The sequence below is a fragment of the Schistocerca piceifrons genome, chromosome 8 (assembly GCF_021461385.2).
Source record: "Schistocerca piceifrons isolate TAMUIC-IGC-003096 chromosome 8, iqSchPice1.1, whole genome shotgun sequence".
In the NCBI taxonomy this organism is placed as follows: domain Eukaryota; kingdom Metazoa; phylum Arthropoda; class Insecta; order Orthoptera; family Acrididae; genus Schistocerca; species Schistocerca piceifrons.
The window spans coordinates 452,453,628-452,525,716 of NC_060145.1; positions in this window are offsets into that span (position 1 = coordinate 452,453,628).

Here is a 72,089-nt window from a genome sequence, read left to right on the forward strand (position 1 = left end):
TGTACTCGCAGGGTGAGCCGGCCACCTTGCAGTACGCTGTCGCTGACGGTCGTGTTTGCATGCAGAAGGGGAGTTTCACTGGAACCCTTGTGAAGGAGCTTCCTGGTAAAAGCCGTGGCCTTCTGAACTGTAAACAGCTGTTTAACAGTTGACATAAACCAGATTTTTCTTTCTTGCACAAGCAGGACCAGTTCAGCTATTTCCATTTGTGCACGTGATGCACCGTGTTGTTACCTACTAGACTTTGCTGCTGGGTACCCAGCTTCCTACAATATTCTTTTCCACACTGGTACAGATAGTGAGCTGCAGAGCCCCAGTACAACCAAATGCACAAATGGAACACCCTAACACCCAACCATAGCCACAGACGTAGTGCAGTGTTATCAGGATGGGTAAAAATTTTCAGTGACAGTGATCGTATGAAGATGACATAAAAATATTCTCAGCCTTAACGACTTCCAACATATCTGCAGCTCATTACACTTTGAACCTGCTTTTATCCGTTACCCATATATTAACAGAGGCTCAACCACTTTCTAGGGCATATATATTGTTAAATCTGTTGGCCTCTATTTCGAAGATAATACCATAATAATGAATGATTTGTCTGGTAATAGAAGGAATATTTAACTCGGGTCATGTGGTTACTGGAATCTACAGGATTACAGAAAATTTCTGGTGTTGGTCAATGTATATTTCAAAGAATTTTTAAAGGGAGAATTTCAAAGCTGAGATTTAATTCGATGTTTAAAACTACCAAAAATTGCAAGGATGGCCTCTATAATAAGCGAGGAGAATTTTAAATCTGCACCAATAAATCGGAAGAAGCTGGGATAAAATTGTTGATGCCCAAGCCAACAAGTGCAAACAGGCAAGAAGGAAGTACTGTTAACATATTTTTGGGAATGTAGGACGCAGATTCGTCTAATAACTTACAGAAAGCCTTTCTTTATTTCTTTTGGACAGAGATTCGTGTAAGGAACTACACCACTTTCAATAACTTCAATTTTATCCAAATGAGGTGCACTCCTTTTTCGGTAGTGTATCCATAAAAGCCACTTCACAACGGAATCGATACAGAAGAGACAAATACCAGTGCTTGCTGAAAAGGAGATTTTGGGTTGAAGGGCAGCAGATGTGCCAGCTACGAAAGATGCTTCAGATGAACTATCCAAAGATAGTTGGGTAAAATAAGATCTGCATTTCTAAATGGATATCCTGGCTCACGGTTCATGGTGAACGAACAAAAGTGTAGGCTGCCTGTGCGGTTACAGGAGGAAGAAATTCGATTTTCAGTATTTCATGAAATTATTGACGGTATTTAAAAACATAAAATGTCGTGTCTGAAGTTCAGTATTACGTTAAGTCACACATAGTAAGACAATCATGACATTTAGAAACTGCATATTTGTTGAGGCAGCATCAAGATGTGTAAATAGCCAAGACTAAATCCATTCAGCATTTAAGAATAACGGCACTTAGCGACTACTAAAATTTTTCTCGCTTACATGCTTACCGTCGAATATGTAGCACATTGACTAATTTGTAAACCAATCGGATGCCTCAAGATATGTTGCGGATGGTAGTTCACTTGTTCCAGGAGGTAGGTGCTTAGCTGTAGTCCCTTCTAAAACAGAACAGGAAAATCAATTTGCCTAGATTTCTAACACCTCACGCATTTACCTGAAAGAACGTTCATGCACATGGAAACCATTTCGACATCACAAGAAGAGGCAGGTGCATACTTAATTCAAGAAATTCCAAACAAAAACTGTTAAAATTTAAAATCTTTGGCGTTTTCCCCAGAACGTTCTCTGTGGGTTCCAGAGAGAGAGAGAGAGAGAGAGAGAGAGAGAGAGAGATAGTGTCAGGATTCGAAACGGTAACTTTGTTCGGCTTGCCTTTCGCTGCAGCATCCATTTCATCTAAGATTCTTCCACCTTCAGTAATTGCTAGTTCGTATGTGGTAGACCTGGGGCTCCCACACTCAATAAATGTATGGGTATTTGCAGTCACATCTTGACTTCAACATTATCGCAGTAAAACAAGAGATAAGAGGCACGCTACCTGGTTAGAATAGGTGTTGGTGACAAAGATAGCTCGGGAACTGTCTCTCTAAATCCACCAACAGGCACAGGTATTCCCAAAATACGTTCAAGAGGAATAAAGTCAGCATAAGATTTAAACAACGCTGTCAGAACTTGCTTTACATTAAAAGTTTCACAAATGCTTTCTCGGCGTTAATAATAAATATGAGGCTTAAAAATAGGACGCTTTTCTTATTTGAAAGTATTGGTCACAGTATTCCTAAAAGACTGAAGACTGCGACATTTTAAAACTCGACTGTGGAAATTGAGGGATGGTGTGTGGAGAACAAGTTTCACTTCGTGCAATGCAGATTACATGAGCTTCATGGCAATCACCTGCACTAGCAGAAATGTCACAGCCTGCTCTGAAGTTAGGAAGTAACGTGAAAGAACACTAACCAGCTTTTGGTGAATATCCTACCCTCCAAAGTGAGAAATTAAACTAAACCTGTAAGAACATTTCCAAATAATTTCGGATAAGTCAGTAGCCAGAAAGTCTACAGACGTCTGCCGAATGTAGCCATGGCACCTGGCCGAAACAACATGTTTACACTACTTAAATGTTTTCGTTTGCAATTACGTTCCTTCTTTAAATTAGAAATTGCCTTGCAGATTTCCAACACAATATATGAAGGTGATCCGACCTGTCCTCAATTAAATTTTTGGCTAACAAAATACCAATATAAACTAAAACAGTCAGTCGTTCCGTCAACAGAAACCCTCATCTTTTGAGTTTTCCAAGATCTTTCGAATTTCACCTAACGCGAAAATGACAAAATTGAGAGGAGTTCGATTACCTTCATAAAATTCGACATTGCAGGAAATCCATTCGAGTCAGATATTCTTCCAAGAACTTCGCAAGGTCAAATAGACAGTTCTCTGACGCAATTTGAAACAATTAAAAAAAATTGTGCGGTTTTTAAAGGTGAGCACGTGTAAACTGGTAATTATAAATATTTCTTCCCATAAATGTGCATATATTTTTAGTTATTGTGCTGAGAGTCGGGATATGATGTGTGTACATTTCTCAAAATGATCAGGATACAAGATTTGCCAGTTTTTCGACAGATATGTTTGCTCTTGCAAAGCTGCACATAAATCAATAAGAATGGATTTTGCCTTCCCTTAGTTGGTATTGCGCTAATAAATGATAGCCCACTCCTTGTCGACATCTACATGGCTACAGTGCAACTCACATTTAGGTTCCTGGCAGAGGGTTCATCGAACCACCTTAACAATAATTGTGTTACCCCACTCTGGAGCAGCGCATGAAATGTTGTCAGTAGGAAGAAATAGCTGGTGCTTGAAATTAGGTGCGAAGCTCCCGCCGCAACCAGAAACCCTTTCTTTTAATCATGTCCACACAAACCCTGTACCATGTCCATGACACTCCCCATATTTTTCGATAGAAAAAAATGTGCTTGCCTTAGGATTTTCTCGATTTAGTCAATCAGTCCTATCTGGCAAAGATGAAACATCGCACAGCAGTACTCAAAAAGAGGATGTACAAGTGTAGTGTTGGTAGGTTTAGTAGATCTGTTGCATCTTGTAAGTGTTCTGACAGTAAAACGCAGTCTTCGGTTCGCCTTCCCCACAACGTTTTCTCTGTCCCGTTTCCAATTTTGGTTGTGCGTAATGTAATTAGTCAAATTTACGGCCAGCCGACTTGTTCGGTGTAGCGCATCAAAGCGTTACCTTTCATTTTTTGTGTAATGGATGATCATCAACGAAAAGACAGTTTGTTTCTGAATGTTTTAGGTGCAATATGTCATTAGAGCCCTATTTGATACGAATCCAGCGAACTCTTTAATGACCCTTTAGGACCTTTGTATTTAACGAAATCACAACAGTCTAAAACCGGGTTCATGTCGCTAAAAACGCGTGAAATGTTACTTGGAAGTTCTTCGTGCCTACTTAGACTCTGTGCTTGTACTGACACCACGTAAATACTCTGTCTGTAACAGTTGGTTCCATACTTACCTTGTTTACTGTGTTTAGGTGTGTTAATTATGTTAAACGTGACCGCTTCGATACCCCCTCATCATTCGAATAACTTCTTCTTTCTTCGTTTTTTTCCTTTTGTACAAGTAAGCTATATATAAGCAAAGGTGAATTAATTAGTTCGTTTTTGGCAGAGATGTTTTGATACAAGAAAGAGGAGATGCGCTCATCATTTGATTAATTTCTGTATCTTCGTCTCTTTGTTTCTATGAGTGGTAGAGCGGGCGTATGACGACATCCACCATACCTGAATTGTTCAAAAACGAATATCCCAAGCGTACATTCAAATGGGTCTTCAAAAAATTTATTGGGAAGGTAAATTTTTACTCATACATTCACATCGACCACACCTGTCTGTTCTTTTCATCCGCGCCGATAATCCTGCATCGGGAGGTTCGGAGAAGACAAGAGGAATTTGCGCGAGAAGCGAAGGAGCAAGCCTGCATCGACATTGTTACAATCTGGACGACGCACAATGGAATTAATGTGAAGTAGTATGTAACTCAAATGATGAACATTGATCTTAAATGTATTTACATTGAAGTTCTGTTAGAGCTAGTTGAAGTTCACGCAGGATGTGTGCCAAGTTTTTTCAATTACTTTTTCGCTATGCAGTTGCCTGTCCCAGCAGGAAAGGTCAGTATTCAAAAGCATGGTGGGGACGAACATTCGAAGCAAAACTGTATAGCAAGCATGGGCACTCCTTACGGACAATAAGCATTTCTTCAGCGCAAGAGATTGAAAAAGTACTGATAGCCCTTAAATCAGCATTTAGAGCCCACTAGTAATTGTTTACCAGTAACTGTTTTCTTGTTTTGGCCCATACAATAAGCTCTCAAAATATGGGAAGCAAAGGAATTGCAGTAGAAGAGATTTGTTCCGCAGTACTGAAGACGAAAAAGAGCTCATAGTTCTTGAGGCATGTCATATCGATGAATATCTAACTTTTCTCCTTGGACATCCTGCACACATTGAATTAAAGCATAGTTACTTTTACAACATTCAAAGGGGTGAACGCTAAAAATTTTTCCGGCACATATGCACTCTGGTGATAAAGCATGTAACAAAAAACTTTCAGTTGTAATTGAAGTGCATGTGTATGCGGCAATATGGTATAGGGAGAACGGATTATCAGCAGAAGCCTGTTACAGTATTGAAACATTTTCACTTAGCTTCCTAGGTTAAGTACCGTGTTCTTTTCTTTTCGGGAAATTGAATACATTTGGTTGTGGATACTGTACATTGTGTAGCCTAAGGCAGTATGGTGAGCAGTTGTGTGAACAAATCTGTAGTAATCGTGGCCGGCTCCCACGCTATTACGCTGAGGTAGGGACGCTAGCTTTAGTAGTAGTTCTTGAGAATAAAACCCATTTCATAACCTTTCTCACTTCACGTGTAGGAAAACCACCCCCGTTGGCCACTGCAGCTCCTGATAGAGCCCTGAATGTACAAAGTGGTGACAGTGAGTGGATCTTTATCACAGTTCGATCAGACTCGGTATTCTCCTGCCGTTCCTATGCGCTGGCAACCACAGAAATGCCTAGCGGTTACCTTCTGCGGGCCGCTTAGCTGTTTCGGTGGACGCGTCTGGGGCCGACCTCGACAACGTGTCGGGCCGTGACGGCAAGTGAGAGCGCGCTATACGGCCACGCGCCGCTACACCTCGTCCCCCGCCGCCACTACAGGAGTGGTCGCGTGCCGCGCAGCACCTCGCGCTGCCGCTGGCTGCTGTGACGGGTCAGCCGCCTATCGCACGGCCGCCGTCGCCGAAGCCACCTCCATGTGATGCGAGTGTCGCTGCAATGAAGTCTGCTTGCTAACAACTCCAGCCAACTTCCGCCGAGGAATCTTAGCAGCCGGCCTTTGTGACCGAGCGGTTCTAGGCGCTTCAGTCTGGAACTGCAATGCTGCTACGGTCGCAGGTTCGAATCCTGCCTCGTGCATGGATGTGTGTGATGCCCTTAGGTTAGTTATGAGCTGTGCGTGGCTCATCTTCCCCCCATCATCTATTTTACTTCCTATTTTTAACGTACTTTCACCTCACTACGTTAAATTAAATTACTGCTTTCACCGAGTTGCTATTTTGCCTGATGGTGACATGCGTTAGCAGCGCGTATCTTTGCTCGACTGCTATTACTTCCTGGTCGTTGTCTGTCGTAAGCAAGTTCGGGTAGCGAGTTCGGACTGCTAGTCAGTTGGAACGTGTCTGGAGCAAACAAAAAATACATAATTTTATTGTTTTTTATGTAAATCAAGGGCCTTCAGCCCGTATAAGTAAGTTGGAATTCTGGCAAGTGGATATTTTGCCGAAAGTTATTATTGTTGTGCTAGCTTTTCATTTAGTGTGCTGTTAGCCACTTAAAGGTTTAAGCTATTTTTCGAATTTTTGGAAGATCAACTGTAAGCCTTCAGCCGCTTAAAGCCTTATTCTCAAAATTTCCCCTTAAGGGACATCATTCTGGCCTTCAGCCTTAAAGGATTAAGGTAATACATTTTATAATTTTGAAATTTAGTTGTGGCCTTCAGACAATTGTATTGCACCTTGTATATGGTTGTTGTACCCACTTTTGCCTTGAGGCTTTCAGCCTAGCTGTGATTACAATATTTTATTTGCAATTTTAGCTGCGTGTCTTCAGTCACTTGAAATTTTTCTTGTTGGTTTATAAGATTTCTTGTTTGGAAGCCTTCAGCCGTGAAAGAATTGGATTTTGAAACTGGTAAAGGTTCGGTTGTGTGCCGTTTTGGTTTAAATATGTTATTAAATTACAATAAATTACAATTTTGAAGTGAAACTGACCGCCACCTTATTTGGCCCTTTCCACAATCCTAGTCACCTGTTCTGCCCTGCGGGTTAGGCAGGCGTTTCAAGTTAGGTTCGAGTAGTTCTAAGTGTAGGGGACTGGTGACCTTCCATGTTAGGTCCCATAGTGCTTAGAGCCATTTGGATCTTACCATCACCCAGAATAGTGATACCTTCATTGGATACATCTTTTCGGTCTCAGTCCCAGTTTTGTAGCCATTCCTGATTTACGTCCTCCCCAAACAGCGGAGAGGACCGAACGGCTTCGGATGCTAAAACTGCGGCCCTGAACGAGCCTGATCTCATTACTTTACTGCAATAGCAGGTAAGCAGTCAGTCAAATGAAAAAATAGAGCTACAGGAACGGCTTAACGCGATAACTCTCGAATGTGAAGCCAGAGCTGCCATGAGTGCGGTAACAACTCCAGGCTTTCAAGAGCCCCTATAGATGAAACAGAAAAATTAGTGCCAGACATATACATTACGCTTCCAGCCATAACTTTTGTACCTTCTTTTGCTGGAAAGCCAGGTGAGAAAGTAACAATTCCCAAACGTCAGGGAAGTGGGATGTACATGGGCATGGCGAGACCATTTTTTGGCAAATGCCGCTCAGCTGAAGTTTTCGGAGCGCTGCTGGGCTTCATTTTGAGAAATACCATACAGAATCGTTGTCTGCAAACTAAGTGGCCGAATTACCCCAAGACTAGCGTGCCAGCAGGCAACTAAAACAATCCGAATGAGATTTTCACTCTGCAGTGGAGTGTGCGCTGATATGTTGAAACAGAAGTACCACTCCACTGTCACCCACCTCACTCCCCAGTGAAATATATGAACGCTATAAAGAGGGGAGAGACCACTGAGGTAAACCACTGAGTTTGAGGTAAAGCTCAGAGGAAAGTCTGCCAAAATTCTTGTATACACAGGAGCTGAGATTCGTGTTCTTTTTGTTGCCAATAATGACAATCATTCCTGCAGGTACCTGTGCAACATATCTGCACAATGAAGGGAAAAGCATATGGAATTAGTAAGGGGACGCATGTGGGACTGCCATGTTTTCTTAGGGAACGATTTCCTAGTATGCTATGAGGCTGTGAAACATTATAGGATGAGCACTGTTTGGGTCAGCGATACGGACCACTGTCTGGACAATGAGCGTGCGTATCATTTGCGAGGAACTTGTGAATGTGGAGGCCTACCTCACAAACTCCAACTCAACCGTGTACGTGGGCGTTGAGACCTATCACATCTGTAACTATTAGCGGTGGAACTGTGGTAGTTTCCTGGATTGAAGTCAAAGACCCGGTACCGCCGAGATCGGACTTCCTGGTCGATCCAACCCCCACAAATACTTTCTGTACAGGCTGCAAGAGGTTAAGAGCAGTCAACGTATAATAGACTAAAAGTAAAGGGAAACAGGTTTCGAATACCTCTGTGTTGAGAATGTTGGTCAGCAGGATGTAGAAATACCACATGGCACAATAATAGCCAGTGGCGAAGAATTTATGCAAAGAGAAGTTTCGAAGCAGAAACAGTGTCGAGAGAGAAAACGTAAGTAGTTACCCGTGAGGAAGGTTTGTGCACTGCACGCTCAATAAGAAATCAGTTGAAAGAGATGTTCGCTTATTTGCCAAATTGGAGTAAAGACTTCTGCATCCAGTTTTAGAGGAATATGTGTGGTTATTCGAGTAAAGGCAATATTTGCCAGCAACTGAAGTCATACAACATGAGACGCCAGACCAACTGAGCAGAAGACATATCGTTTACCCCATCAGTTACAATCTGTTGTAGGAGATGGGATTCAACAGCAATTGTTTGCAAGGATAATTCAACCCTTTGCAAGCCCGCGTGCCTGTCGAATTGTCATTGTCCCCAAGTTAGAAAATTCCAAATAATTCATCAGCCTGGAGACGAGTTCTGGATATCATCAGATTCAGATTGCACCACGACAGACAGAAAACTGCTTTTGTTGTCCCATCTGGACTGTGTGAATTCTTACATATGGATTCTAGCCTACGAAATTCGCTTGCCTATTGTGAGAATTTACCGACTTGATAACACGTTTAAATCCTACTGTGTCTTGCGTGTCTCAATGAGAGAGTAATTTTTGCAAAAACTATTGAAAAGCATACTGAACGATTAAGAAGTGTGTTGGCTAGATCAGAAAGTGTACGGATGAGTGCAAATGGAGAAAAACGTTCGTTTGTACAGTCACAGGTTCAGTAGCTGGGGCACATCATCAGTTCAGATGGAGTCAACCCAGATCCTAGATTAATTGAAATAGTAGATGGTTTTTCCAACCCCAAGAAATGTTAGTTACAATCTTTCCAAAGTTGAACCACTTATTACAGGGGTTTTGTGCAGGATTATGCTATAACAGCAAAACCATTAACAAAATTACTAAAGAAAGATCCAGTATTTGAATGAACAGAAGAGTGTGAGTTGGCAGTGAGGAAAATAAATCTTGACTAGTTCAGCTTTATTAATATATCCAGTTTTGGAAAAACTGGATGCATCAGACTACCCTGCTGGAGCTGTTGTAAGTCAGGAATATAGTGGTGGGGAGAGACTAGTTGGTTAACTATCTAGACAATTGAGCTTATGACAATATGCATTAAAGTAGTTCAAAGAAGGAGCTGGTAGCTCTCATGTTTGGAGTAAATTACATTGTTACTACTATGGTCATCAGTTAGCTATGGATATGTACCATACTGCTTTAGTATGGATGCTGTCCCCAGCAGTAGCCTGACTAGATGGGCATTAAAATTGGTAAAATATAACACAATTCGGCATAAGTCTGGCTGCCTACACAATAATGCTGATGGCCTAAGTAGAGATGTTAGAATTGCACAATCAGAGGTTTCCACAGAGGAATTGAAAGAATCGCTGAGGGATACAGAATGTCACCAGTATGCATCAGTCCCTGATTCCATTACACAAGATGTTATACTGTACTGCAAGACAGTGTTGGGTAAAAAAGTAGTATTACACAAGTAACTGCAACAATGAATAAAACAGTGTTGACAGTTTACAGGCCCACCAAAATGGGGAATGAGCCATGGATGCAAGAACAGCGTCAAACTACTGGTGGAGTGTCGGAAACAAACACACACACACACACACACACACACACACACACACACACACACACACACACACACACACAGGATAAGTTCCTTTACAAACATTACAGAAGCATCAAAACCATTTCGATTGTGGCTTAGCATATCTGTGGCCCATTTCCACGAAGCACCAAGGATAATAAGTGTTGTCAATTAATATTAATTTTTCAAGGTTCTTAATTATTATATTACTTGGAGATACGACCGCTGAAACTGTTGATTGCACCTTTACCAGTCTCTTGGTATTGCCGTTCGAAAGTCCTGACGCAGTACTCACTGCTCAAGGCTCAGATTTTATGTTGACAGTGTTTGTACAAGTTCGCAAAATGTTGCGTATCAAAAAACGGCGAACTACGCCCTTCCATTCTAAAGCCAATGGGTGCCTAGAGCGAGTGCATCAAACTATTGCGCGAACGCTATTGTACTATGTAGGGAAAACCCAGTTACATAGCGGAAACTCCCCATACGAACCAGTGAATGGGATATCGATGAATTAACCATCAGACATTGACAAATTGCCCCCTTGACGCTAATACAGCTCGCCGTCTCAATGCCATATGGAACCAAGTTCAACACAGTAATTTCAAAGCCACACAAAGAGAGCTAGAACATGGCAACAGAGGCATGACATTTTCTAAACATAAACCCAAGGATTTTTTATTGCTCCAAAATACTGTGATAAAGAAATGGATGAAAAAAAACTACTGCGGATCACCAGCCCCGTGAATGCCAAAGGCAGTTACCAGACGGTACCACGCTAGTACATCTTGCTTGGCTGAAGCCGTATTGTGGCTCAACTGTGCTGCCTGAAGCAATACGACAAAGCAGGAAAACAAAGATAGGGTGATATTAGCACATCCTCGCTATGAAACTTCCTGGAAGGTTACAACTGTGTGCCCGACCGAGACTCGAACTCGGGACCTTTGCCTTTCGCTTTAAGAAATGAGAAAGATGTAGTGATGTATTAAAATAGGAAAAGAAATACACGAATCATTCAACTGTTCGTTTGTATCTGTAAAACACGTTACCCATTGCTATTGCTTTCGATGGCAGCTACTGTTATTTACATGAAGATGAAATATTGCATCAAAGCAGCTAACGTTCTAGACAACCACTAAAACCATACTTGCAAACAAAGCGATGAGTATTACTTTACGCTTAAATTTCTGACACAGAGGCAGCAGTTGAATTCCATCTAGATTCGAGGGGCTATTTATTATAAAACAGGAAACTAATAAAGATCACACTATTTTCGTCAGATTAGAGGCCATTGGGCCAGAAGTATGCTGCTAAAGATTTCTACACTGTAGGATCATACGCCTACTGACGGGTAAACGTCTTTCCATCCTCCTGTTGGGAAATGCGAACGAAGTGATCCGCTGTGGGTAGCGCCGCCACACCGCCACCCACGTGGCTTCCCCCGCACTCCTCTGGCGGCACACGACGGCCATCACTCTGGCTCAGTGCCCGCTTGCTTTTCACGTACGTGTCTGTACTACTGGAAGATGGTTTCTGTTCACGTTAATCACACACACAATGAAAGCTCAAGCTACTAGCTTTCTGTAGATAGAGGGAAATATTTCTAGTTTCTCACGCAACCTGACCCAACCGTGTGATGGAAGAATAAGAACAATAATGGGCGTAGTTTTGAGTAAACGCGAGTACACCAGTCCCGCCGTCAGGAATTTCAGTTAACACATCCCAGCAGACTTGGCCGTCCTATCCGTCACTGTAGCATGGGTGATTAACGGAGATTCATATTTTAGCAAGGGCCCGCTACGATATGCATTTTCGTGGAAAACCTTGCTACGTGGGAGAGAGACAACATACTATGTCAGTATAGTCAAAAAGTGCCCAAGTGAACTTAATCCTTGCAGAACTTTCAAACTACGCAGATAACGCACATTAAGATACTAATACAAATACCCTGAAGTTCTCAAGATATGATGTAAGTAACGTCCATTACTGATCCTCTTCCGTTTCGTTTCATTCAAATTAAGGCGCGAGCTGCCATTTATTTTGTAACTGTAATCACAACACGAGGACCTGAGCATGCGTAACCAACTTACAAATGTGCAGTATTTACAGCTGTATCCATTTGCCACAAAACGTAACGGGAGTGTACTAACAGCTTTTCATATGTAACCGTGGCGAGAGGTATCGACTATTAAAATTTTATACTGATCGAACTACTGCGCCAACGAGCCAGATACTGCTTCCGACGTTTCTCAGCCATGTGAACAGGTTGGCATAAAGGCCCGAGTGGGCCACTCTCGCTCCATAGGTACGCTCGTTACCGATGCTGCTGACTACAGCACATGCCACTGGTGTCACGCCACAGTGACTGCGTCGAGGCTACAGCATCTGGTAGCTTTACATAACGCAGCTAGAAAACTTTGGAACACAGCCGCAGTCTCCCCTCTCCACATTAAAAAACTGTGTTGATTTCACCAGACATAGTTGTCCTTACAAAACACACAAGAAAATTCTCGCTACAAATCAGAAAGAAAACACAACCTACTGTCCATGAATTACCACTCTGACCAGAGATTTTCAGACACCAATGAAAGTTCGTCGCTGGTAGAATGAACTGTCTTTATCTGCGAGATCTCCATCAACTACAATAATTAATAGGATATTGCAAGTAGGTTGAATAAATGATCGCAGATGCCATCAGTGATGACTTAAGGTAATGAATAGCGCAGGCACAAAGAGAGAGATCGTGGAATGATAGAAAATGATAAATGAATATATCCCCAGTATTAAGGCATTTGACAGCCAAAATTTCTTAAATATACGCTGTCTTAGTGACAAGCAGAAACAATATAGGAATTCATGACGCACTGTAAAGTGTATGGAGAACCATTAAGCGGACACTGCTCAGGACTTCGACATGTAATATACCAGGCTAGAAATGGAAGTAAATAACAGAAAAAACACGAGAAAAGTTACCGCAAAAGCCCCTGTTCTAGCTAATAAAAGAACGTATATGGCAATGTTCGTATTCAGCATAAGAGTTTGGATCTCTGCCTTTATGCTTTATTATGTATTTTATGACAGTGGGCATAGCTGTCTCTGAGCCTGTTTACATATTTTGATGTCTTTTTATTTCATGGCGTAATATATAAAAAGGATTTAATGCTGTTAAAGAGGACACTCGCTGAGCTATTGCGAAACAGCAGACACGGATAATTCATACTATTGCAACTTTGTTCATTAGAAAAAAACAATTGAAGGAAACATTCCAAATACGAGGATATACTTCGTTCTCGAAGTGATGTAAACAATTATTTGCTCTCACTGAGAGATTTGTTCGCAATGCACTGCATGAAACAAATACTTTCCATACTGAATACAAGTACAATGTGTGCACCGCCTGTTACTCCAATAGTTTAGGTACAGAAAAAAATCCCAATAGAATGGGAGATAGCAAAGCTTAGACCATGAGAACCAATAGGAGTCACCTGCACTTAGATGCATTCTGAATAATTCACTACCAGCGTCGCCACGACCTCTGTCGTGTATGCCACAATAAGGCACACACAGTTGCAAAAAGCTTGCTAGGTGGGCACGTCACTACGCGCTTAGTGAAACAGAAACGCGAAACTTCTTATCTGTCTATTGACGAGGCTAGGCACGTGCTGATTTCTGCGGTAGACAGAGTAAGATTTAATCGATTCTGATGACGTTATTTACGCTACCGACGGGGTGCGGTGCACCTGCGTCCGATATGTTGAAATTGGCAGTGGGCGCCCATGACCGCATACTGCTGCAGTTAATGTTTTGACCCTCTCGCTTTCATCACTTAGCCCATTGACAAGTTGTCAGCTCCATTCCGCGTTTCTTGCTTCTGTTGAGTAGCAGCTAGCGGGGTTAATCGGGACTAAAGCCTTAGACAGTACCAAAACTACCACATTCTTTTCCAGCCACTTTATACCGAAATACCGCTCCTACCTTGTTGCTGTGATCCTTTCGCTTTACTAAGGTCTTTGTCAGGCGTCAACAGCGTCCTACTTAAAGCAAAGATTTAGGAAGGTGACAAATGCTTCACACTTGAGCAATGCATGCCAGACCTTCAGGGGTAGAACTGCAAGGCAACTGTTGCTGCTTGCTGCTTGTCGATTGTCGCGAACTGTGTTCCTTCACCACTCCGTTTGGTACTGCGAATATTGCTGGATGGCACATTCGGAATTCTTCCCATCTAGTCGTCGTCATCAGTGCCACGTCTGTGCCTGTAGCTCTATTGGTCGTTCGCTATACTGTATGGAATTTGTATAAATCTACCCACTGCAAATCCGGCGAGCCTCCAGGGCAGGTTGTGCCACATCCCTGGCTAGGCGGTGAATACTGTGGGTAACGTCTGATGAGACACCCTAATTCACAGGCGTGGCTCTCCCAATAGCGTTTTGTATAATTGTATACTCAAGTTTTAAGGAAGTATGGTAAAAGCAGTTTATTAGGAAAGTAGTTACTGGATGCCAGGAGTAAAAACTATTTGTAATGAAAATGATTGATACTTGGTTTGTTCAGTTGTCAGTTCGGTGTTCAGTTGCCAGTTACGCCTCTCACAGGCTCAATCTTTAATCGTATCTGTCACTCACTCACTGTTAGTTTACGCACAGTTCGATGAGTCACTCTGAGCCTCCTTTGACACAATTCCCACAGCAGTTTGGCTCAGCTGCAGCCCAGCTGGTGTCAGCCACTACGCCCACCAGCACCACCTTGGCTCTGCCCATGATATCGACTATCAGCTGTTGCACCGACCTCGAAGTGTAAAAGACAGACAGTCTTAGTAGCAGAGACTCCAAATTATGGACGAGTAAAGTAACACAAGTGGATAATGATATTGTAAGGTAAAATATCAAACACGACATCTCCTGCAGCTACTGCAGATTTTGTAACCAGCTTTGGAAGCCTCCATTGGGTTTAAGACACCTTATAAGAAAAAAACAATGTCGGTCGCCTACCATGTACGTGAAATGAAAAATGGGTTTTGAATTGGTCATTAAGAGTGATTAGCGCCAACCATTGTCACATTCACTGACCAGTAACCAGCTCGCGTGGTAGGGGTAATGAATTGTACCTGGTAACGAGTAATTGTAAATTGTTTTATTATATTTTATTTCCATCATTTTAACCTAGCGTCAGGCAGTAGCGTGAGCAGTTGTGTGAAGTAACCTGCAGTACTTCGCCAGCTCCCACACTCTTGCACTGACCTACGGTTGCTGCTGTGGTATCGCTGAGTGAGACACCAACTTTCTTCGACAAACCAGCAATGACAGGTCCAGAAGTTGTCACGAGGGGTAGGCAAGGGGGTCGGCGAGGTAGCGGCCACAACAGTGGGTCCCTCACTTGCCAGCCAGTTTCTCACCCTCTGGACGCTTCCAGTAGTCCTTCCTATTGGCGCGAAACGCCCTGTACATTTCATGTGTGGGTTCATTTCACTGCCATTGCCAGTTTTCGTGAGTATTGTACACCTGTGTGGAGGATATACAACTCAAAATGTCAATATCCTTGTACCAGAATCAAGACAAGTTGCCCAAAGCATATATGTAATAATGCAACATGTACTGCAAGGTTGCTATAAGATTTAAAGATGGTGCATTGCTGGTGAATCAACAACCTAAAAACTGAGTGAACTGTCGGTAGATTAGAAGGCATTCCTAATTTTCCATTTCTGTATCCGGGCATAACATACTTACAACCATACCACCAATTAAAGTGTATTATGCAGAGAATGTTTGAGCACCAAAAGACTGCAGTTAAAATGAAATAGTCTCGCTTCATGATCGACATACCGGAACGTCATCGAAATATATACATACAGCATCATTCATAATGAAGTCAACTTTGTTTTTAATTTACCAGTTGTGTAGTGAATAGTTCATAACAAGAATTATAACCAGTTGTGTTCGGTTTATTTATGTCCTCTACATTTTAAACTATCTAATGTTAGGATGGTATTTGCCTCATTTGAAACCTGTTCACTTTTGTCCCCCCGATTTGTGATCTTGTGATTGCAGGTGTTTTTATACCAATGTATCCAACTAAAATACATATCCTTATGAATGGATTGTTTTCGCCTTTCTGTCTGTGTACTTTAGTGATATGTAAATTGCTTTATGACGTGATCATGATTTACTTCTTGATTTAAATATCCAAGTTTCTAGGGCACTTCATCAGAAGACACGGTATTGTTTCCAATGTGTTGATTTAATGTCAACTTCGAGATGATGCCACAAGTATTATTTATACCCAGCTCAGCTTTAAGGAGGAAAAGTTGTATGGAAGTCAACAATTGGAAATGTGAGAAGTGTGCTCAGGGTGAATAGTTTCCCATTTCATCTTGTATTTGGCTGGGACGAAAGGGACAAAATATTAATAGTAGAAACATTGTACTTCCTGAAGGCTTAACACCTGAATCAAAAGTGCTTTCTCCCAATGCATAATATGCTCAGTAAAGCTGAGCTTCAGTGAGGTGTGAAGAGCATATGCAACATGTGGATGAGCAATGGATTGAGTGAGAGTACTTTGTGCAAGGTGAGTGGTTTCATCATTTCCCTTTCCTAATTCAAATGTCTGTCATTCAGACATATGTGTATGTAATCTCAACTGGGGGACAGTGGTGCATGAACTTAACAAACCAACAGGAAGACGATAAGTGATTCGAGGAATAACAACCCAAAAAGTGGCTAAACACTGTGTGGGTAAGGTAGTTTAGCCATTTCACCTTTTGGAATGTGGTGTTAGGTAAAGTACATTCACTATAAGAAAACTAACCAATGGGCTGTCTGTGAAAGCGTATTTGTTTTTTTTTTTTTTCAGTTCACCCACAAGTTCTGCACAGAGCAGGGGTTTTAAGTGCCTGGTGTGAAATACTGTAGACGAACCCAGCCGTAATGTGCCTGATACACAGTGATTGGCACACATTCAGAACGACGGGTGGAGGAAGATGAGGTGATCAGCTCCAGCCAGAAGTGACTGACACAGGCATAGTCTGCACATGGAACACATTCCCAATCCGGCGACCTATAAGCAAGCTGAAAAAAAAAATTCAAGTAGATGATACTATGATATACCATCTGAAAGATATCTAGTTCAGTTAATGAGACGATGGAGTAAAAGATACCAGTTGAAAGAAATTATGAAACATCAGAGACAGGCGGTGCTTAACTCACAAGATCCATAGCACAGTATACAAAAAACAGTAGGGGAATAAACAGAGCATTACTTTAAAGATTTTGTAAAAATAATTACAAATACAGTCTTAAAATCGCAAATAATACGTATTTTAGGTCTCACAAATTTCCTGTAGTTTGAGACAAAGCCATGATGTGCAGGCCATGTAATGCATATCATTCCTTCGTAAAAGGTTACCATTTCAGTGAATCGTGAGCATAATGCCAATCGAAAAACGGTATGAAGAATTACAACTCGGTCGATGCTTCACACGCCATGTGAAAACCGGAGACCATGGGAAATTCAGTCTCATTGGTTGTAGTGAGTTTGTCCACTTTCCTCCCAGTCCCTGATTACGATCTAGATTGGTCTTGCATGGGGGTGTGGCAGTTAGAACATATAGGCAGTTATTGTAACTTATGTGAAGCTTTTTACCCTCTCCAGCACAATAGGATCAAGTATTTTGAATGACTGATCAGACTAGCAAGTATCTAAGGTGAGACAGACCAGATGAATTTTATATACCGCATCTACATCCATTCTACGTCATTGCTTACATCATGCAGTAATATTCCAACTATTGAGCAAATAAGTGGTTTTTAATTTGGGTTGAGATACTGTAGCAAAATGTGCCAGAGCAGGCTTGCAGGCTTAATGTTTCTCCTCAAACTGTTGCACAATCCTTTATCGTATTCCAACAGTAAGAGAGTAGAGCAGCTCAAAATTCTTGTTGCTGCTGTGTTTCCTTAGTATTTAGTGGTCACCATAGTTACTTGCTTACACAACTAAAATAAACAGTGAAATAATCAGTAGATCGTTATTTTGTGCTGTGGAAGTAGTTGGTTATACCAATAAATGTGATGGGCAAATGTTACTTTAATACACAAGTTCCATCAAAACAGGCAAGTAAAACAGCTATGATCATCGTGGTACATTGAGCCCCAACTCCTTATCCAAGACACAATATTATGCTAGTCACGAAAGGCAAAACACTTTTCCCTCCAAAATACGGTGTGTCTGGGTTAAATGAACCGTAGTATAAAACATAATTAGCTGGGAAGCAATAGTGGTATTTATTGGCCGTATCTGTGTGTTGTTATGGTAACTCAGTTTCCTTTCACACACTTAATACAACCCGATGTGCGAACGTTCAGTGACGCAACAGGTATCTACTCTGTATACTACTTCACTCCAATGTTTCGGACCATTCCAGGTGCAATCTTTGATGGGCGACATAAGGTGCTGTCGAAGGTGACTATCTACCTGCTCATCAGACTGAATTCAGAGGGCTTCGCTGGAATTGTGTAGAGACCACTTCAACAATAGCGTCAGGAACTGCGTGTTTTGTGTGGTGGCCGACAGCCACTTGTCTCATTTCTTGATTGTTGTATGACTGGGAACGTCGTCAGTTGGTTGTAATCACTACTTGGCCCGAAAACCATGCTGTAGCCGCGTAACAAACTATAGCTCCGTGAGAGAGAGCACAAACGACACTTCCTGCTATATAAACCACATTGCTACTGACACTCATTTATGTGAACTAAGGCGTTACGAAATGTCACAAGGGAGCACAGGAAATATTTCAAGTTAGCCTAATTGTAGGGGCCAGCAACCTATAAATATCTCAAGTTCGTCTCATAGCATTTTACATTATTAAATCTGTACCCTGGACACACTGTAGGTCATGGGGAAAAAGGATGTTGAAAATAAAACCAACAAGGAAAGTATGAGACTGAAACGAAATATGAACAAGTTGTAACTTGGAACAATTGATACTGATATTGTGCATAAATTATCAAACTGTCGTCGCCAAATTCCAAATCGTTTCATTGTGGCCACCCTGTAGTAACTATGGCTTGCTGGCACCTCAACCTTGCCCAGTCTTCTCTTCCAGGTAGTGTTCTACTGCTCAAGTCGTATTATAAACTTAGCAGACTGGAGGACGTACAGTAACCAAACACAACACACTGAGGTTAAGTCGCGTAGTAGCACTCCCCGTATCTTTTACCCAGATGTAAAGTAAACATACAAACAAAATTTCATAACCTCTGTCCCCACAATATGGTTTGCCACAATTACAAATAATGCGAGATACACACAGTTGCATTGATTTGATGTGTTGGCAGTTAGCTAGTAAGTAAATTGTGACAGGTGAAACTGAGGAGAGTGCGACATCACAACTATTCGATGTGATTAGTGATTGTTACCTCAGTGAATTATTTTTTACATTATGGTACAATGTTCACAGTGCAGTCATTGTGACACAAGAAGCTGCTGACAACTTCTCTTCAGTTAGAAAACATAATGACGACCGGGAACTTGATGGTAAATTACAAATTCTTAAGAAACACAGATAGGACACCTGAATTTGTTACAGGGGCAATGATGATGTCCTTTTCTTCAATCATAACATCTTTTGTCTTTCTGTAACGCTGGCTTAAATGTTCCAGATTGTATAGCATTGAAAAACTGAAGGTGTGGTGAGTATGTAATAAACATAACGTAGGGAAATTGATCTGCTCCTAATGTTTGTGCATGTAGTTGCATGCACCATGGTTTATAGGCCTACTGGGGATACTCGCCATGTAAAACAATGAGTAACGCATCATGCTTGGTACCTCTATGGTGATGTGGAAATCCAAGTTTCGTAAACAAAAAATATAAGTACCGTCAAGTATACCTGTTTCTGTTCAACTGGAATACAAATTCATCATTTTAACATTGAATGCGCTCTTTGCATTTAGAAATCTTTAATGGCTTGGCTACTTTCCCCACATAAAGTATTAGTATTAATTGAAGTCACGTATAAAAGTGCGCTTGTGTGAGCTGTAGTACAGGATTGTCTTCTGTAAATCCATGTGAGTAATTACGATTGAGTTTTTCGTTTTTATATTTCATTTATAACCTTCATTCTTTAATTCTCAACATTTAATGTTGCTTTTACAAACCTTGAGCATGAAACTGTATCTGTCAGTAACACCGATGACTGACTGGATGTGCTGCCAGGACTGCTAATTCTCGTTTGAGAAAACATGTATTTCTGTATTGAAAGACATACCTAGAACACAGAATTCTTGATAAACAAGATGCCACTTAAATTTTTCTAAAAGAGCTAGTGTTTTTAATTAGTATAATATACCGGAAGCAGGGTATTGCAGGCATCAAAAATCTGCTAAAATTGCTTAGTTTGATAAAAAAAATTATGTATTAAAACTAAATATTCGGTGTCCACTATGGTCAAAATTGGTTTTACTTGTGATGTTTTAGTGTGGTAACGTTGAAGTCTGTCAGTTACATAACAATGCGTAAGTAACATACTGCTTTTTGCACACGCAAAATTTCGCAGAGCTTTATTAATAATACAGGCAACAGTGCCTGACAGTGCAGCAAGACATGTGCCGAACGAAAATATGGCAAGTTCGCTCTGTTGCATGCAGTGAGTCGAATCCTATAGTGCAGCGTACAAAACTGTACTGTTGTGCCAAAGGTAAAGCAAAACCTGACGATAACTAGCCTGCAGAGGCTTTAAAAGCATTCGAGGGAAAATCTTGTGCGGCAGTAGTTGATGGCAAATTTGTAATCATACCTGCACTCGTTCCAACATTACTAATAAAGTTTTTACACACACTTGACTCTCACTAGTTAGGGGTACATATACCACGGAAGAGAAGCTAAGCTTAATTTGACCAATACCAAATATGAAACGTCCCGTTACAAAAAATTATTGAATTACTGTGCTGATAAACCTCTTACATTATTCGATCTTCAAACAGCTGAGCAGAACTGAATGTACTCAGACATTTCTCTCTTTACTTATTCTGATCAACACTAAACTGACACGCAATATTTTTAGCGCAACGCAATCTGACTTTCAATAATCTGTACAAGTGAATGGTCCTGCCTAACAATAACCTATACATTTCATGAATCACTTACCTCCAAAAAATCTCCGTTACTCGAACTACTGCAATACAGCGAGCGCCACTACTGCCAGCTAAATAAAAGATTCTAACTACTGAAGGAACTAACTACTGATAGGCATAGTTAGCAAATGAAAGATTTTGATAGAGAACAAATAATGTATTTACCTTAACAGTGTTCAAAAGCCATAATATATATGGCAGTTCATGACATCCTGTCATACAAATGTACTGTCTCTGATGGACACACGTCCAGATCATCCGCTCTCAAAATTCCGCCATCTCCCCCCCTCCCCCCCCATCCACCACTGCTGGCAGCTCCCCTCCAACTGCACAACGCTACGTGCTGTTAACAGCAAACTGCCCAACACTACGATAGCCAACAACAATGCAAACCAGCCACAGACTGCACACAGCACAGCCAGTGATTTTCATACAGAGCGCTAGGTGACAGTGGCGTTACCAATATAAGAACCTAAACAGCCTACTTACATAGCCCCCATGCTCCCCACAAAAAATTTTACAAATGGTTTTGGGCAGTGGCCAATACAGATTTGAAAAAAAAATTTCATAATTACAATAACAAAGAAATGAAATGTACACACTTATCGGTACAATGTTGGTCAAAAGCTAAAATTTTCTCACAGTCCATAAAGACAGTCCTGATCATTCATCACAGTAAAACTGCAGTGTTTTTTTTCCTCAAAGTCTGAGCAGTAAATGAGAATGCACACGGAAGTAGTGGATTTCCATGCAGTCTTGAAGTAGTAGTGTTGTCCTTCCAACGGAAAGACAGTGCTGACTCTCGACATGCACACAGGTAATGGGCCACAACAGAGCAAACCCACAGCAGAGTCAGTCGAAGTTTTGAAAAATATTGGTAGGTAGGTCATCACAGAGCAGACCCACTGTAGTCCTGGTAGAGATTACGGTATTGGTGGGCCACCAGAGGTGCAGACCCACTGCACTCCTTGTAGAAATAATGGTATTGGTGAGTCATAAAAGATGTAGACCCACTGTAGGCCTTGTAGAGACGGCCAGCAGCCATCTGTTGCGACTGTGCAGGTGCGCAATCACCATCGAAGAGTCTTGCGGACAATATAGCAAGTCCATAAACCACCACTTGTGCACTCACAAAGTTTTTGGAATTGTCCTTAGAAACAGCAATGCTGTCAACCAGTCCCTTGCTGAATTATTAACACACGTGCAAACAGGAACAGTCCCAACTTCTCACATATTGTGCATATACTATGATCAACAGAAATGTGTGCAGTGAAATGAATGCTTAAAAGTTACTTAATTTGATAAACTGGTGTCAATTACAATTTTATAACATGAGAATACAATAAACAAAGGTACAAAATACATCATTAAAGAATATAACAATACAGATAACATTTATAGTGATATGGGCTTTACAAAAGAATCGAAGTAACATATACATCAGTGTTACAGGAATTATGATATAAGTAAATACATAAAATAATGAGAATAGTTTTCGAAACATTGATTCCACACATGAGCATTAAAACAGAACAGAATAAATAATGTCTAAACATCTTTACAAAGAAAATAACATATTATAAATGCAAATTATATTTGAGGATAACAGTATTCCTCATCATAGTGAATGTAGCTTAGTACTAGAAAAATTCTACAACATAAATCTTATTAACTAAACACACAAAGGCAGCAAGAACACAAATACATAAGGGTACACAAACACATAGAGGGATAACACAAAAGGAAAGGACAGGGTTTGTTTTACTGCAGTATTTTGCATGAAGGTCTCCCTTTGTTCATCATTATTCCCAAAAAGTCCTATCTAAGCCTGCTCTCGCTATTCCATTCATCCTCTTTTAAAATAATTATTCTTTATTGTACAGTACCTTTTCTTTTACAAACATTTTTCGTGTATGGGGACTTTGGCTTTTGCAGGCAAGTGCTCTACCATCTGAGCTACCAAAGCACGACTCACGCCCGGTCCTCACAGCTTTACTTCTGCGGTAGCTCAGATGGTAGAGCACTTGCCTGCGAAAGGCAAAGGTCTCGAGTTCGAGTCTCAGTCGGGCACACAGTTTTGATCTGCCAGGAAGTTTCATATCAGCGCACACTTCGCTGCAGGGTGAAAATCTCATTCTGCAATTTTTCGTATAACTTCTCAATGCATTTCTTCCAATTCATCATAACTCATTCTCCTATATAGCATACCCCCTCTTAAGCTAACTTAAGTCTACTGAGCTCAGATGCAAAACTAAGGGATGAGGCAATGCAGCAGCACAAAGCAATTAACACAAACAGCAATGACAAAAAATGCAAATTGGCAAAGCAAGCAGTAATAAATATAAATTAGCAAAGCAAATGCAACATTAGAACTAATAAAAGCCACTGTGCAGCAACAAGAGAAATAAATCAGTAGTAAAACTGGCTTAAAAGAGTAATACAAAGTCAAATTCAGTAGCACGATGCCTGTCCAACAGCAGCAGCAAATGCTGTAACTTATAACTAAACATGACAAAGCTCAAGCAGAAAAAATATTACAGTAAAGATGGCCATGTCTATTCACATCCTAATGTCTATGCAATTAAAGGGGTGCACCACAAGAAGTTATTCTACGAAAAAAATTACCAAGTAGTTGAAAAGAAAATTATGTATGCAGTAGCTGTTATTGATCCCTTCTTATTGTACTTTCCTTTCCAAGTGCTCCTTTTTCGAAGCATGTGGATCATAAAATTATTATTTAATAGATCTGTTGACAGAAAGTGTTCACATTAGCAAATGCATTTAATTTTATTCTATAAAACCAATGCTGTAACAGCTAGAAACCAGATATCAAATGAAATAAGCAACTATGAAAAGCGAAGCATAAAAATATCATTCAGTAGTCATGTGGCATTTCATAAGTTAGTAGAAATTCTCTCAACCCTCGTTGAAAGACACTTGTCATAATCAGGTGTGCAGATGTGAGAATATTTCCCATCAATTCATAAGCGTTTCAGTAAGTAGCACAAAGTACGTGCTCCACAGTATAACCATATGTTTCCAAGTAATGAGCGTGTCGTATTTGTGATGCTTTCTACAAAGGAACGTGAATACTGAGGTTAATGGTCTCTCTCTTTCTCCACCTAATGGCTTTTTCTCCAGGCAGGTGGCACAGCTGGGCGTCCACGACGCATTACCTGAAGGTCACTTAACTTTCTTACCGAAATATTTACGACAGCAGTGACAGTGGCATATAAAAAAAATTTCACAGGTCGAGAATTTGCGTTACGGATGTGTAGAAACAAAAACCTATAAATATAACAGCTTCCAAAAAATTTTTGCAGGCATTGTGATACATTACACATACACACACATTTCATAACTCTTAATGTACGATTCTTGGTTTCACAAACCAGAGTCCCTAACCACTACTCACTATTCCTTACCTTATTACACATGTACCAATTCGTCGACACTTCAATATTTCATCATAATAAATACATATCATAATAAACATTCCTCAACAGCATAATATATATCGTCGTCGTAATAATATCATAACACCTCAGTCAAATCTCTAAAACATCGTAGCTTTCTGCAATAATTTCAAAACCTCAAAAAAATTCTCTCCTCATTTCAATAGTGTCATCTACCTCCAACGTACTTTAAAAATCATGTTCCCATACCAAATACATCATTCGAAGCTCTCATAGTATCACAATGGTTCCGAAAACGTATGAACAGTTCACACATTACAGACAAAACCCAGTTTCATTAGTGCGAAGTTACACAACTGTGTAATTGCGTAAACATGTCACTGATGTAGTAAAAACAATGTTTGTCTCTCAGTTAAATGATCAGATAGCTGTGTAATTTGTGTGTTAGAGAAATATGGTACCGACGTGTAAAGTTGTATAAGCAAATACCATATTAGCTAGGGCTCCTTGTGATTGCCAAGATACCTATACGCAAACCATTTCACTTTTGTTTATGCTTGCCAAACAGATAGTACACAAAGTAAGCGTGTACCCCCCTGAGGATTAATGAAATTATACCCTCAGGTGTTACAGATTACAACAATGGAATGAAATGTATCACAGAAAACCCTTGTATCATTGTAATTCCAAAATCTTTAAACATAATTGTTTTAAGTACAAAATTAATCACTCAAATGCGTGTCCTGTAGCGCTAAATGTGCGTCTTGCTGTAAGATAATTCTGTGGAACTGTCGTAGTTATCGTCCTCAGTAAGCAAAGTTCTGCTGAAGTCAATGTACCCACCACCTCATAAACAAAAGTGAAATGCTTTGCGTATAGGTATCTTAGTTATTATGCTTATTGCTGTGATGAAGAAAGTACTGTACTGTAACGTATTGTTGTGCTACGGAAAAGGCTGTCTCATTGTAGCTATACCACAAAAGTTACTACTAAAACATGTTTTACTTTCCAGAAGATTTCAGAAAAACTGTGCAGATATAAAACAGATACACCGCAAAAGCAACAATGTAAATTGTCACATTAGTAGCATCGTGATATAATCGTGTAGCTGTCAAAGAAACCAAATACTAAGTCATCTTTAATCTCACAGAAAGTACTTCAAATCCAGAATGTATTCTCAAATAAACTAAAATTTTGCATTGAAATCACGTCAGCAGTACTGGTATATGCTGTAAGTATGTGAGCCTTAGTCATTACGTAATCATACTACTAACAAGCAAGAATGTACACACACAATAACACTGTGTCATCTGTTCACTATAACAATGCATTCGTAATTTCTGTTTAAATAAGTTCTCTTGGTTCTTGACAGGATCACGAAGCAGCCATAAAAGAACTGCAAACTGTTGATCATGAAAATCGTGAGACCTTGCAAGCTAAAATTGACTCAGTTGCATCTACCGATTCGGTTACACAACTTGCAAAAACTCAGGAAAACTTAAAGGACGCAGTAGATAATATTTCAACACAAATGGACACTCTGAAACTTGGTTCAGAAAAACACGCTGAGGAAAAAGTACACTATCGGAGAAAGTAACCGAACTTTCGGATCAGTTCACTAACTTATCTACAAAGGTAAATGATGATCTGAGTGACCCAAGGCCTGTAGCCATCACTGACACAGTAGAGTATGAACAAATTAAGAAATTCAAACAATCGAAATCAGAATCGAATTAATACGGAACGCAAAAGAGAAGTCCGGGAAGTATAAGACCAGTTGGCACAAGTAATACAAAAATTACATATTTCAGGGGACACTCGCGCTCCAACACGGGAAGAGGGACTTGGAAACACGGAAAAGCCGCAAAATAACAACACAGGGCATTTCGGAAATTATGAAAGAAATTGCCAAGGTGCACAGAATTTTGAAATGGAACCGCCGACACGACGTAACAATGACCGGTATGCGACTCGCCGACACGATGATTTTGACTATAAGCTGTTCATTACCACACGTAAATTCAAAACATTTAAGAATTCTGGCAACGACATTCATTCACAAGCGTGGCTCCATCAATTCTCTCATTGTTTTCCTCCCAACTGGTCATTAGAGCACAGATTGGAATTTATGTGTGGCTACTTAGAGAATGAACCAGCTGAAAGAATGCGATCGGTTATTCACGATTGTCACAGTGAAGGAGAATTTTATCATGCCTTCCTCTCAGCATATTGGTCTCAAGCTACACAAGACTGAGTAAAACATTGCATCATAATGATGAAACATTTCGAACAATCTGAATTTTCCAGTTTTGTGAAATATTTTGAAGACATGTTGCACAAGAATCAATACCTGTCAAACCCTTACAGCCAATTAGAAATCATCCGCATTTGCTTAATCAAATTGCCTGAACATTTACAACATATTATTTTGGCAGGACGTTGCAAAGACGACATTGAAGCTTTTCAGGGACTGTTACAAGAACTGGAAACTGACACTGACAATCGCGGAACGTGAAACCAGGAAAACAACAATTACAGGTCACATCCGTCACAATTCCGCGATGACAGAAATAATAAATGGACACGACAAGGGTATTCTTACCACGTAAATCGTGACTAAAACAGACACCACCCGTATGACAACCGTTGGCAGAGTAGTAATAATTACAGGGAAAGATCACCTCTCCGTGGTAATGACTACCACAAAGACAATCAGAGAAACAGAATATGGGAACCAAAATAATTATTATCAAGGGAGACAGAATAACTTCAGACGCAACAGTCCAGAGCACAGTTAAGATTCAGGGAGAAATTCACCACGTGACCGACAAGAAAGAAACTATGGAATCTACCGACATGACAGACGACATGATCGTCACGACAGACCTGAATTGCATCAGAACTGGCGGGATTCAAACAGGACAGGGCCCTTTCGACAAGGTGAATTTGTAGAAGTTAGGCCTCCTAATGCCAATAACGATGCGCGCAAACAAAGAGACAGTAGGCAATGACTCACACCGCTGGCAGCCACAATATGTACTTCTGAAGCTGACGACGTGGCTGCCGTGGCTAGTAATTACGTAAAAATGGAAGACATTAGGGACATCTTACTCCAGGAACACGACGTAAAACATAAAAACATTGCATATCCTGTGATTCACATTACAGTAAATGACGAAAATTTACAGCAGTACTTGACTCTGGCAGTCCCATTTCAGTAATTAATGAAACAGCTTTTAGCAAATGCAACAAATCGAACGATTGCACCACACTTCCTTTACGTAAGATTAAATTACAAGGCGCAATTTTTGGAAAAGTGTAGATGTACGCCAACAAACCATCTTAGAATTCTTTTGTCAAAGCCACAGCTTCTCTATGAACTTTCTGATTGTTCCATTATTGTCGACGGAAATTATATTGGGAGTAGACTTTTTGAATGAATACAAAGCAATCTTAAACTTTCACAATGCTGAAGTAAGTTTGGAGAAAGAAAGTAAGTCAATTGCTTTGAAATTTGAAGATTGGCTCTCAAACCATGATGAGGAAATTAATCGGCTTGACCTTCTGTTAAACGGAACTTGACACTAACAATCTCTCTGCAAGTACTGACAGGGATGATATCGATGGCGTATTTGATACTAATGAGTTAACTAAGCATAAAATCCAAACAATTGAGAACTGTAATGACATTGATAGGCAGGACCGTTTTGAGATTTTACAAGCATATTCCACAGTTTTTACTCACAAAACAGGAACAATCAAGGGATTTCAATACCAATTTCGTGTTCGTGAGCATACTAAGTTTTGTGTTAGACCATACGTAATACCAGCACATTATAGGGACGGTGTTAGAACAGAAATACAACCTATGCTTGACGAGGGCATTGAGCCTGCAGTAAGCTCATACAACAATCCATTACATGTTGTCGAGAAGAAAAATGGATCGATCAGACTTGTCTTGGATTTGAGCCAAGTCAATATTGTCATCATTCCTGAAACAGACAGGCCGCGAACGATGGAAGAACTTCTTCAAAATTTTAATGGTGTAAAAGTGTTGTCATGTGGTCATCTCAGATCCAGCTTTTATCAGATCGAACTTCATCAAGAATGAAGAAAATACGCAGCTTTTCTTTGTTTCGGCGTTTATCAGTTTCGGAAACTTCCTTTTGGTTTGAACATTTCTTCGGCAGCATTCATTCGCGGGCTAAATTCCATATTACCTGATTCCTGAAAACGTCACCTCACCTTATATGTGGAAGATATTCTGATAGCAGAAGCCTCATGGGAACAACATAATCGTATCCTCAACAGCGTGTTACATAATTTTGCAGAATCTGGAATTACAGTTTACTTGGAAAAGTCTGAATTCGGTAGGTCAAAGGTGAGGTTTTTGGGACATATTATTTCTTCTGAAGGTATTCAGCCGGATCCTGAAAAGTTAGAAGCAATCAGAGCCATTCCAGTTCCATCCACAAAAGGACAAGACCGCAGTTTTCTAGGTCTCGTAAATTTTTACCGTCGTTTTCTGAATATGCAAATTCTAGTGACTCCAAAACTTTGTTCTCTCACTGGAAAAAATTTCAATTCTTTGAAAGAATCGCTACTTAACGCGCCAATACTAGCTCATCCAGATCTGTCACAAGATTTCTGCCTTAGCACGGATTCCTCTAAAGTCGGTCTTTGTGCCCATTTATTTCAAGAAGCTATAGAAAATGACACTACTGTTTAGAAAACCATTGCTTTTGCTAGGCGAGTGCTAAAAAATTCTGAGAAAAATTATTCCGTTACTGAGTAGAAGCTTTAGCTATCGTTTGGGCATTTAACAAATTCCGTTTCTTTCTTTCTGGTAAGCACGTAAAAGTATACAGTGATAATCGTGCATTACAATTTCTTATGTCTTCAAAATTAAATCATGACAGGTTAAAACGTTGGGCATTGTTTCTGCAAGAATTCCACTTCACAATAGTCTACATTCCCGGCAAGGAGAACATTGTTGCGGTCGCACTGTTACGCGCGCCGGCTGGGCTTGAGAAAAGTAACACATAAGGCAACCTCGAGAAAAATTTCAGTATTCTTTACATTCAGAAAGTCGCCTTTGAAAACTTAATCACCACATCTTTAAAGGACATTGCTCATGAACAAGATAAAGATCCGATTTGGAAAGACACCAAAAGTAAATGGCATGAAAAAAGACACTCAGATTCGGCATTATTATCTGGTTAGAAACAACATACTCTTCAAACGCTGCACTGTTGATGACAAGCTATGGGTACTTTGCATTCCAGACGATTTTGTTAATAAGCTCATTTGGTACATTTATTTCAGCTACGCACATTTTGGTCCACGAAAATGTTATCATATTTTTCGAACGACTTGTTATTTTAACAATATGGAAAAGAGAATTCGAAGAGTCTTGTCTATTTGAAAACTTTGTCAAAATGCTAAACCATCTACTATCTCACATAGTGCTCTGTTGTTTCCTATCATTCCTTCTAAATTAAAAGAATTTGCTGCTGTTGATCTCTTGGGACCCCTTGTCAGAACATCGAATGGATTTTCGTACGTTCTAGTCGCTGTTGAACTGACTTCAAAATTTGTTTCTTTCACTCCATTATGTAAAGCCACTGGACGGTCTGTATCCAACGCCTTTGTTAAAAATTTCTTACGTGAAGTTGGACACGTTAGTAAAGTCATTTCACATAATGGACCCCAATTCAGATCTGCTGTTTGTTCACGCATGCTTCGGAACCATAAAATCAAACCTGTTTTTATTTCATTGTACTCACCACATTGTAACCCGTCTGAACGGATTATGAAAGAAATCAATAAGCTTTGCAGACTTTGTCACAGAAAGCATCAGCACTGGGACAGATATTTACACTTATTTCAAACTGTGCTGAATGAAATGCCTCATGACTCCACTGCTCTACCACCCATTCTTGTACTAAAGAATGAAGAACCACCGAACAGAATCGGTGAGCTTGTACCTTTTCCGAATACACGTAAACTTCGACACAGACATAATTGATTTGGCTAGTAAAAATATAAAATCTACATCAGACAAAATAAGAAAAATACACGGTAAATCAAATGCAAAGAAATTATATATTGGTTAGAAAGTTCTCATTAAAGCTCATTCACTGTCACGTAAGAAGAAACACGTGTCACAAATTCTTTTAGTTTACAATGGACCTTACAGAATCCGACGTATACCACATGATAATTGTGTTGAAGTTGAAACTCTGCGTACTAGGAAGAGTAAAGGTTTACACCACATTTCACATGTAAAACCGTTTATTGAAAGATAATCTGCAATGTTTGAGGTTAAATATGCAGTCAAGAACCAAGAGAACTTGTTTAAACAGAAATTACGAATGCATTGTTATAGTGAACAGACGACACAGTGTTGTGATTTGTACACTGTTGCTTGTTAGTTGCACGATCACGTAACGACTATAAGGCTCACATACTTAGAACATATACCGACACTGCTAATGAGATTTTCATGCAACGTTTTGGTTTACTTGAAAAGACATTCTTTATCTGAAGTACTTTCTGTGGGATTAAAGATGACTTAGCATTTGGTTTCTTTGACAGCTACACGATTATATCACAACGCTACTAATGTGTGACACAATTTACATTGTTGCTTTTGTGCTGTATCTGCTTTATATCTGGACAGCTTTTCTGAATTCTTCTGGAAAGTAAAACATGTTTTAGTAGCATTTTTGTGGTATAGCTACAATAAGACAGCCTTTTTTGTAGCACAACAATACGTTACAGTGCAGTACATTCTTGATCACGGTACTGTACGTAATAACTACGATATCTGTACACATAGCATTTCGCTTTTGTTTATTACGAGGTAAGTACATTGACTTCCACAGAACTTTGCTTACGGACGACGATAATTACGAAACTTGGCACATTTTTTACCCTTAAGTAATGACAGAGATTATGATACAACATGACGCACAATTTAGCGCTATAGGACACGCATTTGAGTGATTAATCTTGTACTTAAAACATTTATTTTTAAAGATTTTTTAATTACAAGGAAAGTTTTTCGTGATACGAAACTGTATTTTGTCTGTACTGTGTGAACTGTTCATACTTTTTCAGAACCATTGTGATACTATGAGAGCTTTGAATGATGTATTTGGTATGGGATCATGATTTTTAAAATACGTTTGAGGTAGATGACACTATTGAAATGAGCAGAGAATTTTCATTAGGTTTTGAAATTATTGCAGAAAGTTACGACGTTCTTGAGATTTGGCTGAGTTTTTATGATGTTATTATTGCGATGACAACGTGTATTATGCTGTTGAGGTATGTTCATGATCAATAAGCTGATGCTATATGAGGAATTTGATTATGCTATGTATTTATTATGATGAAATATTGAAGTGTCGACGAATAGGTATATGTGTAATAAGGTAAGGAATAATGAGTAGTGGTTAGGGACTCCGGTTTGTGATAAAGGATATTGCAAATCAAGAATCGTACTTTAAGAGTTATGAAATGTGTGTAAATGCGTGAGTGTATCACAGTGCCGGCGAAAATTTTTTGGACACTGTTATAAGATTTTGTTTCTACAGATCTGTAACGCAAATATTTCGATCTGTGAAATCTTATTTGTATCAAACTGTCACTGTAGCGGAAACTGCTGTCGTAAATATTTCGGCAAGAAATGGAAGTGATTGTGACGTAATGCGTTGTGAGCGGCCAGGTGTGCCAGCCGCCTTGAGAAAAAGCCATGAGGTGGAGAAGAAAGAGGCCATTAACCTCACTTTTAACATTCCTTTGTAGAAAGCATCGCAAATATGACACGCTATTACTTGGAAACATATGATTATACTGTGGAGCACGTACTTTGTGCTACTTACTGAAATGCTTATGAATTGATGGGAAATATTCTTATATCTGCACACCTGATTATGACAAGTGTCTTTCAACGAGAGTTGAGAGAATTTCTACTAACTTATGAAATGCCACATGACTATTGAATGATATTTTTATGCTTCGCTTTTCATAGTTACTTATTTCATTTGATATCTGGTTTCTAGCTGTTACAGCATTGGTTTTATAGAATAAAATTAAATGCATTTGCTAATGTGAAACCTTTCTGTCAACATATCTGCTAAATAATAATTTTATGATCCACATTATTCAAAAAAGGAGCATTTGGAATGGAAAGAACAATAAGAAGGGACTAGTAACAGTAACTGCATACATAAGTTTCTTTTCAAGTACATGGTAATATTTTTTTTTACAATAAGTTGTTGTGGTGCACCGCTTTAATTACATAGACACTAAGATGTGACATAGGTATTAGACATGGCCATCTTCACTGTAATATTTTTTCTGCTTGTGGGTTTGTCATGTTTAGGTATAAGTTATAGCATTTGCTGCTGCTGTTTGCCAGGCATAATGTTACTGAATTTGACTTTGTATTAGTCTTTTAAGCCAGTTTTATTACTGATTTATTTTTCTTGTTTGCTGCACATCGCCTTATATTAGTTGTAATATTGCAATTGCTTTGCTAATTTATATATACTGCTGCTTGCTTTGCCAATTTCCGTTTTTTGTCATTGTTGTTTGTGTTAATTGTTTTGTGCTGCTGCATTGCCTCGTCCCTTAGTTTAGCGTCTGAACTCAGTAGATTTAAGTTAGCTTAAGATGGGGTAGGCTATATAAGAGAACAAGTTGTGATGAATTGGAAGAAATGCATTGAGAAGCTATAAGAAAATGGTTTGGCCAAAATGGGTTTTGAAAGAGGATATGAACAAAAAAGTAGGGATTAGGGACAACAGGTTTAGGGAGGATTTTCCTGGAAATAAATGATGAAGTAAGATAATAAATAATGAGGTAAGAAAAATGTGAACATATAAATACAGAAAGCATGCTTGGATAGGATTTTATTGGTGGAAACAAATGTTGAAATAAGAGGAAAGATATATGGAATGAAGTTTTGGGGTGGACTGCAGTACCAAATGTCACACTGAAAACAAACCTGTCCTATCCTTTTGTGTCATTCCACTATGTGTTTGTGTACCCTTGTGTATTCGTGTTCTTCCTGTCTCTATATGTTTAGCTGATAACAGTTATGTCATAGAATTTTTCTGATACTATGTTATTTACTTTGTAAAGATGTTTAGACATTGTTAATTCTGTTTTGTTTTAATGTTCATGTGTGAAATTAATGTTACGAATCTATTCTCATTATTTTATTTCCTTATGTCATAAATCCTGTAACACTGATGTGTCTGTTTATTTCGATTCTTTTGTAAAGCCTGTACTACTTCAAGTGTTATCTGTATTGTTATGTTCTTTAACGATGTATTTTGTACCTTTGTTACGGTATTATGTTATAAAATTGTAATTGACACAAGTTCATCAAATTATTAACTTGTAAGTTACATTTCACTGCACACGTTTTTGTTGGTCATAGTATATGGACAATATATGAGAAGTAGGGACTGATAGTGTTTTTGAGAGCGGATGATCTGGACATGTGTCCATCAGAAACAGTACATTTGTAAGAATGGATGTCATGAACTGCTATATATATTATGACTTTTGAACACTATTAAGATAAATACACTGTTTGTTCTCTATCAAAATCTTTCATTTGCTAACTATTCCTATCAGTAGTTAGTTCCTTCAGTAGTTAGAATCTTTTATTTAGGTGGCAGTATTGGCGCTCACTGTATTGCAGTAGTTCGAGTAACGAAGATTTTTGTGAAGTAAATGATTTGTGAAAGGCATAGGTTAATGTTGGTCAGGGCCATTCTTTTGTAGGGATTATTGAAAGTCAGATTGCGTTGTGCTAAAAATATTGTGTGTCAGTTTAGTGTTGATCAGAATAGGTAAAGAGCAAAATGTCCGAGTACGTTCAGTTCTGCTCAGCTGTTTGAAAATCAAATAATGTAAGAGGTTTGTCAGCACAGTAATTCATTAATTTTTCTAAGGGGACGTTTCATATACTTGGGATTATTCAGCGCTTCCATGACACTTCTCCAGGTGTCAAATAAACCTTTGGCCATACGTCTTGCTCATCATTATACTTATGTTCCCTATAGCTTATCCTTTTTGTGTATTCCTCTAAACAATCCTCGATGTTCTATCTTACAAATCGTAAGAACTCCCACGAGGAAACTCTCACATTGTTTTCACCTGTTGAATTAAATTGCTTAACTTACACTGACACTAGCTCAGTTTGCAACGATTGTTGTCAAATTTATGGTTAGTAACGCTTACTACCTTCAACAGGATGTAGAATTTCCAATGTGTTTCCGTGACCATTATCATCTATTATTAGTTCATGATGACCTCTGATCACCGACGTGTGCATAGTCGACTCTCCACTAATTCCACTGTTTCTTTTTTCTGGGTCACTTTCCAGCCTAGCAATTTCAGAATTCATTGAAATGTTCTCATTTATCTGTACTTCCCGATTATCTTCCATCTTGCTAACCATTCCACCTTTGCTGACTTTTGACTCTGGTATGGCATTACTCGGTAAGAATCTCTCTTCCATAGAAATACTGTTCACAGGAAAAACGCTGTTCTAATTACTTCTCGCAGTTAATTCCTAATCACTGTCGTTGTGCTTCTAAAACAATGTAAAATTAAGGAAATGCGCGCGCGCGCGCGCACACACACACACACACACACACACACACACACACACACACACACAAAACTCGTCCATCGTGTAGATGGGCTGTATCCAAAGCTCCATGAAGCAAGGGTTGTTGTGTTGTTGTTGTTGTTGTTGTTGTGGTCTTCAGTCCTGAGACTGGTTTGATGCAGCTCTCCATGCTACTCTATCCTGTGCAAGCTTCTTCATCTCCCAGTACCTACTGCAACCTACATCCTTCTGAATCTGCTTAGTGTATTGATCTCTTGGTCTCCCTCTACGATTTTTACCCTCCACACTGCCCTCCAATGCTAAATTTGTGATCCCTTGATGCCTCAAGGGTAAAGGCATGTATTGCCACATTGTAACACCCCTTCACCCTCCCAACACCTTCAGAGTGTGGCAGAAAGATGTAATATTTACCACAATTCTGAGGTCTCCGTGATTAACTTGCAATGCAAGCAACGTTATACAACTTGACTTGTGTTCTACAGAAAGTCTGACTCACACGGTTCCATATCATGAGCACTATACTGCTTAAGTAACGTAATACCTCTATGCATGTTACTGTGGAGCGTGGTATGGTGAGTAATTTCAAAATTAAAAAATCGTCTCCTAGGCCAAGACGACGTTTTACAGAAGAGCTATGATAAAAGTATTCCACGTGCACATTATACTTAATATGCAATGATGACTAACATGTTGTGGAAACATTAAATTTGTTTCTAATTCTATGTAAACCGACCTTGAGACGACGGAGCTTCGAGGGAGTTAAGATGGCCAGAGAATCGAAACTTTTTTATTGTTAAATTTATGCTGTAAAAAATTACAAAATTCTGAAGAAAATTTGTACACCGACGTTAGTTTGGGAATTTGTAAGTCTCAATTAAGCCAGTAGCGTAAGAAGGAGAGAGGAGAGTAAATATTTAAAACGGTGCCAATTTGCAGTACTTTTAGTGGCTGCTGTAGGGAAATTTGAGGCTGTTTCACATCTTGATAGACAATAACTGTCTCACATCAAACTGCTCTTTTCCGCAACAACTGCACCACTGTGATACATTGTAAAGGGTTGTCGCTTACACGCTGCATGTTCTGGACAATAACAATGTCATATTCAATATATGTAGACAAAACGTTGGCACACTATGTGCAAATACAAAACATATCAAGCATCCGAACGTGCTTATACACATAACTACGTTGTACCAAATCCTGTGCTTAGGTGATGAATAAAATTTCCAGACATCTGACGAGTCTTTTTCAATAGTTCAGAATCAGAAGCGAGGGGTCAATGTGATTTTGACCAGGATTCTGGTCTTCAGATTCATGAAGCTCTTCAGAGAACAAGTTATGATAAAACTGTCACGATATTTTTAGAAAGTACTGAAATATGCATCAATACAGTAACTATTAAATACATTCGTCACCTTAAAGACGAAAGCCTCTATAGTTTTATTCTATAAACTTACGAACAACCAAGGTTTTACCTTCTATTTATTTTTGAGACTTTTTCTGCGTCTCTTCAGTTCAGTAGGTAGGTTGTGATGATTTACATTTGAATATGTATTGATTTAACATAGACGTGCTGAGACTAAGTGGGACTTGGTGGCAGGAATAACAGGGTTTATGGTCGCGTCAGCTGAGGTGTATCAACACTAAATCAGATGGGGTTTTAACCACGCAAGGACCCTATAGCAGGCAGACTAGGTGGTGGTTGCTGAAACAAAAGAAATTGGCAGTTTCTGGGTATCATAAGATGGACCACAGCGACGTGCTGTTCTGAAGTGTCATATGCTAGTAAATTGGAGATGAGTGCTGGAAACCAATGATGACGTTCCTTGGTAAAAAGAAGGGCCATGCTGGGTCTCTAAACAAGACAATGCGAATAGAGCACAGAGTAGGATGGGCTGTGGGCTGTGGGCTGTGGTTTGTGGTCTGTGGTATGTAGGGTGCAAAGTTGGCACCAATGAGTGTGTGTATGAAATTTTGGTAGGAGATGAGCTATCGTATCTGGTTGATCTGTAGAATGGCAGAAATGTGTGATGCATCGGCTAGAGGATGGTGACGGTGAAGTTCAGACAATTGAGTTTTTAAAAGTGTGGGCTAAACGTCCGTCGGTTGCATTTAGGGCAGCATGGAAGAGTGCTGTGTGAATTAGGACAATGCCGTTTCTGTAGCAAAAAGCGGGGTATTCTGCAGATGCAAACGGGGGAACATCTTCTGTGACATTGGTGACAGGAAATGTTTTTCTACGTCGGTACCTTAGTGTGAGAACTGTACCGCCTGGCAGAGCTGCCGACGGTACCCGCAGAAGAGGTGAGCGCACTGAAAACGCTTTTGTAGAATTCTGAAAGTAGTTCCATTCTTTAATGTAGGTGAGCCATCCCACCTGCAGCTTAAGGGACGGACAAGTTTGAAAGCACGAAAATTTGAAAAATTCATTATTTTTTCCATGTAAAACATAAAGTTATGGTAAATTGGGTGGTATGGTTTTATTCTTTAAGCTTTTTTCTTTAAGAAATCATTTTTGAATCCATATCTGACGCTTCATATAACCGCTGCACCAGGTGGAACGATCCCTTGTAGCCTGAACATTCGTAATTCCTGGAAATTGCCGAAGACCCCTACTAGACTTGTAAGAAATAAATTTGGTATAAGCTATTTTCAATATATCCCCTACCAGCATATAAGATTACTGAAACGTGTTAAGTTTTAATAAAATCAGATTCGGTAGAAAATCGTGTGTACTGTTCTCAAGTTACGTTTCCCTCAAATTTGAAAACAGGCTTTCGAGAAAAACGCTTTTTTGTGGTTAAGTGAGACAGACACAACTCCCACCAGTGATCCCTGGATCACAGAGCAATCCTTTCAGTTCCCAAAGGAGATCGTCCTCCATCTTCTGCGACCCCTCATGCAGCTTCTGGGATTGGTGGCTCCGTTCGCTCGATACTTTTTTCGTCCGATTTTATGTAGAACTTTCAACATGCTGGTTATATTCGAGCACGTTCAAAATATCCATAGTGCCAGCTAGCCCATTGTTGAAATTAAATGTTGCAACACTGACCGTGATGGCGCCTTTTTACCAGACACTTTTTCAAAAGTCGAACTATGGCTTGATAACTGTCTGACGAACTTGGATGAAAACGACATCCAGATAACCCAGAGAGCATTTAAAGGCAAGAGGGGTACCCTCCCCTTAAATGTATGGGGATCACAGTGGTCACTACAGTGGCTCGCTAAAGTATTTACTAGATGGTCGGATCTTTGAAGCTCAGAGCCTGCCAACTTAAAACACACAGTTGTGTAAGAGGCAGAATAAAAAGTTAAAAAATGTCACATCTTTAAATCGAAAACTTCATGGCTTGCCAGGCTAGGAATTTCCCTTTATTAATATTTGCACCTTTTATATGGATTTTAGGTAAGGATCTAGTTCCACACATTGTATGTCAGTGCATGTTTTATTGTGGGACTCTCATTTTGCCTTGTGGAGTAATTTTAACTAATGACTGCACATACTACATTTTAACTATAAATGTACGGTTCTGGTTAGTCATGTACTTTAACTGTATTTTCTCTGATGGCTTCAGTTATTTGCATAAACAACAGGCGTATCCAGGTCATCACATGCAGTTACCACGTACCTACCCCCACAGGGGGTCCACAACTCTTTTGTGGATACGTGTTTAGCGAGCACGGGACCCCAAGCTGGTGTGGCCCTCCTTCCTTTCCGGGCTGCATGCCTTACTTTTCCACATCCTTCCCCATCTCCCGTCCCCCCCCCCCCCCTCACCTCCACCTCTTCCCTTTTCTTTCTCCCCCTCTAGGAGTATGTTTAGTGCCTACGTCCGGAGACGGACGCTCGAAACTGTAAAACAGTCTCTCTTCTTCACTTTATTTGTCCTTTGTTTGTCCTTCTCTTTTCCTTATCTCTTCTCTTTACCATTTTCTCCACTGCGGCATGTGAGACCTTTCTTCTTTCCTTTACTTTCCTGTTCTTTGTTCCTCCCTGTTTCTTTTTCCTCCCTGTGCATGTCTGAAGGTCGACCCACACATTCCCATGCGTAGCCGGTAATGGGGTAACGCGTAATTCCCCGCCCCGGGTAGGCAGGTAGGACACGTACGTACCCCCTGGTAATGGCCAGGTCCAGGGAGGGGTGATTACCCGAGCTGATACCTTCCGAACGTGCTGATTGGTCCCTCCGTCCGTTTCTCGGGAGGTGTGACCTGAGGTGTGAACAATCACCTAAGGCGGGAGGACCCTCAGAGAGGGCCCCCACAAGGAAGGAGCGCGCCATCAGAGACGCCGGTAATCATGGGGGGGTACTTCTGCAATGGTTTCCTCATCATCTACTACGTCTGCTCACAAGCAAAAGTTCCTTGTTGTTTCTCGGTCGGACGAAGGCCATGACTTCTCCACAGTCAAGCCTTTCATTATTCAGAAAGGTGTCGACGTAATTGCAGGTCCTGTAAAGTCTTGTTCCCGATTACGAAATGGCACCTCGTTGTTAGAAACAGTCAGTGCCCTCCAGGCACAAAAATTGCTGCGTACTTCACTGCTACACATCTTCCCTGTCCAAGTGGAAGCGCGCGGCACTTTAAATTCGTCACGCTCCCTTGACGGATTGTCCGACGAGGAAATTCAAAACTATCTGTCTGACCAGGGCGTAACGGCTGTTCGTCGAGTCATGAAAAGGGATGACAAGGACATCGTTCCAACCCATACTCTCTTCTAGACAATTGACAAAGATCAACTTCCATCGAACATAAAAGTGGGCTATGAGATAATTTCCGTTCGCCCTCACATCCCAACCCCTAGGCGTTGCTATCGGTGTCAATGGTTGAATCATACCAGCCAGTCATGTTCCAATCCAGCCAAATGCGTTACGTGTGTCAAGGATGCCCATGAGGGTGAGGGTGCTTGTCCAACACTGTCCCCTCGTTGCATCAACTGTATGGGTGACCAGACTGTTTCCTCTAGAGATTGTCCCATTCAGGAAATCAGAGTGAAGGAGAAGGTGTCGACCTTTGCTGCTCGAAAGTTATCAGCCAGTCGAAAGCCCACTGTGCCTCACGCAGGTAAATACAGCACTGTCATTGCCTCTCCTTGGCCAACAAAGGAGGCAGCCATGCAGACTTGTGATATCACCTTTAGTGCCACGGTCGTCAGATCGGCCAGCGCAAAGATGGCCCATTCAACCTCCCCACTCTCACCTGCTCACTCTATGGCTCACCCTTCATCAGGTTCTGCTAAATCCCGAGCCCCAAAATCAGACACCCAGACTTCCAAAAAAGAGCCTACTCGTGAAGGTTTCTTACATACCCCAACTTCACAACCATCGATTCCTCCTTCATCTCAACGTCCTGTATACAAGAAGGCTAATAAGTAACCCAGTTCCCCTCGTTCTCCGCCACGGCGTGTCTCATCTACAGCACGAGCTGGCGGTAACTGCCCTCGGCCGCCTTCTGTGCCGCCGAGGCGCACTGCTGGCGGCCGATCAACTGGCCGATAGGTGGTTGCAGGAGCTGCTCCCGAACAACCTATGGATCAGGATCTTCTGCCTTTGGCTGAATGCTGTTCCACGCTGTCGGTCGCCGGCTCTGAGCAGTCGTTGAGTTGAGGGCAACCTTGGTCACATTCTTCCCTTTTCTGTCCACCCTATGTCCATTATCCATTGGAATATCCGCGGCATTCGAGCCAGTCGGGATGAATTGTCGATCCTCTTATGATCCTACCCGCTGGTCACCTTCTGTCTTCAGGAAACAAAGCTGTGTCCCCACGATCGCTTTGTTTTCCCCCATTTTCAGTCAGTCCGATTTGATCTCCCCTCTGTTGAAGGCACTCCAGCACATGGAGGACTCATGATTCTTCTCCATGGTACTCTCCATTATCACCCAATCCCCTTAAGCAGTTCCTTCCAAGCTGTCGCTGTCTGTCTTTCCTTTTCTGGATACACCTTCTCTCTTTGTACTGTATACATTCCAACGTCCACATCTATGGCATGAGCTGATTTCCTTCATCTTCTTGGTCATCTTCCGCCCCCCTATTTGCTGGTTGGTGACTTCAATGCCCACAACCCGCTTTGGCGATCTCCGCGTCCTTGTCCGCACGGCTCACTATCGATAGACGTCTTCCACCAAGCGGATCTTGTTCGCCTCAACACTGGGGAAATTACATTTTTGTCCGCCTCCATAACAAATTTCTCTCATTTGGACCTTTCGGTCGGTACTGTTCCGCTAGCTCGGCGCTTCGACTGGTTCGCTCTTGCTGATACACACTCGAGTGACCACTTTCCATGTGTCCTTAGATTGCAGCCACAACTGCCATATATGCGCCCGAGACTCTGGAAGTTTGCCCAAGCCGATTGGACACTTATTTCATCTCTAGCGACATTCGATGACCGTCACTTTCCTACCGTCGACTTTGAGGTCACGCATATTACAGAAGTTATTCTTACAGCTGCGGAACGTTCAATACCTCGCACCTACGATTTGTCCCGGCGCCCCCCAGTTCCTTGGTGGAACGAGGCATGCCGTGACGCAATACGTGAGCGGCGACGTGCTCTTCGCGTTTTCCGGCACCATCCTACTTTGGCCAACTGTATCCGCTATAAGCAGTTCCGTGCGCGATGCAGTCGCGTCATCCGCGATAGCAAGAAGGCAAGCTGGGACTTCTTTACTAGCTCATTTAACACCTTCAATCCCTCCTCGGAAGTTTGGAGTCGGATTCGACGGTTATCTGGCGCGCCTAGTTTCTCCCCGGTCTCTGGGCTCATTGTCGCGCATGATACATTAGTGGACCCCATCGCAATTTATAACTCATTGGGTCAACACTTTGCTGAGATTTCGAGCTCTTCAAATTACCCACCAGCTTTTCTCCTGAAGAAACGTGCAGCGGAAGTGCAACCTCTAGCTTCCTCCTCTTAAAATCGCGAAAGCTATAATATTGTTTTCTCCATGCGGGAACTCCAACATACACTCTATTCTTCTCGCTCTTCCGCCTCAGGACCAGAACGGCATCCACATCCAAATGTTGCTGCATTTATCATACCATAGTTTGTGTTACCTCCTTCGCCTTTATAATCGAATTTGGACCGACAGTACTTTTCCCAGAGCCGGCCGGAGTGGCCGTGCGGTTCTAGGCGCTGCATCTGGAACAGAGCGACCGCTACGGTCGCAGGTTCGAATCCTGCCTCGGGCATGGATGTGTCATGTCCTTAGGTTAGTTAGGTTTAATTAGTTGTAAGTTCTAGGCGACCTCAGAAGTTATGTCGCATAGTGCTCAGAGCCATTTGAACCATTTCCGAACTTTTCCCAGAAGATGGCGGGAAGCTACCGTCGTTCCTGTTCCCAAACCTTGAGAGGACAAACATCTCCCCTCTAGCTATCGCTCCATTTCTCTCGCGAGTAGTGTGTGCAAGGTTTTGGAGCATATGGTGAATTGCCGTTTAGCCTGGTGGCTGGAGTCCCGAAGCCTTTTAACACCTGCCCAATGCGGTTTCCGAAAGCATCGTTCTGCAATTGACCATCTTGTTGCTCTCTCCATTTGTATCATGAACAATTTTCTCAGGAAACGCCAAACAGTAGCAATATTTTTTGATCTGGAGAGAGCATACGATACTTGTTGGAGAACAGGCATCCTCCACGCACTGTTCTCTTGGGGCTTTCGAGGTCGTCTGCTCCTTTTTCTTCGTGAATTTGTGGCAGAGCGCACATTTAGAGTGCAGGTGAACACTACTTTGTCCTGAACCTTCTCCCAAGAAAACGGGTTACCCCAGGGCTCCATGCTAAGTGTTGTACTGTTTGCCATTGCCATAAATCCAAGTATGGATTGTCTCCTTCCTGATGTTTTGGGCTTCCTCTTTGTGAACGATTTTGCGATCTACTACAGCTCTGAACGGACCAACCTTCTAGAACGACGTCTTCAAGGATGTCTCGATCGCCTCCGCTCTTGGAGCATCGAAACCGGCTTCCGCTTTTCTCCCAGTAGGACCGTTTGTGTTAATTTTTGCAGTCGTACGTAGTTTCTCCGCCTTCCTTACATCTAGGCCCTGTCAACCTTCCGTTCGCAGACGTCGCTAAATTCTTGGGTCTTATGTTTGACAGGAAACGTGGAAGGACCAGCACAGTTTTCTATCTTTCGGCTCACTGTCTGTGATCCCTCAACACCCTCCGTGTCCTGGATGGTACCGTCTGGGGAGCGGACCGAGTGGTCCTTCCCCGCCTCTATCGCGCCTTAGTGCGCTCGAAATTGGACTATGAAAGCATAGTTTACTCCTCAGCTCGGCCTTCTATTCTTCGCCTTCTTGACTCTGTCCACCACCGTGGATTACGTTTATTCTGGAGCTTTTTACACCAGCTCTGTGGAAAGCTTTTATGCTGAGACTGCTGAACCTCCGCTGTCCAATCGGCGAGAAGTCCTTCTGAGTCGTTATGCTAGCCATCTGTCTTCCATGCGTGCTAATCCGGTCCATGACATTTCTTTAGACGTCTCCTTGAATTTAGGTTCGTTTCCGTCAACTGCTCCATTCTCTTTCCTTCCACTTTCCTAAGACTGACAACTTGGGGTACAGCACTGCCCTGGCTCCCGCCCCAGACCTGCCTGCTCCGTGACCTTTGTCAGTTTCCCAAGGATGGTACCCCTTCTCTTGTTTATCGTCGGGCATTTGCTGCTCTATGTGCACAAATGAAGGATGCCACATTTATTTACACTGATGGCTCAAAAACATCGTTAGGTGTTGGGAGTGCATATATTGTTGGCGACACCCCAAATCGATTTCGGCTTCCCGACCAGTGTTCGGTTTTTACTGCGGAGCTTACACTGTTCTCCAGGCAATCCAACACATCCGTCGCCATAAGCGGATGCAGTATGTTATCTGCTCAGATTCGCTCAGCTCTCTCCTTAGTCTCCAAGCTCTCTACCCTGTCCACCCTCTGGTCCACCGGATTCAGTTCTGCCTCCCCTTGCTCCACTTGGGGGCCATATATGTGGCGTCCCTCTGGATCCCAGGACATGTTGGTAACTGTGGAAATGAGGCGGCTGATATAGCAGCCAAGGCGGCAGTCTGTCTTCTCCAGCCTGCTATTCGCATGATTCCCTTCGCAGATCTGCGGAGTGTTTTATGTCGTCGTTGCTCTTTTAAGCATTCACATTGGTCGACACTTCCCAATAATAAATTGCTGGACGTGAAAGCTCTTCCCTGTGCTGGAACCTCTTCCTCCCGAACTCGTCGTTGGGAGGAAGTAATTTTAACTAGACTCCGGATAGGACACTGTCTTTTTAGCCACCGACATCTTTTACGTGGCGATCCTCCCGCACTCTGTCCTCACTGTTCTCAACTGTGGACGGTGAGACACCTTTTACTTGATTGCCCCTATTTTACTCCGTTACGCGCCCGTCTACAGCTGTCGCCTGATATATGTTCCATTTTAGCAGATGACACACACTCAGGCGATTGCGTTCTCGCGTTTATTAGTGCCAGTGAGATGACGTCAGTCATTTGAAGCTCATTTTGGGGCCAAGCAACACCCCTTCAGTAGTGGTTTTTTAAGCTTCCCTTCTGTTTTTAGTTTTCCCACTTTCTTGAGTTTGGCTCCCGTTGCTACTGGTTTCCAGTTTCGGTTTTTTACCTTTTACGAAGTCACAGACCGGGCGTTAATGACTGTAGCAGTTTTGCGCCCTAAAACCATAACAAAAAAAGAAAAAATACGGAACTACATGTTTAATTTGACATTGATACCCACATCAGAATATTGTATGGTACGTGTGGTTGGTATGTATGCCCGTTAATCATGTCAATATTTGTTTGTCTTATATACCACGTGGCCTGCTATAGGTTTTGCTTCAGGTAATTGAACGTTGTTGGTTAAGGCACTGTCTTTGTTTGTAAGAGAACCAAAGTTGGCAGTAGCCGAAACCAGTAATAGTGAAGTGCAAAGGTTTGTGATCTAGATGGATTGTTAAAATATCGTGCGACATTTGTAGGGTTCTGTACCTCAGTTGGATAAAACAGAACGCTTGTTGGATCACATTGTTGTCCGGTCTCTTAAAACCTTTCTTCTTGGGAGCGGGTAGAGGGATCAAGTTGAAATCCTTGAAATACAGCCGGCCGAGGTGGTCGAGCGGTTCTAGGAGCTACAGTCTGGAACTGCGCGACCGTTAGGGTGGCAGGTTCGAATCATGCCTCGGGCATTGATGTGTGTGATGTCCTCAGGTTAGTTAGGTTTAAGTAGTTCTAATCCTAGGGGCCTGATGACCTCAGATGTTAAGTCCCATAGTGCATAGAGCCATTTGAACAATTTTTTTGTAAATAATAACATGTGGCGTTCGAAGGCGGAGCAAAATGTCGAATCTTCAATGTCAGGGCATTGCAAAATTCATTATGGATATCCGTCACGTATTACGACAATCGCCAAATCACGCACCAATACCTATAGATGAGCCATCCACATACAAAATTAAGTGTGTACAAGACCTTCTGACGGCAAGACCTACTCCCACTGGACCTGTTTTTTAATGAAGAGACCAGGACTGCTAATCTTTAGATTAAGGGTAGACGTCGTTCGGCAAGTATAAATATTGTTGTGCCTCTATATGGAATAGGAACTTTTGTGTTACTATACTGACATTACTTTCGGCCAAATTCAGAAGAAACTGAAGTGCATTTACTGCAAACCTCAACACTGGTGCCCATTGAAGCTGTGTGACCTGTTTTCCTAGTGACAAATCCACTGTTCTCACGTGTTCACCAGGGAATGCTCAGCCAGTGAGAAGTTTGGAGGGAGAGGGCGCGCTGTGACAGTCACAGCCTGTTCCGCCGGTACCGGCGGCTGACGGCGGGTTTGAATCTGGCTTCTTCAGTCCACAGGGGGCGCCGTGTAGCCGCACTGGCGGAGCGAGAGGCAACCACGGTCAGTCTGTGGCAGTGTAGGACGTGGGGCGCCGGCTCTCAGCAGGCGCTTGGGTCGCCAATGTTGACGCTGCGACACGTCCGAGCGACGTCCAGGGCAGTCGGGTAGTGTCAGCTGCTGTACTCAGGTTTGAGCATTTGTTATGTGCACAGTCTGAAAAGCACAACTGCTAATACGAGTATGATGAAGAAAATGGCTGTCAGGGCACATTCCTAGTTGTATAGTTTATGTATCAATTGTCCAATTCAGAAGTATTTACATACATAAAGTAGTTAGATTTACGCAGTAAGCTAGCTTTGATTTCGAAGAACTTTCCGAGAAATATTACTTCCATGGTTCACTGTCATTAAAGTGCCTCATATTAACAGGTTAAATGGCAGTAAACTTGGCGTTCAGCTTCCACTAGTTTCCAGTCAATATTATAATATTCAGACATGTGCTCTCTCCCTAACAGAATATGGATCGCTAAGTGACGCATCAGCGACCCTCGTCTCGCATAAATCCCTGCAGTAAGCTTTGCTAAAAGTATACACAAACTGAAAACGGTATTTCAAGATTTGCTACACGTTATAATAGCTGCACAAGCCCTTGTAAATCTCCTGTTATCACGTGTAATTCAAGGTATTGCTATGGCATATCTAAAGGTCGGATACACTGATTCGCTAACGCACGGAAGCCACCTCGTATAGTGAGTGAGGCTCACGTTGCGTAAATTACCACACTGCCGAATCTCGAACGGTACACACAGAAAAATACATACTTTACCGTTTTGTGAACTGCGCTAAAATAGTTATAGCATTATTGTAATGTTTCCGGTGTATTCTGTAATTAATAGCTTCGATTTGTTGTTGAATCATGGCGTATGTTCGTAAACGTTGCCTCGCTGCTACATGGAAAGTACCTTGTTCTTTGAGTAAACCACGCCTTGCGTATATTGCCACACTGTCGGTTATTGAGTGGTAGACACAGAAAATGCCTTTGTATCTGCTTTATGAATTGCTCTAAATTAGTTTTAGCAAGGATTGTAATGCTCCCTGTGTATTCTGCAATTATAAGCCTTCGTTTGTTACTGTATCTGAGGATACATTCCTAAACGTCGCCTCGCTGTTGCATGGAAATCAGCTTGTTCCTCGAGTAAGCCTCGCCTTGCGTATGTTGCCACACTGTCGGTTATTGAACGGATTAAACAGAAAAATGCGTTTCTTCCCATTTTGTGAATTTTGGAAAAATAATTAGTGTGATTGTAATTTTCGTCTTGAAATGCGTAAATGTAAGCCTTACTTTTTTTAGATTTGGCCGCTGTGATCGCAAATATTGCTTGGATGATACGTTGGTCCGCTCTACATGGTCAGCGAGTTTCGCGGTGCATATATGGCTACATTGTCAACGGTTAATCGTAGAATAAACTCAAGCAATTTTTATCTTGATTTACGTTGTTATAGTTCCAGCGGCGATCGTAAATTTACTTCGTGGACTGTAAGGATATGCATTGTGTTTCGTAGGAAGTTTCTGCTAGTGGTGTGAATGGTTTGTCGTTGACGCGTATCATCAATCTTGTATCGTTAGTGTGGCGCTTTGGATATATCACGTCATTGTCCTGTGACGAACGGTATGTACATGTGATTGCCTTTCCTTATATTTTGTGAATAGTGCTAAAATAGTTGCTGCAGCGATTGATTATATATCTTTCTTTTTACTACAATATTTGCTACTTTCAGAATTAGTATGGATGAGCGTGTTCACTTCCCAGGTTCTGATACCGTGAACATGTTATGTGAATTGATATCTCGTGATATTGTGCGTAGTGCTGCTGCAAACATTCGGATGTGATGTAAATCGCTGTTCCCTTCAGTGCATATACAATATTAAATGTTAGGTGATTGTAGCTTCGAGATTTGTAACGTTGAAGTAAATCGGTGGAATCCTAAAAGTGCGTTCTATGGCAATCATCGAAACCTAAAAAATTTTCCGCAAACCACCTAATAGTTTTCGACGGAAGGCACTACGTAAATCGCAGTGATTCCACCTCACCCTGTTCCACTAGCGATTGGCGTGCACGATGATTACGGTAAGCTGAACTGGTTGCTGTATTTCCTGGAATTTTCACGTCGCGGTCTTCGACGCAACCTGTATGTGGGGGAGGTAGTACGTTTTGACGGACTTTTCCCGGACGGTGCTTCCTCGGAATTTCAGTAACAGGGCGCTGCTTGGAGCACACCGCCTCTCCTGTAACATCTGCCGTGGAGATATTCGAGTATCTATGCAATACTCAGGCGCCGTGTAAGCAATCCGTTTGGTTGTCTTTGTGGCCACTGTGGGTGTGAACAATTTGGTACCGCTTACTTACATTATGTAATACCAAAATGTCTTAGGGTTTCTTCTTGGATCATCTCTTGAAATTTTTAGTTTCAAGATAGACTGCTTCTCCCATTGCTCTCCTTAACGTGGTTTTGGATTTGTTCCGATTTTGTCAGGTAGGGTTTGACTTTTCTCGAATCGCAGATGCTCTCTTCGTTCAAGGGCACTTCATTGTCACGAATATTAAAAGGCGGTGATTCTCTCTTGTGCCTGAAGCCCTCGGAAGCTTCTTTCGGATTCCTACCTTTATCTAGATCTCGGTGCTCATCATTGAATATACACTCCTGGAAATTGAAATAAGAACACCGTGAATTCATTGTCCCAGGAAGGGGAAACTTTATTGACACATTCCTGGGGTCAGATACATCACATGATCACACTGACAGAACCACAGGCACATAGACACAGGCAACAGAGCATGCACAATGTCGGCACTAGTACAGTGTATATCCACCTTTCGCAGCAATGCAGGCTGCTATTCTCCCATGGAGACGATCGTAGAGATGCTGGATGTAGTCCTGTGGAACGGCTTGCCATGCCATTTCCACCTGGCGCCTCAGTTGGACCAGCGTTCGTGCTGGACGTGCAGACCGCGTGAGACGACGCTTCATCCAGTCCCAAACATGCTCAATGGGGGACAGTGATTTATGCGAGGAACTACACCAATGTCAATAACTTCAATTTTATCCAAATGAGGTGCACTCCTTTTTCGATAGTGTATCCATAAAAGCCACTTTACAACGGAATCGATACAGAAGAGACAAATACCAGTGCTTGCTGAAAAGGAGATTTTGGGGTGAAGGGCAGCAGATGTGCCAGCTACAAAAGATGCTTTAGATGAACTATCCAAAGATAGTTGGGTAAAATAAGATCTGCATTTCTAAATGGCTAGCCTGGCTCACGGTTCATGGTGAACGACACAAGTGTAGGCTTCCCGTCTGGTTCCAGGGGGAACAAATTCGATTTTCAGTATTTCATGAAATAATTGACGGTATTTAAAAACATAAAAATCGTCTCTGAAGTTCAGTATTACGTTAAGTCACACACAGACATGCGCATACTTAATCCAAGAATTTCCAAACAAAAACTGTTAAAATTTAAAATCTTTTACATTTTCGCCAGAGAGTTCTCTTTGTGGGTTCCAGAGAGGGTCAGGATTTGAAACGATAACTTTGTTCTTCTTACATTTTGCTGCAGCATCCACTTCATCTACGATAACCACAAACATTCTTCCACCTTCAGTAATTATTAGTCCATATGTGGTAGACCTGGGGCTCCCACATTCAATAAATGTATGGGTATTTATGGTCAGTTCTTGACTTTAACATTATCCCAGTAATACAAGAGATACGAGGCACGCCACCTGGTTAGAATAGGTGTTGGTGACAAAGATAGCTCGGGTAGTGTCTCTCGCAATGCGGCAACAGGGACAGGTATTCCCAAAATACGTTCAAGAGGAATAAAGTCAGCATAAGATTTAAACAACGCTGTCAGAACGTGCTTTACGTTTAAAGTTTTACAAATGCTTTCTCGGCGTTCATCATAAATATGAGGCTTAAAAATAGGACGCTTTTCTTATTTGAAAGTATTGGTCACAGTATTCCTAAAAGACTGAATACTGCGACATTTTAAAACTCGACTGTGGAAATTGAGGGATGGTGTGTGGAGAACAAGTTTCACTTCGTGCAATGCAGATTACATGAGCTTCGTGGCAATCACCTGCACTAGCAGAAATGTCACAGCCTGCTCTGAAGTTAGGAAGTAACGTGAAAAAACACTAACCAGCTGTTGGTGAATATCCTACCCTCTGAAGGGGGAGATTAAACTAAACCTGTAAGAACATTTCCAAATAGTTTCGGATAAGTCAGTAGCCAGAAAGTCTACAGACGTCTGCCGAATGTAGCCATGGCACCTGACCAAAACAACATGTTTACACTACATGAATGTTTTCGTTTGCAATTACGTTCCTTCTTTAAATTAGAAATTGCCTTGCAGATTTGCAACACAATATATGAAGGTGATCCGACCTGTCCTCAATTAAATTTTTGGCTAACAAAATACCAATATAAACTAAAACAGTCAGTCGTTCCGTCAACAGAAACCCTCATCTTTTGAGTTTTCCAAGATCTTTCGAATTTCACCTAACGCGAAAATGACAAAATTGAGAGGAGTTCGATTACCTTCATAAAATTCGACATTGCTGGAAGTCCATTCAAGTCAGATATTCTTTCAAGAACTTCACAAAGTCAAATCGACAGAGTTCTCTGATGCAATGTGAAAAATAAAAAAAAATGTACGTATTTCTAAAGGGGAGTACGTGTAAACTAACGATAATAAACATGTCTTCCCATAAATGTGCATATATTTTTAGTTACTGTGCTGAGATCCGGGATATGATGTGTGTACATTTCTAAAAATGATCGGGATACAAGATTTGACAGTTTTTCGACAGATCTGTTTGCTCTTGCAAAGCTGCACATACATCAATGAGAATGGATTTTGCCTTCCATTAGTTGGTATTGCGCTAATATATGATAGCCCACTCCTTGTCGACATCTACATGGCTACACTGCAACTCACATTTATGTTACTGGCAGAGGGTTCATCGAACCACCTTCACAATAATTCTCTTACTCCACTCTGGAGCAACGCGTGAAATATTGTCAGTAGGAAGAAATAGCTGGTGTTGAAATTAGGTGCGAAGCTCCCGCCGCAGCCAGAAACCCCTTTCTTTTTTTAATGTCCACACAAACCCTGTACCATGTCCATGTCACTCCCCATATTTTTCGATAGTAAAAAATGTGCTGCCCTTTGGATTTTTTCGATTTACTCACAGTCCTATATGGTAAAGATCAAACACCGCGTGTTAGTATTCAAAAGGAGGATGGACAAGTGTAGTATGAGTAAGTTCGAATTCTGGCAAGTGGATATTTTGCTGAATAATACTGTTGTTGTGCTATCTTTTTATTTAGTGCGCTGTCAGCCACTTACAACGTAAAGGTTTAAGGTATTTTTTGATCAAATGTGGGCCTTCAGCCGCTTGAAGCCTTACTCTCAAAATTCCACCTTAAGGGAAAACATGGCGGCCCTCTGCCTTAAAGGATTCTGGTAATATATTTTAAAATTTTGAAATTTAATTGTGGCCTTCAGGTATTTGTATTGCACCTTGCATATGTATGTTCTATCGGCTTTCAGCCTAGTTGTGGTTATAATATCTATTTGCAATTTTAGCTGCGTGTCTAGTCACTTGAAATTTATCTTGTTGATTTTTAAGGCTTCTTGTTTGGAGGCCTTCAGCCCTGATAGAATTGGATTTCGAAACTCGTAAAGGTTCGGCTATGCGCCGTTTTGGTTTAAATATGTTATTAAATTACAATAAATTACAATTTTGAAGTGAAACTGACTGCCACCTTATTTGGCCCTTTGCACAATCATAGTAAGCTGTTTTGCCCTGCGGGATTAGCGGGTGTTTCAACTTAGATTTAACTAGTTCTAAGTCTAGGGGACTGATGAACTCAGACCCGTAGTGCTTAGAGACATTTGAACCATTTGGATTCTTACCATAACCTAGAATAGTGATACCTTCATTGGATACATCTTCTCGGTCCCAGTCCCAGTTTTGTAGCCATGCCTGATTTACGTCCTCCCCAAACAGCGGGGAGAAACGAATCGGCTTCGTATGCTGAAACTGCGGCACCGAAAGAGCCTTATCTCATTACTTTACTGCAATAGCAGACAAGCAGTCAGTCAATTGAAAAATAGAGCTACAGGAACGGCTTAACGCTATAACTCTCGAACGTGAAGCCGGAGCTGCCATAAGTGCGGTAACAACTCCAGGCCTTCAAGAGCTCCAATAGATGAAACAGAAAAATTAGTACCAGACATATACGTTACGCTTCCAGCCATAACTTTTGTACCTTCTTTTGCTGGAAAGCCAGGCGGAAAAGTAACATCTCCCAAACGTCAGGGAAGTGGGATGTACATGGGCATGGCGAGACAATTTTTTGGCAAATGCCACCCAGCTGAAGTTTACGGGCGATGGCGAAGTTGTATTGAATCAGTAGACACATTGCGGGAAACACCCACTTTTGAGTTACTGGCGAAGCGGTTACCACAGTGCTATTCCGTCAACCGTGGAATTAGCAATTGCTGTGATGGGTTGTCCACGCTTAGAAAAGTGAGGAGGACTTTGAAGCATCTGCAGACAGAATTAGGAACATAAGCGAGAGTAACGGATGTGTTCTTCCGCGGAATCGGTTCACAAATAGGGAGTAAGGTAAAGGCAGCCGGCCCCACCTTGCTGGACGAGGCAGTCAGACTTGCTCTATTACTCGATGAAGGGGAAGATTCGTATACGCCCCACACGCGCCAGCGAAGTGGGACTTATTTCATAAGACCCGAATTGCCAAAGACGTAAGAAGGCGAACCATCCGGCCGAGCGCTGCTGGGCTTCATGTTGAGAAATACCATACAGGATCGTTGTCCGCAAACTAAGTGGCCGAATTCCCCCAAGACTAGCGTGCCAGCAGGCAACGAAAAGAATGTTAAAACAGGAGTACTACTCCTCTGCCACCCACTTTAGTCCCCAGTGAAATATATGGACCCTCTAAAAAGGGGAAACCACTGAGGTAAACTAATGAGTTTGAGGTAAAGCTCAGAGGAAAGTCTGCCAAAATTCTTGTAGACACAGGAGCTCAGATTCGTGTTCTTTTTGCTGCCAATAATGACAAGCGCATGCTAAAACGGCCACGCTACAATATAAGACGACTTGGAGACAAGATAATGATTCCTGCAGGTACCACTGTAACATACCTGCACACTGAAGGGAAAAAATGCCTTTGATACGGAAGTAGTAAGGGAACGTGGGTGGTATTTCTGTGTTGTCTTAGGAAATGATTTCCTAGCATGCTACAAGGCTGTGATACATTATAGGACGAGCACTGTTTGGATCAGTGATACAGACCACTGTCTGGACAATGAACATGCGTCTCATTTGTGAGAAACATGTGAATGTAGAGGTCTAACTCACAAGCTCCAACTGAACACAATAATAGTCAGTGGCGAAGAATTTACGCAAAGAGAAGTGTCGAACCAGAAACAGTGTCAAGAGAGAAGACATAAGTAGTTACCTGTGAGGAAGGTTTTTGCACTGGCACTCTCGATAAGAAGAAAAGTTCAAAGAGAAGTTGGCACATTTGCCAAATTGGAGCAAAGGCTTCTGTATCCAGTTTTAGAGGAATATGTGTGGTTATTCGAGGGAAGGCAATATTTGCCAGCAACTGAAGTCGTACAACATAAGACGCCAGACCAACTGCGCAGAAGACATATCGTTTACCCCGTCAGTTTCAATCTGTTGTAGAAGATGGGATTCAACAGCACTTGGCTGCAAGGATAATTCAACCCTTTGCAAGCCCGCGTGCCTGTCGAATTGTCATTGTCCCAAGGAAGTCAGTCAATGGGCAAAAAACGTGTGGTCTGTGTGTTGATTTGAGAGTGGTAAACAAGGTTATCACACTGGATATGTAACCTCTGATATGTATCGACGAGAACTTGGAGAAGTCAGAAAATTCCAAATAATTCATCAGCCTGGAGACGAGTTCTGGATATCATCAGATTCAGATTGCACCATGACAGACAGAAAACTGCTTTTGTTGTCCCATCTGGACTGTGTGAATTCTTACATATGGATTTTAGTCTACGAAATTCGCTTGCCTATTGTGAGAATTTACCGACTTGATAACACATTTAAATCCTACTGTCTCTCTTGAGTATCTCCATGAGATAGTAGTTACCGCAAAATGAATTGAAAAGCATACTGAACTGTTAAGAAGTGTGTTGACTAGATTGAAAAGTGTACTCTTGAATTCAAATCGAGCAAAACGTTCATTTCAGTAGCTGGGGCACATCATCAGTTCAGATGGAGTCAACCCAGATCCTAGATTAATTGAAATAGATAATTTTCCAACCCCCAAGAAATGTTAGTTACAATCTTTCCAAAGTTTAACCAACTATTACAGGGGTTTTGTGCAGGATTATGCTGTAACAGCAAAACCGTTAGCAAAATTACTAAAGAAAGATGCAGTATTTGAATGAACAGAAGAGTGTGATGGAAGAAGCAGAACCGTTATGGACGTAGTTTTGAGTAAACGCGAGTACACCAGTCCCGTTAGGAATTTCAGTTAACACTTGCCAGCAGATGTGGCCGTCCTATCTGTCACTGTAGCATGGGTGATGAAAGGAGATTCATATTTTAGCAAGGGCCCGCTACGATATGCATTTTCCTGGAAAACCTTGCTACGTGGGACAGAGAGACAACATACTATGTCAGTATAGTCAAAACCTGCCCAAGTGATCTTAATCCTTGCAGAGCTTTCAAACTAAGCAGATAACGCACATTAAGATACTATTACAAACACCCTGAAGTTCTCAAGATATGTAAGTGACGTCCATTACTGATCGTCTTCCGTTTCGTTTCATTCAAGTTAGGGCGAGAGCTGCCTTTTATTTTGTAACTGCAATCATAGCACGAGGACCTGAGCATGCGTAACCAACTTAAAAATTGCAGTATTTACAGCTGTATCCATTTGCCACAAAACGTAATGGGAGTATACAAACAGCTTTTCATATGTAACGATGACGAGAGGTATCGAGTATTAAAATTCGATAGTAATCGAACTACTGCGCCAACGAGCCAGATGCTGCTTCCGACGTTTCTCAGCCATGTGAACAGGTTGGCATAAAGTCCCGAGTGGGCCACTCTCGCTCCAGAGGTACGCTCGTTACCGATGCTGCTGACTACAGCACATGCCACTGGTGTCACGCCACAGTGACTGCGTCGAGGCTACAGCATCTGGTAGCTTTACATAACGCAGCTAGAAAACTTTGGAACACAGCCGCAGTCTCCCCTCTCCACATTAAAAAACTGTGTTGATTTCACCAGACATAGTTGTCCTTACAAAACACACAAGAAAATTCACGCTACAAATCAGAAAGAAAATATTTCAACCTACTGCCTATGATTTACCACTTTGACCAGAGATTTTCAGACACCAAGGAAAGTTCGTCGCTGGCAGGATGATCTGTCTTTGTCTGCGAGAATCTGCATCAACCACAATAATTCATAGGATATTGCAAGTAGGTTGAATAAATCACTGCAGATGCCATCAATGATGACTTACTGTAATGAATAGTGCAAGCGCAAAGAAACAGATTGTGGAATGATAGAAAATGATCAACAAATATATACCCAGTATTAAGACATTTGACAACCAAAAGTTCTTAAATATATGCTGTCTTAGTAACAAGTACGAGTAATATTGGAATTCGTGACACACTGTGGTGTATGGAGAAACACTGCTAAGGACTTCGACATGGAACATACCAGCCTAGAAGAGAAAGTAAATGACAACAGGAAAAACAAGAGAAAAGTTACCGCAACAGCCCCTGCTCTAGCTAATAAAAGAACGTATGTCGAAATGTTCGTGTTGAGCGTAAGAGTTTGGATCTCTGCCGGTATGTCTTTATGCTTTATTACGTATTTTATCTGACAGTGGACCTCGCTGTCTCTGAGCCTGTTTACATATTTTGAGGTGTTTTTATTTCATGACGTAACATATAAAATGGATTTAATGCTGTTAATGAGGACACTCGCTGAGCTATTGCGAAACAGCAGACACGGATAATTCATATTATTGCAGCTTCGCTCATTAGAAAAAGCAATTGAAGGAAACATTCCCAATACGAGGATGTACATCCTTCTCCAAGTGCTGTAAACAATTATTTGCTCTCACTGGGAGATTTGTTCGCAGTGCACTGCGTGAAACAAATACTTTTCGCACTGAATATAAGTACAGTGTGTGCACCATAATGCCTGTTACTCCAATAGTATAGGTCCAGCAACAATCCCAATAGAATGGGAGACAGGAAATCTTAGACCATGAGAACCAATAGGAGTTACCTGCACTTAGATGCGTTCTGAATAATACACTACCAGCGTCGCCACGACCTCTGTTGTGTATACCACAATAAGGCACACACAGTTGCAAAAAGCTTGCTAGGTGGGCACGTCACTACGCGTTTAGTGAAAAGGAAACGCCGAAACGTCTAATCTGTGTATTGACGCGAGACTAGGCACGTGTTGATTTCTGCGGTAGACAGAGTAAGCTTTAATCGATTCTGATGATGCGGTTATTTACGCTACCGACGGGGCACGGTGCACGTGCGTCCGTTCTGCTGAAATTGGCAGTGGGCGCCCATGACCGCATACTGCTGCAGTTAATGTTTTGACCCTCCCGCTTTTATCACTTAGCATGTTGACGAGTTGTCAGCTCTATTCCACATTTCTTGCTTCTGTCGGTAGGCGACTAGGGGGGTTAATCGGGACTAAAGCCTTAGACAGTACCAAAACTACCACATTCTTTTCCAGCCACATTATACCGAAATACCGCTCCTATCTTGTTGCTGTGATCCGTCTCGCTTTACAAAGGTGTTTCTCAGGCGTCAACAGCGTCCTACTTAAAGCAAAGATTTACAAAGGTTTCAAGTGCTTTGCACTTGGGTAATGCATGCCTGACCTTCAGGGATAGAAATGCAAGGCAACTGTTGCTGCTTGCTCCTTGTCGATTGTCGCGAACTGTGTTCCTTCACCACTCCGTTTGGTACTGCGAATATTGTTGGATGGCACATTCGGAATTCTTCCCATCTAGTCGTCATTATCAGTGCCACGTCTGTGCCTGTAGCTCTATTGGTCGTTCGCTATACTGTATGGAATTTGTATAAATCTACCCACTGCAAATCCGGCGAGCCTCCAGGGCAGGTTGTGCCACATCCCTGGCTAGGCGGTGAATACTGTGGGTAACGTCTGATGAGACACCCTAATTCACAGGCGTGGCTCTCCCAATAGCGTTTTGTATAATTGTATACTCAAGTTTTAAGGAAGTATGGTGAAAGCAGTTTATTAAGAAAGTAGTTACTGGATGCCAGGAGTAAAAACTATTTGTAATGAAAATGATTGATACTTGGTTTGTTCAGTTGCCAGTTCAGTTGCCAGTTCGGTGTTCAGTTGCCAGTTACTCCTCTCACAGGCTCAATCTTTAATCGTATCTGTCACTCACTCACTGTTAGTTTACGCACAGTTCGATGAGTCACTCTGAGCCTCCTTTGACACAATTCCCACAGCAGTTTGGCTCAGCTGCAGCCCAGCTGGTGTCAGCCACTACGCCCACCAGCACCACCTTGGCTCTGCCCATGCTATCGACTATCAGCTGTTGCACCGACCTCGAAGTGTAAAAAACAGACAGTCTTAGTAACAGAGACTCCAAATTATGGACGAGTAAAGTAACACCAGTGGATAATGATATTGTAAGGTAAAATATCAAACACGACATCTCCTGCAGCTACCGCAGATTTTGTAACCAGCTTTGGATGCCTCCATTACCTTTAAGACATCTTATAAGAAAAAAACAATGTCGGTCGCCTTCCATGTACATGAAATGAAAATTTGGTTTTAATTGGTCATTATGAGTGATTAGTGTCAACCATTGTAACAATCACTGACCAGTAACCAGCTCTCGTGGTAGGGGTAATGAATTGTACCTGGTAACGAGTAATAGTAAATTGTTTTATTATATTTTATTTCCATCATTTTAACCTAGCGTCAGGCAGTAGCGTGAGGAGTTGTGTGAAGTAACCTGCAGTACTTCGCCAGCTCCCACGCTCTTGCACTGACCTAGGATTGATGCCGTGGTATCGCTGAGTGAGAGAGGCCAACTTTCTTCGACAAACCACCAATGACAGGTCCAGAAATTGTCACGGGGGGTAGGCAAGGGGGTCGGCGAGGTAGCGGCCACAACAGTGGGTCCCTCACTTGCCAGCCAGCCAGTTTCTCACCCTCTGGACGCTTCCATTAGTCCTTCCAATTGGCGCGCAACGCCCTGTACATTCCATGTACGGGTTCATTTCACTGCCATTGCCAGTTTCGTGAGTATTGTACACCTTAGTGATAGTTCTTGAGAATAAAACCCATTTTTCTCTGAATCCCAGCCATTCTCGTTTCATGTGTAGGGAAAACACCCTACAGGCCCACCTGATAGCATCCTGGCATGCACGGCACTTACTTATGTAAAGACTTACATGACGTAGTGTGTAATGTTTGTTGCTTTTCAATTAAAATAATTATTTTTGTTTCTACTTAATGGTTTGTAGTGTATTTTATGTCATGATTCTAATTCTGTAAGCCTTTGTAATTTCCAATTCAAGCAATTGAAACAAGAATGAAACTATTTTTACCATCAGCTGTTACAAGAACCTAATTCATCCAAGTTCCTTTTTCCCTGTGTAACCATGCAATACGCTGCACAGTGATAGCTTCAAGGTTGGACGAAGTGTTTTAGCGGGTAAATGCAAGAAAGCGGATTCTGATGGCATCTGTTGGTGGCTGGAGCGAGTAGGCTGGCTCAAGCTACTTAAAAGCACGTAGATGCCGTCTGTTGGTGGGAATTGTCACAGAAATATCTTTGCGACACAGTGAACGACGACCTGAAGTCTTGGCGTTATTGCTTATGAACGAATGGGGTGCATTAATTAAATTTCACATCTCAATCAGCGAAGTAAGATAGTTTTGTGAGACTTTGGGTCCGAAACCGTGACCTGATTTTATGAAGTTGTCAGGCTGTCGTGAAACATTTGTAGAACTGGTTTATTTATTTTTCTCATTAGGAATTCTATACAGATGTTCATATGTAAAAGCTGATGGCTTATACTTCGCAAATAACTCGATAACTGTGTAAACTGCGTTTACAGTACACAGTTTACAAGATTAGTGATCTTCATTCTGCTGAGACGAAGTGACGTGATAACGTACATCTCTCTTAGTTTCCATTTTTTGGTTTTGCCCAATGCATATTTCCAACCGCACCTGAGACATTATGCACATGCTGTTGAATATGGCCAGTAGGTCTCAAGAAGACATCTCGATGTACAGTAAAAGATGAGGTAAGTGATAAAACGTTGTACAGAGAAACTACTTCGAGTAGTGACGAAACAGACCTACAGGCTATCCGTCGGACTAAGTGGATTTGGAAGGCACACGAGTGTCTGGCGGATGGGCGCAGAACAGTGGATTGTTAGTGTGGCTGGTGCCAAGTTCTGTGGACGACCAGGTGCGTCCCTCGTCAGTCGGAAGGGTTGGGCAGCCAGCCAGAGTTCGGGAGGCCGACGCGGAGCAGGTGCTCAGCTGTGGCGGGCAGTGAGCGGCGCGGCCGCAGTCCAGACCGCTCGCCGACCACCTCCCTGTCTGAGTCGCCACTACTGAGCACAGCAGAGAGTGAGCACGAGCACGAGGGCGAGGCTTTGGCTCGAGTTCTTAGCGATTTGGTCGTGAGTATGCGCTTCTTGATAGCCACAGTATTCGGGCTCCAAAATATTCCATGTGTATAGTGGAGGGTACATCTATCGCCTTTATTTTTTCAATAGAAGCAGTATGTGAGGGAAGTGATCGTTGGTAACACTTCGAATCACTTCAATTTTTTTTTTCGTAACCGAAAGCAAAAACGATCGTTCCCACACTAACGGTCTCCATACCACATCTGAGGATTACCGTCTGTTCGTAATGTCTTCTTTGGAGGGCCAGATGGAAGGGGGATGAGACCCCTCTAACTGTTCATGTGTTCAGCTTCAACTGAGAAGCACATGCAGCTCAACTTCTCCGACTGGTAACTGACATCATGATGTAATCAACATACCTTTGAATGTGTACAGAGCTCAATCTTTTTGTAGTGACGAGTTTTAGTTGATAGTACACCAAAAGATAATGTTGAAATATAAATACTATCGTTTCACGGTCCCCCAACCAAGAAGGGAGAAGTGTGTTAATCTGTGTACAGACTGTTCCATGGAACCGGATAGGTTTCTAATTCTATGGGTGCTAACGTTCTGTGTGTGTTTACTGCCTTCTCTATTTTAAACTTCGCACCATTGAGGCAGTATGTAGTTGATCTGCACCTGTCAACTGAGAGATCCAGCTGTCTGAGATACCCTTCCGTGCAAAAGTCCCTGCATAGTCAGATTGCGAACGTTGTTAGCAGATGATGGCAAATTTTCGTGTCTTATCACTGTTGTTACTGTAGCCCTACTTAATCTGTACTCCGAAAATCTTGTTACGGTGTGTGGCGGAGAGCAGTTTGTGTTCGACAATCGCCTTCCCGGTTGCCCCTTTCCTTGCTCCAGTCACGAACAGTACACTGGAAGAACGTCTGTTGGAAAGGGTCCGCGAGATCTCGCATTTGTCTGATTTAACCTCCGTGGCTCTTCGGGGTGACACACATAATATGAAGCGATATATTGGTTGACTTCTGCAAAAATGTACAGTCAGGGAGCGTTAACAGTAAAGCACACCGTGGTGCAGAATGCCTACAGTTGGCTGAGCAACTCTGTCATGCTTTCCTTTTTAATGAATAAACCTGAAACGAAAAGAGCTGCTCTTGTTTGCATCTCCTCTATTTCCTCTGTCTCTGCCTTCTACGAATCGCAGACTGACGAGCTGTGTTGAACTACTCGCAGAACAACTTGAGCAAGCTACCTGCTCTGCGGGTGGATTACAGTTCCTGAGCATCCTTCATATCGCACCTGCCTCATCTGCGATCAGTCGTGTGCTCGTTCCACCGCAACAGCTACGTATGCATACTCCTAGATATTTTCTGTATGTGACTGCTGCTTGCAGTCATTGTTCTGCAGTCGCGTGATCATCCCATAACGGGTCTTACTGCTTTCTTACGCGCTGTATGTAAAACTTGTTTGAAGGTCATTTGGCCCATTTCTCTACCGTTGTGACTTAGTAGTATCAAAGAGCCGTATCCACGAAAAGCGTGGTAGAACTTCCGACGTTATCCGCTACGTCGTTCATATGTCCTGTAAAGCGTAATGGTCTTGAGATACGTCATATTTTGGGGTGTGTGAATTTAGTTACGTTCTGCCCACTTCTGTGTCTTTCATATTACAAAGAAAGGTAAGTTCCTTCAGTGGCAGAAGTGTTAAATTACCAAATCCACCGATATCTCTTTACTAACGTTCATATAAATTATTTGCTGCAGTTATACTGCATTTCGTTACTTTCGATAGAGATGTAATGTGTGGGTCCTGTTCTTGAAAGAAAAGTAAGATTCTGGGTTCAGTCACATGTGTGCAAATGATGTGTTTCTAGAAATTCATGAACTGTGATACTGACCTCATAGAAATTGTTCTATACTGCTATGTTCAAGCCGGCCAGAGTGGCCAAGCGGTTCTAGGCGCTACAGTCTGGAACCGCGCGACCGCTAAGGTCGCAGGTTCGAATCCTGACTCGGGCGCGGATGTGTGTGATGTCCTCAGGTTAGTTAGGTTTAAGTAGTTCTAAGTCTAGGGGCCTGATGACCTCAGATGTCAAGTCCCATAGTCCTTAGAGCCATTTGAACCTTTTTTTTTTTGTCAAATACTAAGATGTGCTGTTTGAAGGCGGAGCACAATATTGAAGCTTCTATGTCAGGACATTGCAAAATTGATTATGGACATCCGTCACGTATTACAATCCCCAAATCACGCACCAACACCTATAGATGAGCCATCCACTTACAAAATTGTGTACAGGACCTTCTGTGGGCGAGACCTACGCCCACTGGACCTGTTTTTTAATGAAGAGACCAGGACCAGAGATCCTTACATTAAGGGTAGACGTCGTTCGGCAAGTATAAATATTGTTGTGCCTCTATACGGAATAGGAACTTTTGTGTTACTATACTTACATGACTTTCGGCCAAATTCAGAAGAAACTGAAGTGCATTTACTGCAAACCTCAACACTGGTGCCCATTGAAGCTGTGCGACCTGTTTTCCTAGTGACAAATCCACTGTGCTCACGTGTTCACCAGGAAATGTTCATCCAGTGAGAAGTTTGGAGGGAGAGGGCGCGCTGTGACAGTCACAGCCTGTTCCGCCGGTACCGGCGGCTTCAGTCCACAGGGGGCGCCGTGTAGCCGCACTGGCGGAGCGAGAGGCAGCCACGGCCAGTCTGGGGCAGTGGAGGACGTGAGGCGCCGGCTCTCAGCAGGCGCTTGGGTCGCCAATGTTGACGCTGCGACACGTCCGTGCGACGTCCAGGGCAGTCGGGTAGTGTCAACTGCTGTACTCAGGTTTGAGCATTCGTTATGTGCACAGTCTGAAAAGCACAACCGCAAATACGAGTATGACGATGAAAATGGCTGTCAGGGCACATTCCTTGTTGTATAGCTTATGTATCAATTGTCCAATTCAGAAGTATTTACATACATAAAGTAGTTAGATTTACGCAGTAAGCTAGCTTTGATTTTGTAGAACTTTCCGCGAAATATTACTTCCATGGTTCACTGTCATTAAAGTGCCTCATATTAACAGGTTAAATGGCAGTCAACTTGGCGTTCAGCTCCCACTAGTTTCCAGACAATATTATAATATTCGGACATGTGCTCTCTCCCTAACAGAACATGGATCGCTAAGTGACGCATCAGCGACCCTCGTCGCGCATAAATCCCTGCAGTAAGCTTTGCTAAAAGTATACACAAACTGAAAACTGTATTTCAAGCTTTGCTACACGTTATAATAGCTGCACAAGCCCTTGTAAATCTCCTGTTATCACGTGTAATTGAAGGTATTGCTATGGCATATCTAAAGGTCGAATACACTGATTCGCTAACGCACGGAAGCCACCTCGTATAGTGAGTGAGGCTCACGTTGCGTAAATTACCACACTGCCGAATCTCGAACGGTAGACACAGAAAAATACATACTTCACCGTTTTGTGAATTGCGCTAAAATAGTTATAGCATAATTGTAATGTTCCCTGTGAATTCTGCAATTATAAGCTTTGGTTTCTTAATGTATCAGGGGCTACAATCCTAAACGTCGCCACGCTGTTGCATGGAGATCACCGTGTTTCTTGAGTAAGCCGCGCCTTGCGTCTATTGCTACGCGGTTAGTTTTCAAATGGTAGGCACAGAAAATGCATTTCTTTCTGTTTTGTGAATTGCGCTAAATTAGTTTTAGCATGATTGTAATGTTCCCTGTGTATTCTGTTACTATAAGCATTGATTTGTTACTGTATGTTAGGCTACATTCCTAAACGATGCCTCGCTGTTGCATGGAGATCAGTGTTTCTTGAGTAAGCCACGCTTAGCGTATATTGCTACGCGGTCGGTTTTCAAATGGTAGGCACAGAAAATATATTTCTTTCTGTTTTGTGAATTGCGCTAAATTAGTTTTAGCATGATTGTAATGTTCCCTGTGTATTCTGTTACTATAAGCATTGATTTGTTACTGTATGTTAGGCTACATTCCTAAACGATGCCTCGCTGTTGCATGGAGATCAGTGTTTCTTGAGTAAGCCACGCTTAGCGTATATTGCTACGCGGTCGGTTTTCAAATGGTAGGCACAGAAAATGCATTTCTTTCTGTTTTGTGAATTGCGCTAAATTAGTTTTAGCATGATTGTAATGTTCCCTGTGTATTGTTACTATAAGCATTGATTTGTTACTGTATGTTAGGCTACATTCCTAAACGATGCCTCGCTGTTGCATGGAGATCAGTGTTTCATGAGTAAGCCACGCTTAGCGTATATTGCTACGCGGTCGGTTTTCAAATGGTAGGCACAGAAAATATTTTTCTTTCTGTTTTGTGAATTGCGCTAAATTAGTTTTAGCATGATTGTAATGTTCCCTGTGTATTCTGTTACTATAAGCATTGATTTGTTACTGTATGTTAGGCTACATTCCTAAACGATGCCTCGCAGTTGCATGGAGATCAGTGTTTCTTGAGTAAGCCACGCTTAGCGTATATTGCTACGCGGTCGGTTTTCAAATGGTAGGCACAGAAAATGCATTTCTTTCTGTTTTGTGAATTGCGCTAAATTAGTTTTAGCATGATTGTAATGTTCCCTGTGTATTCTGTTACTATAAGCATTGATTTGTTACTGTATGTTAGGCTACATTCCTAAACGATGCCTCGCTGTTGCATGGAGATCACCGTGTTTCTTGAGTAACCCGCGCCTTGCGTATATTGCTACGCGGTCGGTTTTCAAATGGTAGGCACAGAAAATGCATTTCTTTCTGTTTTGTGAATTGCGCTAAATTAGTTTTAGCATGATTGTAATGTTCCCTGTGTATTCTGTTACTATAAGCATTGATTTGTTACTGTATGTTAGGCTACATTCCTAAACGATGCCTCGCTGTTGCATGGAGATCAGTGTTTCTTGAGTAAGCCACGCTTAGCGTATATTGCTACGCGGTCGGTTGTCAAATGGTAGGCACAGAAAATGCATTTCTTTCTGTTTTGTGAATTGCGCTAAATTAGTTTTAGCATGATTGTAATGTTCCCTGTGTATTCTGTTACTATAAGCATTGATTTGATACTGTGTTAGGCTACATTCCTAAACGATGCCTCGCTGTTGCATGGAGATCAGTGTTTCTTGAGTAAGCCACGCTTAGCGTATATTGCTACGCGGTCGGTTTTCAAATGGTAGGCACAGAAAATGCATTTCTTTCTGTTTTGTGAATTGCGCTAAATTAGTTTTAGCATGATTGTAATGTTCCCTGTGTATTCTGTTACTATAAGCATTGATTTGTTACTGTATGTTAGGCTACATTCCTAAACGATGCCTCGCTGTTGCATGGAGATCAGTGTTTCTTGAGTAAGCCACGCTTAGCGTATATTGCTACGCGGCCGGTTTTCAAATGGTAGGCACAGAAAATGCATTTCTTTCTGTTTTGTGAATTGCGCTAAATTAGTTTTAGTATGATTGTAATGTTCCCTGTGTATTCTGTTACTATAAGCGTTGATTTGCGACAGTATCATAGGCTACATTCGTAAACGATGCCTCGCTGTTGCATGGAGATCAGTGTTTCTTGAGTAAGCCACGCTTAGCGTGTATTGCTACGCGGTCGGTTTTCAAATGGTAGGCACAGAAAATGCATTTCTTTCTGTTTTGTGAATTGCGCTAAATTAGTTTTAGCATGACTGTAATGTTCCCTGTGTATTCTGTTACTATAAGCGTTGATTTGCGACCGTATCATAGGCTACATTCCTAAACGATGCCTCGCTGTTGCATGGTGGTCAGTGTTTCTTGTGTAAGCCACGCTTAGCGTATATTGCTACGCGGTAGGTTTTCAAATGGTAGGCACAGAAAATGCATTTCTTTCTGTTTTGTGAATTGCGCTAAATTAGTTTTAGCATGATTGTAATGTTCCCTGTGTATTCTGTTACTATAAGCGTTGATTTGCGACTGTATCATAGGCTACATTCGTAAACGATTCCTGGCTGTTGCATGGAGATCAGTGTTTCTTGCGTAAGGCACGCATAGCGTATATTGCTACGCGATCGGTTTTCAGATGGTAGGCACAGATAAGGCATTCCTTGCTGTTTTGTGAATTCCGCCAAATTAGTTTTACCATGATTGTGATGTTCCCTGTGTATTCTGTTACTATAATCGTTGATTTGCGACTGTATCATAGGCTACATTCCTAAACGATGCCTCGCTGTTGCATGGTGGTCAGTGTTTCTTGTGTAAGCCACGCTTAGCGTATATTGCTACGCGGTAGGATTTCAAATGGTAGGCACAGAAAATGCATTTCTTTCTGTTTTGTGAATTGCGCTAAATTAGTTTTAGCATGATTGTAATGTTCCCTGTGTATTCCGTTACTATAAGCGTTGATTTGCGACTGTATCATAGGCTACATTCCTAAACGATGCCTCGCTGTTGCATGGTGGTCAGTGTTTCTTGTGTAAGCCACGCTTAGCGTATATTGCTACGTGGTCGGTTTTCAAATGGTAGGCACAGAAAATGCATTTCTTCTTGTTTTGTGAATTGCGCTAAATTAGTTTTAGCATGATTGTAATGTTCCCTGTGTATTCTGTTACTATAAGCGTTGATTTGTTACTGTATCATACGCTACATTCGTAAACGATTCCTGGCTGTTGCATGGAGATCAGTGTTTCTTGTGTAAGGCACGCATAGCGTACATTGCTACGCAGTCGGTTTTCAAATGGTAGGCACAGATAAGGCATTCCATGCTGTTTTGTGAATCGCGCCAAATTAGTGTTACCATGATTGTAATGTTCCCTGTGTATTCTGTTACTATAAGCGTTGATTTGCGACTGTATCAAAGGCTACATTCGTAAACGATTAGACGCTGTTGCACGGAGATCAGTGTTTTTTGAGTAAGCCACGCTTAGCGTATATTGCTAGGCGGTCGGTTTTCAAGTGGTAGGCACAGAAAATGCATTTCTTCTTGTTTTGTGAATTGCGCTAAATTAGTTTTAGCATGATTGTAATGTTCCCTGTGTATTCTGTTACTATAAGCGTTGATTTGCGACTGTATCATAGGCTACATTCCTAAACGATGCCTCGCTGTTGCATGGTGGTCAGTGTTTCTTGTGTAAGCCACGCTTAGCGTATATTGCTACGCGGTAGGTTTTCAAATGGTAGGCACAGAAAATGCATTTCTTTCTGTTTTGTGAATTGCGCTAAATTAGTTTTAGCACGATTGTAATGTTCCCTGTGTATTCTGTTACTATAAGCGTTGATTTGCGACTGTATCATAGGCTACATTCGTAAACGATTCCTGGCTGTTGCATGGAGATCAGTGTTTCTTGTGTAAGGCACGCATAGCGTATATTGCTACGCGATCGGTTTTCAGATGGTAGGCACAGATAAGGCATTCCTTGCTGTTTTGTGAATTCCGCCAAATTAGTTTTACCATGATTGTGATGTTCCCTGTGTATTCTGTTACTATAAGCGTTGATTTGCTACTGTATCATAGGCTACATTCCTAAACGATGCCTCGCTGTTGCATGGTGGTCAGTGTTTCTTGTGTAAGCCACGCTTAGCGTATATTGCTACGCGGTAGGTTTTCAAATGGTAGGCACAGAAAATGCATTTCTTTCTGTTTTGTGAATTGCGCTAAATTAGTTTTAGCATGATTGTAATGTTCCCTGTGTATTCCGTTACTATAAGCGTTGATTTGCGACTGTATCATAGGCTACATTCCTAAACGATGCCTCGCTGTTGCATGGTGGTCAGTGTTTCTTGTGTAAGCCACGCATAGCGTATATTGCTACGTGGTCGGTTTTCAAATGGTAGGCACAGAAAATGCATTTCTTCTTGTTTTGTGAATTGCGCTAAATTAGTTTTAGCATGATTGTAATGTTCCCTGTGTATTCTGTTACTATAAGCGTTGATTTGCGACTGTATCATATGCTACATTCGTAAAAGACTAGTCGCTGTTGCATGGTGGTCAGTGTTTCTTGTGTAAGCCCCACTTAGCGTTTATTGCTACGCGGTCGGTTTTCAAATGGTAGGCACAGAATATGCATTTCTTTCTGTTTTGTGAATTGCGCTAAATTAGTTTTAGTATGATTCTAATGTTCCGTCTGCATTCTGTAACAATAAGCGTTGATTTGTTACTGTATCTTAGGCTACATTCGTAAACGATGCCTCGCTGTTGCATGGAGATCAGTGTTTCTTGAGTAAGCCACGCTCAGCGAATATTGCCACGCGGTCGGTTTTCAAGTGGTAGGCACAGAAAATGCATTTCTTTCTGTTTTGTGAATTGCGCTAAATTAGTTTTAGCATGATTGTAATGTTTCCTGTGTATTCTGTTACTATAAGCGTTGATTTGCGACTGTATCATAGGCTACATTCGTAAACGATTCCTCGCTGTTGCATGGAGATCAGTGTTTCTTGTGTAAGCCACGCATAGTGTATATTGCTACGCGGTCGGTTTTCAAGTGGTAGGCACAGAAAATGCATTTCTTTCTGTTTTGTGAATTGCGCTAAATTAGTTTTAGCATGATTGTAATGTTTCCTGTGTATTCTGTTATATAAGCGTTGATTTGCGACTGTATCATAGGCTACATTCGTAAACGATTCCTCGCTGTAGCATGGTGGTCAGTGATTCTTGTGTAAGCCACGCTTAGCGTATATTGCTACAAGGTCGGTTTTCAAGTGGTAGGCACAGAAAATGCAATTCTTTCTGTTTTTTGAATTGCGCTAAATTAGTTTTAGCATGATTGTAATGTTCCCTGTGTATTCTGTTACTATAAGCGTTGATTTGTTACTGTATCTTAGGCTACATTCCTAAGCAATGCCTCGCTGTTGCATGGAGATCAGTGTTTCATGAGCAAGACACGCTTAGTGTACATTGCTATGCGGTCGGTTTTCAAGTGGTAGGCACAGAAAATGCGTTTCTTTCTGTTTTGTGAATTGCGCTAAATTAGTTTTAGTATGATTCTAATGTTCCGTCTGCATTCTGTAACTATAAGCGTTGATTTGTTACTGTATCTTAGGCTACATTCGTAAACGATGCCTCGCTGTTGCATGGAGATCAGTGTTTCTTGAGTAAGCCACGCTCGGCGAATATTGCTACGCGGTCGGTTTTCAAGTGGTAGCCACAAAAAATGCATTTCTTTCTGTTTTGTGAACTGCGGTAAATTAGTTTTTGCATCATTGTAATGTTCCGTGTGTATTCTGTTTCTGTAAGTGTTGATTGGTTACTGTATCTGGGGCTTTATTCTGCAATTTTCTTTTTGTACTGCGTATTTATGTGTTGGTTTTTTAAAGTTTCGGACATTATGGTCGAAAAAACTGCTTGGCTGATACGTTCATCCGCTCTGCGTTTACACTGAGTTTCGCGTTGCGTAGATGACTATATTGTCCAATGGTAAATGGTGGAAAAGCTGTAGCAATTTTCTTCGTTTGTTGAATTACCTTAGAATAGTTCTAGCGGCGATTGTTAAGTTAATTCATCCGGTGTTATTTTACGCATTGCTTTTTGTAGGAAGTGTGCTAATAGTGAATGGTTTCTCGTTGACGCATAGCATCCAAGTTGTATCGACAATTTGGCGCTTAGGATTTATCACCTCATTGTCCTGTGACGAGCGGTATGTAGATATTGATTGCCTTTCCTTATATTTTGTGAATAGTGCTAAAATAGTTGCTGCAGCGATTGATTACATATATTTTTCGTTTTACTTTAATATTTGCTTCTTTCAGAATCAGTGTGGATGAGCGTGTTTACTTCCCAGATTCTGATACCGCGAACATGTTATGTGAATTGATATCTCGTGATATTGTACGTAATGATGCTGCAAACATTCGGATGTGATGTAAATCGCTATTCCCTTCAGTGCATATACAATATAGTGTGTTCCATGATTGTAGCTTAGAGACCCGAACGTCGGATGAAGTGAACCAGTAGAATCCTGAAAGTGCATTCTATGGCAATCATCGAAACGTGCATAGTTTTCCGCAAACCACCTAATAGTTTCCGACGGGAGGTACTACGTATATCACACTGGTTCCACCTTACCCTGTTCCACTAGCGAGTGGCGTGTGGGATGATCATGGTAAGCCTCTGAACTGGCTGCTGTATTTCAACGAATTTTCACGTCGCGGTCTTTCATGCAACCTGTATGAGGGGGAAGTAATGTTTTGGCGGCGGACTTTTCCCGGACGGTGCTTGCTTGGAATTTCAGTAACAAGGCGCTGCTCAGAGCACAACGCCTCACCTGTAACATCTGCCGTAGAGATATTCGAGCATCTGTGCAATTCGTTTGGCTGCCTTTGTGGACACCGTGGGTGTGAACAGACAATTTCGTACCGCTTACTTAAATTATGTAATACCAAAATGTATTATGAGGTCTCCTTAGATTATCTGGCGAAATTTTTAATTTAGAGGTCACTGATTGCTTCGCCCATTGCTCTCCTTAACGTGGTTTTGGATTTGTCCCGATTTTGTCAGCTACGGTTATAGTTTCCTCGAATCGCAGGTGCTCTCTTCGTTCAAGGGCACTTCATTGTCACGAATATCAAAAGGCGGTGAATCTATCTTCTGCCTGAAGACCTTACTTGGACAATACTTTCGAATTCCTACCTTTATCCACATCTCGGTGCTCATCATTGAATATAGGTGCTGCGTGCTGAGATACTCCGCTATTTGTATCTTATCACTCCTGCTGAGCAAAGATTTCTTCCTACCCTTCTTAATATCCTTTGCAAAACCCGTAGTCCTAGCTTTATGATAACTGATACCTCCCTCTACGTGGCTTGATTGGTTTGGGTCTGTTTGTTGCTAGGTCTAAGACATTACCTTAACGGGTTACTTCTCTACTTACCTGTGCAAAGAAATTTTTGTGCAAGATACTCTGGGGAATTTAATATGAATCCCTGTCTCTGGTAGCAGGTTTGATACCACAACTCTCCCCATCTGTACCTTGAAGTGGAAGCTACTACCACCCCCATTACAACAGCATCATTAGGAAAATCGATAACGGTATTAAAGAACATTTACTGAAGTGATCTAAAACTAAAACTCCTGACCCGTACTAACGTTAAAGATTCCTGTCTGGCAAGAAACGAGGCACGACCACATAGATGTTCCATGTGAACTTGGGATGTCGCTGCTTTTCACATTTGGTATCAAGCAACTCCTGTTGCTAAAACTATCTGGACATAATAATCTTCGGTAAGCGATACTAATAATGGGACATTCCTTTGGATGCTCTCGCAGTTCAGTAATTTCAAATTTACCTTCGCTATAACCCATTTATGCAGAGAAGACGAACTGAGAAAATCGTGGCTACTGTAACTTCCATTTTGGCAGGCAGTTCGTCTGTAATGTGAAAAGCGAGTGGTCAACCTGAAGAGACGACCCGCTTAAACGCCTCACAAATTTCACAACCGAAGTAGTCTCTAACTGCGTGTAGTGCACACAAGACCTGTTAGGGGGTGTGACGCGACAGGTTGTGTTTAAATGTGAGAGTGGGGATTTGGCTGCGAGCGGGGTTTGAATGGCAGCCGCTGTATGACGTGGAGCCTGGCGGCGGTGCTACCTGGGCTGGTGTGTAGTCGGCTCCAGAGCTGGATTTGGTCCTTCAGTTCCGTTATTGCTAACGCATTGCGTATCTGTCAGAGCTGGATTAACACGGAAGGGATGTTAACCCAGCTAACTACTGTTCGCGTTTCGCGTTTGTGAATAACACAACGAAGGGCTATACGTCATATAAAAGAGCAGCACCACGATTCTAGCAGCGCAGACCTTATTCGTAATCTTTATATATAAGGTACAGCTTAGACAAGTTTTCCCGCAACTGCCAATCAGCAAAAGCATAGTAATTTCGTGACTAATTAACGTACAACAAACCTCAATAAATTTTGAGCTCTCGGTGAGGCGCTTCCACTGGTTCATTGACAAGAGTTGCAGCCTGATTAACTCAGGAGTGAGACACATTTAACTGGACCTTATTACGTGACGTGTACAGCAGTTTCGTAGAGGGCTTTATTTTTATAAGAGGAGGATCCCCTCCACGCCCACTCCGGCATGATGGCCAACTCAAGATGTTTGCTGCCATCTCTGCATAAGAATTAGCTTCCACTAAAGTTTGGTGTCGCAGGATGTGGGTACTGCGATGTCTGGGTACGTCTGGTTAAATTAACCATTTGTATGCGTTCATCTGGAGACAGATTGGTTCGAAGGTCGAACGAAGGGTGGTGGTTTGAAGGGCAGAGGAAAGAAAAGGGCCAAGGCAAGAGCCAAGGGAAAAAAATCTCGGCGATAGTTAGGTCGGATAGTATGAGCAGTAGAGATGTCTTGCTGCCT